Raw genomic sequence first — 72,089 nt, 5'->3', positions numbered from 1 at the left:
CATTTAAGTAAGCTGTGAGACGATCAAGGAACTGAACAGCTGTCTCCTTGTCTTGGAGACGAGCTCGCATGAACTGAACTTTGGCGTCGTCTACTGTGAGACCATACGCCTTAATGAGTGCAGCTTTCATCATCTCATATGTGAGATTGTCTCCACGAATTCTGTGGAGAATATCGAGGGCAGGGCCCTCAAATAGGCTAAGAAACTGAAGCCGCTTAGCTGCCTCATCCAGTTGATACATGTCTGCCATGTCCTCAAAACGAGCTATGTACGGCTCGATTCGCTCGCTTTCCTTATATGAAGGAAGCTTGATGCGTGGGGTAGCCAGGACATGTGCAGGGGAAACGCTCGTGGAGCTTGGACCAACTGCACCAGACGTGTCTGAAGCCAAGGAATCTCGCTTGAGCTTCAGCACTTCAAGTTCATGTTTTTCTTGTGCCTCTCGCTCGGCACGTTCGTGTTCTCGTTCTCTGTCTCGTTGTTCACGCTCGTATTCGCGCTGTTCACGCTCGTATTCGCGCTGTTCTCGCTCGTATTCGCGCTGTTCTCGCTCGCATTCGCGCTGAATCTTACGCTCTTCACGGGCATCATTCTCGCGCTGCTGTTCCTGATTATGCCGTGAGAGTATATACTCTTTAATTTCGGTTGGGTCCGAAAGACCCATATCTTTGGCTTCCTGTAAAAATACAGTAGTAGCCATGGCGCTAATTTATTAAGCAAACCGAAATTGAGTACTGACTGCTTAGCGACGAATACTAATAAACACAAGAGTACAGACACAAGCTAGTGGTGACCAGTCTTATCCAGTTAACTGGCAAAGTATAAATCAAAAATGTAAATGACTAGGAAGACTCAATAATAAACACAATGGTACGGCGACTTCCCAGGAGCGAATAAAATCGTCTGGCGTTACCAAGAATAAACTAGAGTTAAGTACTCTATGGATTGATAAAGCAAAATTCACTTGCTAAATTAAGGGTAAACACCAGTAAGCTTGTGCCTATAAACTTTAATGATAAATACCTAAATATGAATGAGTGACCACTATCTCGTGAATAGCTTTAGAGCTAGGAGTTAATATCCTGGAATGAGGTCGCCAATTGTCACAGGGTTTTTATAATATCAAAATGTTTTTAAATATAAATGCACTGAACCTTTCTCCGTCACAGCAAACACAAGACTGACTTCAAATCGTGGGAAAGAAAGGCGGAGCACTAAGCCGTATTTTCTAACGGTTGAGTGAGCGAAACGCGCCCAAAACAATCGCTCATCGGAAGCGCTAATGTCTCACCCAGAGACGATCACGTATGACAATGAAAAACTGATTTGACAAAGCTTCCGTCCGAATGAGCGGTTAACTGAACGAAAAACAGTGAGTTTTCCACTAATAGTTCGTGGCTTCTCACAAAAGGGAAATGTCGCGAATTGATTCGTGACAGTCTCCCCCCAGCCTTTTATAACCCTCCTTCCTTCTCCAACATTCTACTACGTCTCCAGTTACCAAACTGGAGACATCCAAAATATTTCAGTTTCCTTACATGATGTAGTACTCTAAATTCTTTAGCCTACAAAATGAAATGAAATTACGTAATTTAACCACCACGTAAATAAAACATTATAGAGAAAATAAAAAGAGAAAAAGAATGAATGCCTAACTTTTCAAAGTACCTCCACTCACAACAGCAGGCTATCTGGGAACTCTGACTCGTAACAGAAAAATGCAAGAATCGTCAAGAATTCTCCAGCACTAACTAACTAGCAATCCAGTTTCTTAACGCTACCCCTTCCCTAGTCCTTTGTCGTCCTGACAAAGCTACTCAAGATTTACAAACATGATCCTTAATCCCTAACAAAACATCTAATTATACACAAAATAATTCTTCAACTTACCAGGACTTCTCCTATGCCACCTCTGACGATTTCTCTGCTTCTCCACAATTCACTCCTCCTGTAATGACTTGGTCCTCTTCCTGGTTCATTTCTTTCCCAGGGAAACTGTCACCACTCTTTCGTGCTTCAGCTCCTTGGTCTCCTCAACATCATCAGCTACAGGGGTCACGATTCCTTGCAGCTGTACCGTCCTTGCCCCTGATACTGCCACAGAAGATTTACATGTACCACCTTTGGGGGAGACTTCCTGCCTCCCTGAATCCGGTTCGTTACGTCTGACAGGCGGTCCATCACAGCGTAGTGCCCATCCCATAGGCTCTTCAGCTTCGGTGACTGTCCCTTCTTCCAATGAGGATTGTATGGTCAAACCTTGTCACCATCCTTGAAGCTTACCTTACTTGCTTCGGCATCATGTTTGTGCTTCGTCGCTTTGCCTAGAAACTTCAGAGTTCCTCGGACTTAATGATGTATCTCAACCAATCTTTCCTGAAGATGCTTCGCATAGCTGGGGGTGTCGGTAGGCAGCTCTTCATCAGGTGGTCTTTCCATTAATGGATCAACTGACAGTCGTAACTTATGGGCCAGCATCAGTTTTGCAGGGGTGTAGCCGGTAGACTCGTTGGATGCAGACCGATATACTACGAGCAACACAGATAATTTCTGGTCCCATTCCATCTCTCCTTTTACACAGAAGTTGGCCAATTCTTGTCCCAAAGTCCAGGTGAATTTCTCCACCATCCCATCTGACCGTAGCTGTAGCAGAGTCGTCCTTGTATTCTTGATCCCCAGTAAGTTACAGCATTCACGGAACACAGCAGACTCAAAGTTTCTACCCTGGTATGAAAGTGGCTCTTATGGCATCCCAAAATGACAGAGGAATTGGTCAACCAACACCTTAGCAACAGTTTTGGCTACTTGACTGGGGATGGCATAGGCATCTGGCCACTATAGGAGGTAGTCCATGGCAACACATATATACTGGTTTCCTCTTTCGCTGCATGGCAGAGGTCCAGCAATGTCCACTGCAACTCTCTCCATTTGTGCACGCACTTGGTACAGCTGAAGGCACAGCATACCTCACAGGGCACACACCACTTTACAACATCCAGATGCTTTCCAGTCCAGTAAAACCTCTGTTGCAGCTGACTTAAAGTTTTCTTCACTCCCAGATGCCAACTAGTGATCTGGTTATGAGACTATTCTAAGAGCTCAGATCTCATTTTCTTAGGAACCACCAGTTGCCAATACTTGCTGAGGCCATCGGGTGTCTCCCAGTGATGCTCCAGTAATCCGTTGCTCAAAAGAAAAACGTCCCACTGACTCCAGTAGCTCTTAGTCGCAGGGAAGAATCAGAAAACCTCTTCCTAAGATTACTGCACTATACTTCACTGCAGCTACTCTAGCACTGGTTGTAAAAATGTATCCTCCATCTGCCTTTTCCTCAAGTCTTCTTCAGCTGACACTGGCCTTGTCACTGCAGTATGGCAGCATTTCTTGCTACTATCTTCTTTCCCACTACACTGCATGGATACTTGGTCACAAAGCTGATGATTTAGACCGTCAACATTGCCATATACCTGCACATGCTGGTGCTGACCTCATAGGTGTGCTAGTCCAGCTTCTAGAACCAGCATGCCAGTTGTCCTTCCATGATCTTTAATGTCTACAGCCACTTGAGTGCTGCATGATCAGTCCTGATGATGAAGTAGGACCCATACAAGTAGAGATGGAAAAGGTAAAGGCTCTTCATTACTCCCATGTGCTCCTTACGGGTCACACAGTAATTCCTCTCTGGTGGGCTGAGCCGCCACATACTCTGTCATCTTTCCTCTGTGAGAGGACTCCACCAATGCCACGGTCACTAGCATCACAGTCCAGGATGAATAGCTGACTCTGAGCTGGGTACAGCAACACTGGAGAGCTTGCCATTGAATGCATGAGTTCACTGAGGGCCTTCTGAGTCACTGAAGTCCACGTAAACTTCTGCCTCTTTCATAACAACTTGTGCAGAGGTGCAGCTATCGTTGGAATGTCATTGACAAAATGCTGGTAGTAGGTACACAAACCCAGGAACCTCTGTAGCTCCTTCACATAAAATTGAACTAGCCAGTTTTACACAGCTGACACCTTCTAGGGACCAGAACAGATGCCAACCTCACCTACAATGTGTCCCAGGTACTTCCCTTCCTTCTGGAACATGTAGAACTTTCTTGGGGTTTATCATGAGGTGCACTGCTTGGATCCTGTTGAACAACTCCAAGAGCCTCTCCAATTCCTGGCCGAAAGTTTACCCAAACACACTTACATCAGCAAGATAGATGAGAGTTGTCTGCTACTGCAGGCCTTCCAGTACTTGATCCAAGAGATGTTCAAAAGTAGCAGAGGCCTTGTGCAGGCCAAATAGCATCACTATGAACTGCCATAAACCCCGGCCATATGAAACGGCTTTCTCCTTGTCCTTCTCTGCAACTTTGACCTGGTGATGTCCTGCTGTCATGCCTAGGATGTAGAACCAGTTGGCACCTGGAAGAGCATCCAGCATGTCAGTTCTAGGCAAGGGGTACGCATCCTTCACTGTCACCTCATTTAGGGTTCGATAATCCACACAACACCTTACTGAGCCAACCTTGTGAAAAATGATGATTAGTTCTGGTAAACAAATCGGGGCCCTCTTTCTGGGCACCAAAATGTGAGAAATGTTAAATGTATCCAAGTCGGTATCCCTGCTGGGACACCGCTATGCAAGAATTTTCTCGCTACACAACTCGTAGGTCGTTACTCTTCCCTAAAGTTGTCTAAGTAAATCAAACAAGTCTCAGAGTTAGGTGATACGTAAATTAAATTTAACTCACCTACAATACTATCTTCTATCTTATCTCTTCGCTAATCCCCCCTTGAATTGGCCAATTCGTAAAGGTTACTTAGCTATATGAAGAGGGAGTGATCGTTAACCGATGACGATGAGGCTGCCTGGTATAGTTGCTTGGGGAAGCAAGCGTCCTTATGATGTGTATGTACAATGTGCTAACTCCACGAGAGCTAGGAGCAGAGAGTGAACGCGGCAATTCTACCTCCCTCATAGAATGGTAGGTTGCCAACTTTTAGTTATTTACAGTACTAAATACAGTCAAATTACATCATGATATGTACAGGGCAAATCTAACAAATTAATCTTAGTTCCACTTAAATTAAAGTTAGACCAATTATTCCCTTTAACTATGTAAATATCTTAATTCCACATCTGCCTTAACAGGGGAATCTTTCCCTGCTTGCCACGTCACCTATCGCGCAGACGCAGCTTAGGTCAGTGGAAAATACCACATAATTACATGTATTTACAATGCATAGTTGTCCTCAAGGGTTAAATGCAGTAGCATTTAATTTATCAATAACAAGAATTATTAAAGAGAACGTCGTTTCTGGGTTATTAAAACCGCTTGAATAATTAACAACAGTCTCTACGTCCTCTGCCTTTAACCAGGGATAAACTATGATACATTTAGAGAGCGCAACTGCTCTGGGGGAAAATATTTCCCACAGTTTTGGGGCCGGGGGAAAATGATACATTGTATCATGTAATATGACCCTTAGCCAAGAGTTCTCTCCATAGTTCTCGAGAACCCTGTGCTGCGGCCCTACTAGGTCGCGCCTCTTGACCCGTTTGATCTTCACCATTCTCAGGATCCGGAGTGGCTGCTAACTCAAGGGGTACCAGTTTATCAATAGTTTTTATACTGGTATGTCCCCTGCAATTTATTTTTACGAGTCTCAGCACCCCTTCAGAATCTGGGTGTGTGGAGATCACTTTAGCTAATGGCCACTGGGATCTTGGCTGTTCAGTCTTCACTAAGACCACATCTCCTATGTTAATAACTGATTTGTTGCTGGCAGCTTGAGCTCCATAAAACCTCTCGCGTAGGCTCAAAAGATACTCTTCGCTCCAATGTCTATTCCATGTATCCAGCACCCTTTTCAGACGTTGATATCCCTCCCGAAGGTGTTGTCCTAAATCATTATTTCCTATGTTAGGATCATCAACTTCTTCCTGGATATCCACACAAGGCATTGGATGGAGTATGTGAGCCGGTGTTAAGGCCTCTAGCGAGTCGCTAGTGTCATCTTCATAAGTCAGAGGTCTATTATTAATCCTGGCTTCAATTTCAGTTATTACTGTTCTTAAATCTTCTCTCGTGATCTTAGTTCTATGTAATGTTTTCCTCAGGCAGTTCTTGACAATATCAATCATTCTTTCGGTAAATCCATTTTGCCATGGAGCTCTTGGAGCTGTGAACTGCCAAATACAATTTCTGATTCCCAGCGCCGACTTAACCTTTGGGTCGTTCATTATGTTCAACAGTAAAGGTGCTGCTCCAACGAAATTAGTTCCGTTGTCGCTTATTAACTTGCCAGGACAAGACCTTCTAGCGGCAAATCTGCGAAAGACATTGAGGAATGTCTCAGAGCTTAGGTCTTCCGCTAGTTCTAGATGGCCTGCCCTTGTGTAGGCACAAGTAAATAAACAAATGTAAACTTTATGGGGAGTTTCCTCACCCGTAACAGTTATAGCCCCTGTGTAGTCCACTCCTGTTATATGGAAGGGCCGACTTATGTTCACCCTATCCTTCGGTAGGGCTGGTGGTCCTGGGTAGATATAAGGTCGCTGCTCATACCTCCTACAAATGATGCAGTTTTTGAAATATTTTTTAATAACCTGTCTACCCTTAGGAATCCAGTACCTTTCCCGAATTTGGGCTAAGGTCTGCGGTACACCTCCATGGAGAGTGGAATCACGGGCTTCCTTTATAATAAGTTGTACAAAGCACCCACTCTTAGGTAATAAAATGGAATGTTTGGTTTGGATGGGCAAGTCAGCCTTTACCAATCGGCCTCGACATCTTATCAGACCTTTTCCGTCTAAGAACAAGCCTAAATTCTTCATCAGCTTATTCCTTTTTCCAGTGTCTTGGCCTAAAAGTTTATATATTTCCCCGTAAGAATTTCTTTGTACTCTTTTCAGCCAGTATTCTAGGGGATCTAATTTCTGAAACCCCACCTTCTTATTCAAAAATTCAACAACCAATTTAGTAGTATTTAGAAGTTGTCTTATTGATGAAAATCGGCTGATGTCAATTACTTCTGGCTCAGGTACTATAGGATCCAAGTTCACTACACTAATCTCAGCAATACTGTACTGTTTCTGTTCAGGCCAATCCTTAGTGAGTAACCATTTAGGACCTTTAAACCACAAATTATCTTTGATCAGTCTCTTTACGGTCGAGCTTCTCGAGAGCAGATCAGCTGGATTCTGTTTAGAGGACACATGCATGAATTTAAATTTGGAAGACAGCTCTTTAATAGTCTTCACTCTATTACGGACGAAATGAATTTTACTGTCTTCCTTCCCTATCCAGTAAAGACAAATCTCACTGTCAGTCCATATGTAAATATCCTCAAACTGAGTATCAAGAGTTGTGGTTATATACCTGGCCAATTTAGTTCCTACTTCTATGGAAGCCAATTCCATTTGAGGTAGGGTTCTTCCTTTAATTGGCGCAACTCTGGCTTTGGACATTATAATCTTACTATCCTCTCCTGTTGCGCAATAAGCTACTGCTCCATAGGCCCTTTGAGAAGCATCACAAAATATGTGTAAGTGCGACTTCTCATTACTGTTTATTTTCCTGGGAATACATATGCTTGATGTAGTTTCAAACTCCTTTCTAATCTGTTCCCATTGTTCCACATATGTCTCACCTAATTCAGTGTCCCAGTCTAACTTTTCTCGCCAAGCCTCCTGTACTAAACATTTGCCCCTAATAACTATAGGACTAACAAATCCTAATGGGTCAAATAGCTTGGAAACCTGACTTAACAAGGACCTCTTTGTGAGAGTGAAGTCAGAGAACTTTATTGGTTTCAAACTTATTACATCAGCTGTTGTATCCCAGTTAATACCTAACACATTTTGAATTTTGGGAATGTCAAAATCTGGATAGTCCTCTTGTATTTTATTCCTCAAAAGCGGTGAATTTGTATTCCAGCTCTGTAACGGCAAATTTGCCTTCCCACATTCGGAATTGGCTATTATATAAGCCTTCAAAGCTTCCGACTCTGTATCAGCAACACCTTGCAAATTATCCATATAAAAAGCCTGCCCTATTTCTGGACATTTGGCATTTTCAAAATGATGCTTTAAAGTGTTGCAAAGTAGGAAAGGACTAGCGCAAGAGCCAAAGAGCACCGATCGGAAACAGTAAGTTTTCAATGGACTATCCTCATTTTGAGGATCATGAGGCCAGAGGAATTTTGTAAATTTCCTATCCTCCTCTCTCAGTCCTATTCTGAGAAAAGCCTTACTAATGTCTGCTGTGTAAGCGTAAGGTTTCTCTCTAAATCTTAGTAACACATTCCCTAACTTCTCTGTTAGTGTAGGTCCAGAGTATAGGCAATCGTTCAAGCTAGCTGATCTCTTGGACGCTTTACTACTACAGTTGAATACTATCCTTATGGGAGTAGTTACAGAATCCTTGCTTACAGCATGATGTGGTAAGTAGTGGCCTTCTTTGTGGTTAACAGGGTATTCTACCTCTTCTATAAATTTATTCTTCAATTGATCCCTTATAATATTATCATATAGGATCAGATGTTCTGGTTTATTTCTCAACTTTCTTAGAAGAGAATTTAACTGAGCTTTAGCTGCTTGGTAATTTGTTGGTAACTCTGAGTGGTTTAATTTCCATGGTAATCCTACCCAATACTGTCCATCCTTAAATTCCACAGACTGATTATACAGATCCAAAGTTATCTTATCTTCAGGGGTTGGTTCCTCAGAGTGTATACCTATACTGTCTAGGTCCCACAGTTTGTGGACAGGTTCAATGTTTTCATCCAACAAGTCATTTATCTGAGTAGGTTCTAATTCTGCACCTATTCTAGCTACCATCAATGACTGTGTGGGGGTAACAAAGACTGAGTCTACTAGTCTGGCCTCTCCTTTAACTTGTTTTGGAAAAGGCAACTGACCCATAATAAGGTTACCTCCTGGACTCTTGAACAACTGTACCTTATTCCTTTTGAAAGTCCTATGTAGGAATCTTCCACAATAATCAGAACCAATTATCATTTTTATGGGACCCACAGTATCTGATTCCACATTCCGTTTAGCCAACTTTATCCCTGAGCTTTGTAGATGATCAGAGGTTTCCTTCAATCCCTTTATGTATATACTTGTCTCCATAGTATCAAGCACAGCTGCTGTTATACGGCATTTATATCTGCCTAATTGTATTACAGGTCTAACTAAATCAAAAGACTGAGCCTTCCTAGTTGTCAAGAATCCTGTAATGGCTAGATTTACCTTGCCGATAACTGGTAACTTTAATTTCTTCACAGTGTCTGCAGAAATGAAGGTTTTCTGAGCACCCGTATCAAACAGGGTACATACTAATTGGTTTCTATTCTCAAACAATACTTTCACATCTGCTGTTGGTACTGCAGCTGGCATTACTAATGGAGCATTCCCTTTTGCAATTGTCATATTGACGCTTGCAGGTTTAGGAACCTCAATTTTCATCCTAGGGCATAAAGCACTATGATGATGATCTTTTTTGTATTTAAAGCAAAGATTTAATTTAGTCTTACAGTCCGCGGCAGTATGTTCGGAGTTCATACAGATTATACAACACCCCAGTTCCTGAAGCTTCCCTATTCTAGAAGCATAATCAGGATAGTGTTGACAAAATACACTGGAATGTTGCTCACCACAAAAGACACAAACTTTCCTGTCTTTTACCATGGAAGGTTTTATTTTCTTAATATCTTCAGCATGTCTATTCCTAATCTTTAATACTTTATCCTCGGCCTTTGTGCTGCTAAGGAAAGTACCTATCTCTTCTTTCAGCACATACTTAGTCTTCTCTGACTTAACCTTCCCAATCAGTTGGTTAGTGGGTTTTTTCTTTACTACAGTCTTCTGTTTGACCTCAGTAGTGTTTAATGTTCCTTGCAAATGTTTACAGAGTTGCATCAAGCCTTCCTCTATCTCTTCACAGGAGAAATTATCCTTCTGGTACCTACCATACAAAGCATCCTTGGTTTTCGGTGGTAGCTTTAAGGACACAATTCTTGAAAGCACCCAATCTGATGTCTTAATATCTTCGTAAGTACCTAAGGCCTTTAAATTACAACTTAGTGCAATTCTAAATTTTTGCAAGGAATCAAAATCGTGCCTAGGCATGGGTAATTCTATTAGACCCCTTAATAATTGACTTATAACTTGTTCCCTGTCTTCGTAATTTTGTCTAAGAATGGTCAAAGCCACTTCATAGTTATTTTCTTCTACTGGTAATTCTTTTATCAGTTGATATGGTGTTCCTTTGACCTGTCCTAACAAATACGTAAGTTTGGTGACTTTAGGGAGATCTGTTCTATCGTGTACCAAATATTTGAACTGATCCCAGAAAGATTTCCAGTTCTGCTCTCCATCAAATTCCGGAAGCGTTATTTGTGGTAACACAGCTCTACTCTGCTGTGCCACAACATGTGTTTCCGCGGCAGTGTCAGCTAATTCTGACTCTAGTGTCTTTACTACAGTTAAGTATTCTTCTAATTGGTTTTCAAACTTCGTAGTTTCTGACTCTAAGAGTTCCTTATTCTCAGCCTTTACTATAGCCGCTTCTAAAGTTAAGTAACTCTCTTCGTACTTATTCCATCGATCTTTCAGAATATTTAGGAGACTATTTATTCTCTCCTTGGACAGAGGTATTTGGTCCAACGACTGGTTACAATCATTTATGGCTCTAGTTATACCCATCCTGCCTTACTACTAGAAGATCTTTGCGATAAAGAAACAGACATGTTGACGGAGTTCTAATTTAATAATTTAATTATGAATTCTAACCACAATTTTACCTCAACTTAGTAATGATTTGATTATTTTAAATTTTGAAGAGGGTAGGGATTAAGTCCTCACTGTGCAAATTAACCCCTCTCCCAATTCCGTAATAATCATTACAGCTCAGCTAATTATTTAGTTTAATTTTGAGGAGTGTAGGGATTAGGTCTATACTTTTAACCTATTCCCCAGAGTTATTAAACCTCAAGGGTTTTATTTCATCCCCACACTCAATTGCCAAAACACCCATATTCCCAGAGCTCAGAATTTATTACCTTAATACTCCATAGGCCCACCCATAGCTTGTACAGCATAGAACTCTCCTTTCTTATGTTCTACATAATTTATAAATTTCTGCAGAACCGCTTCCCTACCATGATGGTTCCAATGTATACCATCAGATTTCAACATTGCTTGGAAGGGCTTGGCATTAAAATGTATGAAATCCCTTCCCTTCCTGGCCCGTTGCAAACTCCGGTTTACAGCTCTGCTAACTAATTTATATGTTCCATAACAAACTGGAGAGCCATATGGCAGGTTCCTTGGCTCGAGGAGGGTTATGGCTACTGAGGATTTACAAGAGCCCTCTATGGCTCCTACCTGGCTAAAATATTCTCCACAACTTCATTGACCTCCACGTCCTCATGGATATCATTTCCTCCAAGGAAAAGGACCGTACGGTCATGCTCCCAGTCTAGTACGGCATTCAGCCTTTCATCTCCAGAGAAAGCGCTTGCCGTTCCTCCCGGAGCTCTATAGACTCGTACGTCCACGTCTTCCACTTCAACCGAACGTGGTAGTAAACTGTGCCCCACAAAAGCAACTTTAAACACATTCAGCGCCTCGGCACACATCGGTTATCCTCACTCAGTCGGGGCACCACAATGTGAAAAATGATGATTAGTTCTGGTAAACAAATCGGGGCCCTCTTTCTGGGCACCTAAATGTGAGAAATGTTAAATGTATCCAAGTCGGTATCCCTGCCGGGACACCGCTATGCAAGAATTTTCTCGCTACACAACTCGTAGGTCGTTACTCTTCCCTAAAGTTGTCTAAGTAAATCAAACAAGTCTCAGAGTTAGGTGATACGTAAATTAAATTTAACTCACCTACAATACTATCTTCTATCTTATCTCTTCGCTAATCCCCCCTTGAATTGGCCAATTCGTAAAGGTTACTTAGCTATATGAAGAGGGAGTGATCGTTAACCGATGACGATGAGGCTGCCTGGTATAGTTGCTTGGGGAAGCAAGCGTCCTTATGATGTGTACGTACAATGTGCTAACTCCACGAGAGCTAGGAGCAGAGAGAGTGAACGCGGCAATTCTACCTCCCTCATAGAATGGTAGGTTGCCAACTTTTAGTTATTTACAGTACTAAATACAGTCAAATTACATCATGATATGTACAGGGCAAATCTAACAAATTAATCTTAGTTCCACTTAAATTAAAGTTAGACCAATTATTCCCTTTAACTATGTAAATATCTTAATTCCACACTGCCTTAACAGGGGAATCTTTCCCTGCTTGCCACGTCACCTATCGCGCAGACGCAGCTTAGGTCAGTGGAAAATACCACATAATTACATGTATTTACAATGCATAGTTGTCCTCAAGGGTTAAATGCAGTAGCATTTAATTTATCAATAACAAGAATTATTAAAGAGAACGTCGTTTCTGGGTTATTAAAACCGCTTGAATAATTAACAACAGTCTCTACGTCCTCTGCCTTTAACCAGGGATAAACTATGATAAATTTAGAGAGCGCAACTGCTCTGGGGGAAAATATTTCCCACAAACCTACTTCCTTACCAGAACAACTGCTGATGCCCATGGACTGCTGGACTTTTCTGTCACTCCCTGACTTTGAAGATTCTCCATCATCATCTCCATTTCTTGCCACTGAGCTGATGCCATCCTCTGACCTGGCTGTTTAATCGGGTGGTGATCCCTGGTGTCGATACAATGCTCCACCAGACTGGTGTATCCCAGGCCTAGGCCTTCGGTGGAAAAGACATTAGCAAACTTCACTAGCAGTTGCCTTAACTGCCGTGCTTGTAAGTCATCCAGGCACTGGCAACTCCTTGAAAACAGGTCTTGTAAATGGGCTGGCAGAGTCCCATCTTCTCTGACTATACTCTTTTTACAGGCCTTCCACTGACGCCACTCAGGGTCCACTGCCTGGCAGTCCCACAATTTTCCCTCGTCAATCCTGTGTCCCACGGGAGAAATTGGCCACCACAACAGGCACTTTGCCAACACCTGTTTCCACCAAAGTCCTCTCCACCATCACTTCAGCCTTTGTCTTGCACTGTCCATCATGCTCCACCACCCCTTGAAAGCTGTCAAAAGAGCCACTCACTTTACACTGGAGCAGCAGTTCTGATCTCGGGGGTATCACTGTAGTGCGGGGTGCCCTTACCATACCAGCTGAGTTGGTATGTCTCACTACCATGACAGGAACTAATTTTCCTCGAACTTTGGGCCTCATGGAACAGAAGTCCAACTCACATCCAATGGACATCAGATAGTCCATATCCAAGATGGCAGAGATCCTTCATGTCAGCCACGTAGACTAGAAGCATGGCCTCAGTCCGGACATCCAAGAGTCCTCTCAGTTCTGTGCAGTGTCCAGTTACAACACACAGTTGTCCTGGTGACTCAGGCAGATACCAATGACATAACACAAAAGGCCTCACAAAGTCTGCTCTGAGGCTGAATTAATCACGGGGAACACTTCTTCCGTCTGCTCACAAACTGTCAGTCACAGTTCTCTTGCTTAATCTTGGTGGTGGGGCTACTTGGGAAAAACTGGCTAGCTCTTGCCCCTTAATACCAGCCTTCACTAATTTTCCACTTTTCTTGTCTTCCACAGCCTTCTTCTTATCCTCCTTCTTCTTTCGAGAATCAGAACTAAAGTGTTCCACCTCACCACATGTCCAGCGTCCTTTTGTTTCAGTCGTAGATTTCATTGCACTTTTCTCTTCTTTCTCCTTCTTCAATTTATAACAATCGTCCTTCTTTTGTCCTGGCTTCCCACAGAACTAGCAACCTCCTCCAATCTTCTCTTGTTCCCTTTTTCACCTGTAGCAGTCCTGCTTTTCACAATACCAGCAACTTCCATCAAATTTCTCTGCTTCACGCATGTGCCTCTTTCTTGCCTTGAATCCTGGACTACATCCTGCCTGCAAACTGGATGGACAGGACCTGAAATGGGACTCAAATTCCAGAGCCCTGGCTTGTGCTTCTTGCATGCTTCTTGGTTGTGCCTGCTTCACCTGCACTTTCAACTCTACACTATCAAGAGCATCAGTGAACTTCTCCCTCAGATGAATCGCTAACAGGTTAGGTGCTGCTCCAGGGCATGCTTTGTGTGCCATACTCTCTAAGTCATGAGCAAGTTGCTGAAGGGTTTTACCTCGAGTCAGTACATGGGTCTGGAATCTTGTTCTGTATACCTCAGTTCGGTACATGGTCCCGTATATGCGCTGCAGCACCTGTACTAGAGGCTGGTAACTGTTCCTCTCCTCCAGTGACATCTGGCCAAGAATCTCCATTGTGGCATCCTTGAGGCTAGTAGCAAGCTGCACTGTCCTCTGCCTATCATCCCAAACATTCTGACTACCAAGCAATTCCAACTGTGCACAGTAAGCTTCCCAAGATACTTTGCCATCAGATTCCAGAGGTTTCTCTGTAATTGGACCCATATTATAGCCACGCACTTTACTGGTTTGGGGCCCCAAAATTGGGACATCATAATTAAATTGGGGACTTGAAACTCCTACATTCTAATTATTCATCCTGTAAAAATACCTTTAGATTCTTGGGATTCATCAAGATTCATCATACACTGTCCATTTTTTTTTTTCATATGAACTCTGTACACTAACCTGAGGCTCATCAGTGGAAGATTTCTCTACAGTCCCTTTTCTCTCATTAATTATCTTTAACTGGTCATCTACATGCTGTCTGCATTCCATCACAATTCCCTCACTAATTATCTTCAACTGGTGTTCTACAAGCTGTCTGTACTCAGTAACTTTATTGCTTTCATCACGTTTCTGCTGCTGTAGCTCAGCATATACTTCCTCCTTCAGCTGTGTCTGTTCTTCCTTCATTTCCCCGATGAAAATGTCTAGGTGTCCCTGCATCCTCAGTTGTAACTCCTTCTGTTGCTCTTGTAATGCCTCTTGAAGTCATTCATATTGCTTTTTCTGTTCGTCACTTTGTGCTTCTAGTTGTTCACTTCGTGTTGTTGTTGTCAGAGCTCTTTCTGTCCTTCAGTTTGTGCTTGTAGTTGCTCACAGAGTTCTTTCTTGAACTCCTTCTGTTCTTCACTTTTTGCTTCTAATTGTTGAATAAGTTCTTTCAAGAGGTCTTTCTGTCCTTCACATTGTGCTTGTATTTTTCCACTGACTTCTTCCTGCCCTTCAGTTGGTGCTTGTAGTTGTTCACAGAATTCTTTCTTGAACTCCTGTTCTTCACACCGTGCTTCTAATTGTTGAATAAGTTCTTTCAAGAGGTCTTTCTGTCCTTCACATTGTGCTTGTAGTTTTTCACTGACTTCTTTCTGCCCTTCAATTGGTGCTTGTAGTTGTTCACTGTAGAAATTTCATGATTGTACCCAGAGATGCCTCCTCCTGCCTATATTAGCTTCTTGTCTGTACGCCTTCTGGATCACTGTCGAAGATTTAATTGACTGCAGCACTTTTCGGTACCACTCCTGACACCACTTGTAATGTCTTCGTCCCACATTGCCAAAGCGTCCAACAGCAGTAGTTCAGTACAGGAAGGATGTCACCTAGAGAATTGTTCTTCATAGGATCAGCCTTTCAATGTAAACAAAACCATCTCAGGCATTGTAATAACACAGGCTTCTCACGTTCATAGTCTTTAATTTACCAAGTAATTACACTGTCTGCTTCACAACTACAGAGCTATGCTAACTTAACAGGCCACAAGTCAGACTAAACTGAAACTCCTCCATTCTCTCGTCCAACCTTGTATAACCTGCTCCAAGCAACAACAGTTACCAAATTGGAGATATCCAAAATATTCCAGTGTTTCCTTACATTACAGAGCACTCTAAATTCTTAGCATACGAGATGAAATTAAACTACGTAATTTAACAATCAGCTAAATAAAACATTATAGAGAAAATAAAAACAGAATAATAATGAAAGAAATGCATTCAGGAGCCGAATGCTAATCGCTTGCCAGAATATGCTGTTGGCCAAGTCCAAGATTGTGCCCATATCTTGATACCCTGAAGGTTTCATATTAATAGCTCAAGCCGTTCACGAGATACAGTGGTGTTCAGGGCAGATGATAAAAACTAGTCGACCTTTGGCAGGCATTTTGGTGACCTTGACCGTGACCCCAAGTGTCTATTTTCGAGCTCGCCCAAGACTTTGGCCATATCTTGATACTCTGAAGGTTTCTTGTTGATATTTCAAGCTGTTCATGAGATATATTGGGAAAAGATACACACACACACACACACACACACACACACACACACACACACACACACACACACACACACACACACACACACACACACAGACGCAGGCAAAATATTATCGCTCAACCTTGTGTAGGCGGGTGATAATGAATGTCTAACTTTTCAAAGTACCTCCACTCATGGTAGCAGGCTATCTGGCAAATCTGACTCGTAACGGAAAAATGCGAGAATCGTAGGGAATCCTCCAGCACTGCCTAACTAGCAATCCAGCTTACTATATATATATATATATATATATATATATATATATATATATATATATATATATATATATAATATATTAGTATATTTAGGCAGAATGTTTTCTTTTATACAAAAATCATTAAAGACCAAGGCGTAGCCATTGTTCACTATTTTTCTGTTGATCTTTTCAAGTTTTCTTACACATTGTTTTACACTATGATTCAGGTTGTAGATAATATGTCCAAGATCCATGTCGTAACTATATTTTATTAATTATTTATTTTCATTTTTCCTAGGACGTTTCGTGTATCCTTACACATCATCAGCGACTGTAATATAGATACAATACACTATAAAACATGACATATACAACATAAACCTATACAATATATATACTGAAATGTACAACAACGACTAATAAAAGTGTAGAGTTACAAAAGTATGGATAAAAGAGACAAACCCTTTAGGTGAAGTCAAGTATGAGCTACAGTTAAAAGTGTATGGATAAAAGAGACAAACCTTATAGGTGTAGTCAGCTATGAGCTACGTGGTTGACTGCGAAGGTTGTATGGGTGAGTGGGTGTTTGTGGCTGTGTAGTGTTGCCAGTTGTGTTATTGTGTGTGTAATGTTCATTTGTAATTGTCGCTGCTTGTGGTCGGGCCTTTGTGTATTTAAACAGTTTGAGGGTACGATCTAGTCCGGTAGTTTGGTTGTTTATGGCCGGCGTGTTTTCACGTATGAGAAGTGCTTCTGCCAGTTGTAGTCTAATGTGGTCATGACATTTTTTTATTATATTAGTATTTTCTATTAGAACTTGTCTGTTTATTGATGTGTGATGTTGAGTCATATGATCTTTTATAGAACCGGATTGTAGGTGCATGGTTAAACGTCTGCTTAGTGTGGTTGTGGTCATACCAATATATTTCATGTGACGAAGTTTACAACCTTCGTGTGGGCAAGTGAATTCATAAACTACATTGGTATGTTGAAGTTTGTTGGTTTGTTGAGCTGTGTTGTTTTTCATAATCATGTTGCTAACTTTCCTGTTTTTATAGTAAATAATTAAACTGAGCTTGTCTGAGGGGATAACACATGATGTGTTACGTGTCACAATCTCTCTAAGTACACTTTCATCCGTTTTATAAGCAGGGGACATCTGATTACCATAATGCACATTGTGGGTAACAGTATGGGGAAGCGGTTGGACATTTGTGGTCGAGACTTGTTTTGAAATAAATTGACATATTTCTCTGTCAACTATTTGATTGGAATAACCATTGTTAATTAAGATCTGCTTTAATTTAGTTACTTCTGAGTGGAAGAGTTCCCACGATGAGCAGTTCCTATGAGCACGACGTAAGTATGACCTGATAACTGACAATTGGTACCGCTGCGGACACTCACTCTCAGCATTAAGGCATCTACCCAAGTCCGTAGCTTTACGATATACGGAGGTTTTATAGTTACCATTCTCCTCTTCTATTAATACATCAAGAAAAGGGATTTTGTTGTTTGCACTTATCTCATAAGTAAATTTTAATATTGAGTTATGTTCCATGGCAGTTCTTAGTTGTTTAAGGTGGTTTTCGTCTCTAACAACCACATAGATATCATCAACATAGCGACAATACGTGGTTGGACGCAGGTTGGTATCTTCTAACACTTTGTTTTCTAGGTGACACATGTAAAAGGCAGCAAATGTTGGGCCCAGGGGTGAACCCATGCTGACTCCGTTAACCTGCTGATACAGCTTACCGTCTGGGCTGAGAAAGGGAGCTTCGGTGGTGCATGCTCTCAGTAATGTTTCCAAGTTGTGGGTTGAGATCTTAGGTGGGCACAGGGTTGGGTGGTGATACACATTTTCTAAAATTATCTGTATAGTTTGGTCTACTGGTACGTTAGTGAAGAGGCTTTCAACATCTAACGAAGCCAAGAGTCCGCTGGGTCGAGTAGAGCGGATAATGTCTATGAACTGGTCTGTGGACTTCAGGGAAAACTTCGCTGGAATGTATGGTGTAATGATTTGATTTACTTGTCTCGCTGTTGTATACGTTGGTGTGGTTACCTGGGAGATGATGGGACGGAGTGGGTTGTTGGTTTTATGGGTTTTTACATTACCGTAGATGTACCCTGGAGCATACTGTCCAACTATGGGGGTGAGGTGTGGTGAGTCTCGGCATGCGTTGTTTTCCTAGGAAAAATGAAAATAAATAATTAATAAAATATAGTTACGACATGGATCTTGGACATATTATCTACAACCTGAATCATAGTGTAAAACAATGTGTAAGAAAACTTGAAAAGATCAACAGAAAAATAGTGAACAATGGCTACGCCTTGGTCTTTAATGATTTTTGTATATATATATATATATATATATATATATATATATATATATATATATATATATATATACACGTGTACATACAATGCTGCAACAGAAATCTTGATATGATATATGCAATAGAAATCGACTCATGATTGTGTATCAAGTTTATAATTGTGTAACAGGCATTCCATTCACCTGGTTATAATGACTGTATGTTTGGCAGCTTGATATACCCTTGACTTCCTGCTCAGTGTTGCCGTTTGGAATTTTATCTGCTAATGTGGAAAACACATAAACTACTAACACTAACGTGGCCAGACGGATGTCATTCCGCACTAGTGTGGAATATTTTTTATACGTCTCTCGTTCACGGTAATTTTTAGGAATAAGGGGGATTTAATCATGGTTGGAAGACATTAATTCAGACTTTTCACGTTAAACTAATGAATATGCAGTTTTTTCTATAATACCGTCACTTAACACAAGGAAGACACACACCACAAAGCCAGCCAGAAGACAGGGCTTGTGTGCTGGGCAATCCCCAGGCCCAGTTTTCCCCCTTACTGTTTCTTTAAGTCCGCCCACACCCCAGCCTGCACTATAGGTGCAGGAAATCTTTAAACGAACGAACGAACAAGAAAGAATACATCGTGGAACTATCTGCATCCATCCGGCGATATCATTACTTCTTACTGAAAAAATAACTTAGCATTTATTTACATGATACATTTCAAACATTAGCATTCCACACTTATTTTGTAATAGTAAAGAATGTTGTGAATCGTGTACTGTTCAACTAGAAAACCTGGATGTGGATAAACTTTCTTGTCTGAATTATTAACTATCATAATCGTTTAACGTTAATCTTTACACTTAAATCATAATGGTCTGACATCATTATTTATACCCTCTCTTCCAGTACTCACAGTATACCACATTTTATAGTACTTGTACCAACAACACATTTTCTGTCACCTATCTGTCTATCTATTGCCAGACGCCTTAATCTTGTAAAGGGTGGCCACAAACAAATTGCCACCATGTCGCCCTGTCCCCAGCCATTTCATTGCCCTGCTCCCACCTCACACCCGCCTCTCTCATATACCTCTCCACTCCATCCCTTCATCTCATCCTTAGCCTCCCCCTTACAGTTCCCCTCATCCACCTCACTCACATACACTCTCCTCGTCGGTCTATCGCTCTTCATCCTCTCCACATAGCCAAATCACCTCAATGTGTTTTTCCTAAAGCTTCCTATCACATCCACATCCACACCACAACGCTCCTTCACTTCCTCATTTGTCAGTCTGTCTCTCAATGCGACTCCACATGCTCCTCTCAAATAGCTCATTTCCACTACTCTCATTCTTGGCTTGTGTCCCTCCAATAAAGTCCAACCTTCACTTCCATGCGTTGGAGCTGGTATCACAATACTGTCATGCAGTAACTTTTTTCACTTCCAGGCACACTTCTCTGTTTCTTATCACTGCTTTCAAAGAACCAGCACCTTTCTTCCTTATTGTACCCTTTCAAGTACTTCCCCCAATAAATTTCCATCCTTATCCTTCACACTACCCATGTACTTAAACGCACTCACATTTTCCATTTCCTCCTCATCCAAATTCACTGTACATTCACTGACTTCACTTCGAAGACCATAACTTTACTCTTCCCTAAATTTACCATTAGATTCCGTTTCTTACACACTCTCCCAGACTCATTCACTAAGCCTTGCAGCTCCCCTTCGTCTTTACTTAATAACACAGTATCATCTGCAAACAGCAGTACAGGGAGTTTCCACACACTGCCCTCTCTCATTAGGGCCTCGGCAACATCCACTTCCCTACCTGTATCTCTTTTATAACCCCATCCATATACAGACTGAACAACCATGGAGACATGACACATCCCAGTTTCAATCCAACCTTCAAATAGAAAACTTAACTCAGTTTACTATCCACACGCATTGCAGCCTTAGCACCCTCATACATTCTCTTCACGGCATTCAACAACATCCCATTTACTTGATTTATTTTTAATAATTTCTACAGTCTTTGTCTATCCACCCTGCCATATGCTTTCTCCAAATCCATGAAGGCCGCATACAGCTTCTTTCCATTCTCTAGAAACTTTTCTACTAAAGACCGAAGCATGAATATCTGATCTACACAACCTCTTCCTTTCCTGAAACCTCCGTATTCTTCAACTAATTCCTGTTATTTCCTTAACTCTGTCAGTAAGTATCGTACCATATACTTTTCCTATTGCATTAAGAGGACAAATTCCCCCATGATCACTACACACTTCTTTTTGCCAGGTGTCGGGAACTGCATTCACCTGACACCTCTGCAATGTTGGTATGCCTGAATTAGAAACGCCCACAGAAAAGTGTCACTGAGGAATATTCATTGATGTGACAATGTTGCTCTTTTCATTTATATTTATCGGCCCTAGTTCGTATGAAAATTACTACTCGTGCCAAAATATTTGATATTTGCTCAAAGTATTAATAATCAAGAATGAGTTTGTAATGGTACTACAAAATATTACCCTCAGTGTTGCACGAGACCTACTTTGAAGAACTGTATGAGCACAGTATTATTATACAGAGTATTATTATGTTTTTGTGAAGAGGAGTCAACATGGATTTTTTTTTTATTAGTTCATTCCACCTGTCTTGCTGAGGCTCATCTATGCCGGAATGCAATCTCCGTATTCAAGACGAATACTTCACAAGCCATAAGTCTTTCTTTAGTGTTTCAAACCTCAATCCTAGTCTTCAAGGAGGGGTCATGTCATGATTCAAACCATATAATCATTAGCATATTTACATGCACCTTTAGTAGGCTCGCTCTCTGGCGTCTCGTATTCGATTGCACTTTTCCATACTACACGAATATGCTATTCTGTTGACACTGTAAATAGAAACCGTTCCAATATCCGAATCCTCGGGATGAACCTGCTTTGCTAAACATCCACGCCTATGGTAATCAGGGTTACCAACGCCTGTGGTATTCAGGGCTACCAACACGCTGTTCAGGCCAAGGCTACTTTCCTATAGTAGTTCGACCCCATTTCATTGTGTTACAGTCACCAAGTGTAAAGATAATTCTTTTACTGAGTGTACACACAGCAAAAAAACTATCGTTACAGGGGGGTCCGATGTATTTCATACTGAACAACCTGGCTGTCTCGCTAGGGTTGGTAAGCCTGACAGTGGGTGAGTTGCCAAATAGGACGAGGTAGAAATATGCATGGGAGAAGCAATGGATATAGCTTATAATAAATATGCAACAAACACACGCAGGGATACCAATGGAGGAGGCTGTTATCAAAAACCTTCATTTGTGTGTCATTTTATATCGCGCAGAAGGTGTAACGATAGTTTTTGTTGTTGTGTGTACACCAGCCACAGGTGGCTACTAAAAATAGGTGGTGAGTAATGCTGGTAAAGGCGAGAGTGCGCCAAAAGGGGGAGATTTATGGCAATGATGAAAGGATTCTAAATGAGGCTAGGGTACTACGGCGAACGCACTTTTGTGCTATAAGGAGTAGTGTTTTATTCCAAAAGGAAGATAACAAAAAGATGAAGCAACATTTCATGATCAAATTAACGAAATGAATGGCCTCATCAAGGTAACTTAGACTTAATATACCTTAATAAAGTGTTTGAAAGGTTGGAGGTCGTAGGAAGAGAGATTGATGAACTGAGGAAACGCTTCCAGTGTTAAAATCGTACGCAAAGGCAGATTTTAGGCAAAGGCAAAGATAAACTGAGGAAATTCTGCTGGAGTTAAAGAATTCTGTACTGTTTATGAAGGAAATAAAATATCGGCTTACCCATGCCTTAGAGGGCTGGGTGTAAAGAGATGATGATGTCTGGATACATAGGCAATGGCTGTCTGCATTAATAGCCGGGTACTGTTCTGTGGAATAGAGTGTAAAACTGTACAGTCGCGGGCAAAGATATGGCTCCACTTTTTAGTTAAGCGATATGGAACTTCAGAGTTCTGAATAAAAAGTTAGGTTCCAAAGATGACATTATTGATGCTGGAAAGTCAATGGTCACTCTCTCGCTAAGTATCGTAATGAAATGTAACTATATTCATGTGCTTTCTCGTGGCAATTGCAGACACTTGTAACGTTCTTTAAGGCCACTAGCAGGGGGGTAAGGGAAAACTTCATAATCATCTTTACAGAATCCCTTTAGGGATTAAGGCGTCTGGCAAAAGATAGATAGATAGATAGATAGATATAACAATAAGCTGACGAAAGGAGAATGTGACTTGAAGAGTCGGTCAGTAATGCTGGTTAGTTTTTGGTACGTTTAGGCAGTTTTGTGAAACAGCGAGGATGAAGGTTTCTTTAGTGAAGCTAAAGATAATTATTGAGTGGAGGACTGAATAGTTTGGAGTGCATGAATTTCGTCGAATTTGAGATTTGGGGTAAAACTTGCTTGTTTCGCGAGCCTTGTGGTTCTGATGTTCCTGAGGTGTTTAAGGGGTTTCGTAGGTTCCGGTATAACTAAGCTGAATACCTTGACGCCTTGACTCATTGGTTGTTGCATTCCATACTGGATGATGTATGGCTGAGGCGGTGCAGCTATGGGCACACCAGCAAAGGGCAGCCTCTCCATTGACCACCTCTCCCGACTCTGAGCCAACAGCCTCGTCCGTGCAGTGTGGGAGGTGCTCTCTTAAGCTGTTCTTGTTCCCTGCTGCCAATAAAACCATGTCATAACTACATTCCAGGCCACCAGCGAAACTGAGTAACCCGTTCTGGGAGAGGTTTGGCGTCCATTGAGCAGTGCCAACAGCACAGGACATGAGAATCAGAGGGTGAGAGGTGTCTGGTGGAGTTGGCCAGAAGAGTGCTGTGTGGGGAACTACTGACCATGGGGAATGACAATACTTTCTCTCGAATTCGGAGGAGCTGCTGAATACAGGTGTGCGTGTGACGAGGACGGAATAAGACGGGACGTAAGAGTTGCTGATCTCATAAGAATCACCTTCACTTGTTGTACTTTATGATATGGTTCAAAATTCATCATGAGACTTAACATATTTTAGCATATATAATATAAACGTTTCCTTTTAGTTTTTCTATCTTTGGGCTATAGTCATTCAGTATTGTATTTACCATGAACAAAACCTAAAGGATCATATAATTATATCGGAAGACAAGAAGGAAAGAGTGGCAGGGTGGAGGAGAGGACAGTGAGGGTGGAAGGATGGAGGAGAGGACAATGAGGGTGGAAAGGTGAAGGATAAGGCAAAGAGGGTGGAAGGGTAGGGGAGAGGACAGTAAAGGTGGAAAGATCGAGAGGTCAGTGAGGGTGGAAGGGTGAAGGATAGGGCAATGAGGGTAGAAGGGTGGAGGAGAGAACAGTGATTGTGAAAGATGGAGGAAAGGACAGTGAAAGTAAGAGAGAGGAGGAGATGGCAGCGAGTAGTGGAAACTTGGCGACGAGGGCAGTAAGGGATGGAAAGGTGGAGAAGAGGGGAGTGAGGAGTGGAACAGTGACAGGGTGGGTATGAGGCAAGGAAGCCATAGATATGAGGAAGGTCCAACCGTAAGTAAAAACAGAAGGGGAAAACAGAGCTGTCATCTCATGAGTAGAACACTTCTACAAAGACTATGGGCATGGAGAAATTTTTAAAGGTTGTCAGGGTTTGATGGTAAATTGAAAATTTTTCGTAATACCCATTCTCGTATTCCACCCCTTACTGTCCGCAAGCAATTCATTGGTCCTTGGTGGCCTCTAACGACTGTATTGCCTCGAGTGTTTGGAGAGCGCCATGGTTGTAGGCACATCCCAAGTTGTAAGACTATTTTATAATGTAACTAGTGCTTCTTCACAAAAATCTGCGAGACTAACTGACACTCATTCTATCACAAAATGTTTGCAAATACCATTCTTTTAGTTTCCATGCCATTATTGAGTCCAAAAATACCAATATTTACACAAGGATGAATTTATTTTTCGTGCATTTTCAATATCTCGATATTCTACAATTTAGCGCCGTCGCGTCACGCTCGATCGCCAAATTTTTGCTGGGTGTATTTCTGACTCTCCCCCCCCCCCCCGTGGCGGGGAAGTACACAATCTGGCCGCATCATGGGGTGGTACTACAACTCGGCGGCCAGGTTGTCTTAGGAAGAATTCTGTCTCCATATTCCCTGTGTGTCGTAAAAGGCGACTAAAAGGGGTGGGGGGAGGGTACTAGGGACCAACTCCTCTGTTTTTTAGTTTCTACACCGAGACGGGGAATAGAAAGGGATTGGGTCTTTGAATGTGCGTGGATGTAGTACGATTGAGGCTAAATGGGAGGAGACTGGGAAAATGTTTGTGAGAAGAAAGTTGGATGTGTTGGCTTTGAGGGAAACAAAGATGAAAGGGAGAGGTGAGTCCAAGTTTGGAAGTGTGAATGGAAGGATGTTAGGTGTTGATAGAGGAAGGGCGAGAGAAGATGTGGCCTTGTTAGTGTGTCCGGAAGTATAGCTGTGTGTGACTGAATGGAAGGTGGTGATGTGGGTGAAAGCGTGAGTTGTCAGTGTTTGTGCTGCACATGGGCCTGGTAGTGAAAGGGATGAAGAAGAGAGGGAATCTTTCTGGAATGATGATGTCTACAGAGTTTTGGAGTGAATATGAATGTGGTAATGATGGGAGATCTCAATGTTAGAGTGGGAAATGTAGCAGTTGAAGGTGTAGTTGGTAGGCATGGTGTGCCTGGAAGAAATGAAAATGGGGAACGAATGATAGGGATGTGTGTTGAGGGAGAGATGGTGAATGGAAATACCTTGTTTGAGGCGAAAGATATTCTTAGCATATATGGGTGAGAAAGGAGGGTGGAAGGGTTGTTGATAGAGCATTGATGGACTATGTGGCTGTGTCCAGGAATGTAAGAGGATGATTGTTAGATGTAAGAGTTTTGGGAGGGGAGGGTGGAGGTATGTCTGACCACTACCTGGTGGAGGGAAAGTTGAGAGTAGGTAAAAGATGGATGAGAGTTAGGAGAGTTAGGTGTGGCAGGGAGGTTTTGCAAGTTAGTGATTTGGAAAAAAGAGAAAAAATGATAGAGTATCAGGAGAAATTGAAAGATGAGTGAAACGCAGTGAAAGATCAGGAAAATGGGAGTGTGGAGGAGGAATGGCAGTTGTTTAAATGTTGTGGTGGGGCATGCAGAAGAGGTGTGTGGTGTGAGGCGAGTGGGTGGTGGTGTAAGAAAGGGAAGTGAATGGTGGTGCAAGGAAGTAAGTATCACTGTGGCTGAGAAGAGATGTGCATATGAAGTGTGGCTGCAGTGGAAGGATGAGGTGTCATATGAGACGTATAAGAAAAAGAGGAATAGGGCGAGAAGGGCTGTGCTTGATGCTAAAGTGGCAGCAGATGAGAGGTGGGGTAGGCGGTTGACTGAGAATTTTCAACAGAATAAGGAAATGTTTTGGAAGGATGTGAAAAGGATGCAAAAAGGAGAGTCTGGGAAGGAAGAGGGAGTAAAAGCAGAGGATGGAAGGATGTTAACTGAGATGGATGCAGTAAGGGAGAGATGGGAGGAGTATTTTGAAAGATTGCTAAATATAGAGAAGGAAAGGGAGGCTGAGGTTGTGGCAGATGGAAGGGTGCAAGGACTAAATGAGTTGGGAGAATTGAATGATTTTTTGATCACGATGGAGGAAATTCAGGAGGCAGTAAAGGAGATGAAAATTGGGAAAGCTGCAGGTATGGACAGGTGTGCTGTGAAATGCCTGGAAGATGGTGGAGCGAATTTTGTTGAGTGGTTAGTAAGATTGTTGAATGTGTATTTTGTGAGATGTATGGTACCAGTTGACTGGGCAAGTGCTTGTGTGGTCCCGTTGTATAAAGGTAAGGATGATAAATATGAATGTACTACTTTTAGGGGTATAAGTCTGTTGAGTGTTGTAGGTACAGTAAGGTGTATGGTAGAGTGCTAATTAAGAGCCTTTGAGAGTGTACAGAGGGCGTGATTGTTGATGAGCAGTGTGGTTTTAGGAGAGAGAGGGTATGTGTGGATCAGGTATTTGCTGTGAGATAGGTGTGTGAAAAGTATTTAGCGAAAAGTAAGGATGTATTTTGGGTGTTCATGGATTTAGAGAAAGTGTATGATAGAATTGATAGGGAGGCTTTGTGGACTGTTTTAAGATTGTACGGACTTGATGGTAGATTGTTAACCCGCGGCGTCCCGTCGACGTACTTCCACGTCCTCACGTTATGTCACTGCCAATCCCGTTGACGTACTTCAACGTCCTGCAATTGCAAGGTTCATAATTTCCACAATTTTCAAAATTCGCGCGAGATTTTCGATTCGCCCACGTACCCAAGCCTCCCCTACCTGCCACCAGGCGGGCAGTGTCCCAGACCCCGCGTGACCCGCGCTCGCCCTTGTCTCGGTCACTCACCTGTTAGCAGTGACCCAGGTCAGACATGGCGCGGAAAGGTCTCTCAGACGACGAAATTGCATCCACCCTGGAAGCCTTCACTGGAGATAGTGATTCTCCACTTGACAATGATGTGGTGGATCGCGATTACATCCAGCCAGAGGAAGAAATAACAAGCAGTGATGAAGAGGTCCCTTCGCCCCGGAAAAAGCAGTATGTGACATACCGTAAGGCAAGGGAAGGCCAGCCTGCTCCCCAACCACGTGCACGGCTATCTCTCCATCCCGAATCTGATGAGGACGAGGATGAGGACAATGAGGATGACGGCGGCTTAGGACGTGATATCGCCTCGTGGTTGGGAAAAGAAAAAATATCACCCCGAGGATCAGAAGGTGGGGCGAGAAGACATATCAGGTATAGTGAAAGTCTGTTGTCTGGGGAAGTGGAAAGTGGTGTGGTGGGAGTGCTGGGTGAAAGGGAAAGTGGTGTGGCGGCAGCGCGGGGTGAAAGGGAAAGTGGTGTGGCGGGAGTGCGGGGTGAAGGGGCAAGTGGTGTGAGGGAGGCAGCACGAGCACATGGTGCACGTAGGCCTAGGGGAGAGGAGGTGGAGCCACTCCCCAGCACGTCTTTCATCCCACAATATTCCCAAACTTCCTCCCCACAGCCCCAGGATGTGGGGAAAGGAAGGAAAGGGAAGGGAAAGGGTAAAGGAAAAGGGAGAGGGAAGAGAAGTGCGAGTCATGAGAGGCGCCGCTCTCCACCTCCCCAACCTCCCCCACCACCCTCACCTCCCCACCCTGACGAAGGGGACGAAGGGGACGTGGCTGGAGACGGTGGTGTCTCGTGGAACTGGGAAGATGGGAGTAATTTTACTCCCATCATTCACCCTTTCACTGAGGAGTGGCGGTCTGGTTGCACGGCTCCAGGTGTGCATGCGGGTTCGTCTAGGGTGGATTTTTTCCACTTGTTCTTTGGGGAGGCGTTTGTGGGGCGCATAGTGGAACAGACTAATATATTTTCACGAACACAGCGCCGTGAAAGTGAACGTTTGGGAACCACGAGCAGGCATTCCCAACAATATGACTATCCCGTTACAATTTCAGAGATGTTCTTATTTTTTGCCCTGGTTCTCTTGATGGGTGTGGTAAGGAAAAACCAAATTCCTGCCTACTGGACAACTGACCCAATGATCCTCACACCTTTCTTTGGAAAGGTGATGAGTCATAACAGATTTCAGTATATTCTCAGCCGCCTCCACTTTTTTGATGCAGAAGATCCAGCCAATGCAAATAACACAGATAAAATGAGGAGAATTAGGCTGGTATTTGATCATTTACGGGAAATGTTCCGCTCCTCATTTTATCCTTACAGAGACCTCATCATAGACGAGAGTCTTGTGTTGTGGAGAGGCAATATTTCCTTTAGGAAGTACATACCCAGCAAGAGACACCATTTCGGGTTCAAGATCTTTGTTATGTGTGACTGTAATACTGGTTATGTGCAAGACAAGTCTTGTACATGGGCGCACAGACAGATATAACAGAAGATCGGAGTATAGGACTCTCTGGGGCCGTGGTGAAGACAATGATAGAGGAGTACCTTCATCATGGTCATGTGTTGTACCTGGACAACTGGTACACTAGCCCTCTTCTCGCTAGGTTCCTCCTCCAACACGACACCGGAGTCTGTGGTACAGTCAAGAGAAACCGTCGCCATATGGTCAAGATAGGGAGGAAACTTGACAAGAACAAGGTGGTTTTCTTCCCGGCCAATAACATCCTTGCCACCCTGTGGAACCACAACAGGGAAGTTTGCCTCCTATCAACTGTTCACAGCCCCCTGATGCACCGCACAGACTCCGTGGATCACCGTAGCGAGAGGAGGCGCAACGTCTGGAAACCCGAGTCTGTACTGGACTATAATCTGAACATGAGGCAAGTGGATCAGTCAGACTCGATGATTTCCAGTGTTGACTGTGCCAGGACCACGATGAAGTGGTACAAAAAGCTCTTTTTCCACTTGCTCGACATCACGGTCCTGAACGCACACTACCTGCACACCATGACAACAGGAGTATCAGAGACCTTTGAGGGGTTTGTGAGGGAGCTGGCACGTGAAATAATCGCCAAGCATGCCCAGGACAGACCCACATTTTTTTCTCCGACTCATCATTTTGGTTTTGAGGCTGCTGCATGATATTGGCATTTTGTTGATGTAGTTTGATTGTTCCTTTACATTTTTATTTATTGATGGGGTGGTTAAAAAATAAGTAAGTAGATTAGAAAGCGAAGTTTTGCACTTAGTTTCGGCCTAAGCTTTGACTAAGTAGTCTCTAATTTTGGTAGAAGCCAAAGGAGAGGCTAATCACTGTTAATGATTGAAATGAAGTTATCTTCCTATCAAGAGAGGGCTTCTGTGGTGTAAGTATAACACGATACGTTTTCGCTGTATAGTTAAAATATTTTTTTTAGAAGCTAATCACTTTTAGATGTATTCATCTCTTTCGCAACTTCAACGCGATATTCTACAAATAAATTATAAAAGTAAATATTAAAGAATGAAAGTATAAGGGTTAAAATAAGGAAGATTTTTATAAAGGATTTAAAGTTTCTATCACTAATTATTTGATGTAGTTTGGACGAGTTTATTAATGTTTGGAAGATTCCTTGGCCTCCTCTGATTTCGGATCATCCCTTATCGATTATTTTGGAGTAGTTTTGGCCTAGATTAAGGCTAGATTTTGATAGGTTGAAGGTAGATAGGAATGGTAGGAATCATATAGAACCTGAAAATACTACTAGAGGATAGAGGTTGAGTGAGTTTAGTTTAAAGTTTACGTTTATAATATTGAGTAGATAGCCTATTAGTCCTCCGAGGATTCTGATTGTTAGTACTAGGTTTTTTATAAGGGGAGAAAGGCAAATAATGTAGGATTCTGGAAAAATTAGCCAAGATAATAGTGCTCCCCTGAGGATTGCTCCTCTTCTAAGAGCTAGTATAGGTGAAGTTATGATGGAGGATGAGTCGTCAATGTTTCTGAATCTGGCTAAGTTAAATTCTCCGGTTATAGAGTAAAAGATTAGGCGGAAGGTGTAACATACTGTTAATATGGTTGCAAAGATATAGAGAAATAGGATTACAGTATTGATTCATCTTATAAAGGCAATTTCCAGGATAAGGTCTTTTGAGTAGAATCCTGCTAGGAACGGGGTTCCGCATAATGCTAGATTTGCCAGGTTTATGCATATACAGGTTAGGGGCATGGAGGTTACTAGTCTTCCTATTAGCCGGATATCCTGGTATTCTTTTACATTATGAATTATGGCTCCGGCGCATATGAATAAAAGAGCTTTGAATAATGCATGGGTGAGAAGATGGAAGAATGCGAGGTCTTTAAATCCTAGGGCTAGGATTCTTAATATTACTCCTAGTTGTCTGAGGGTTGATAGGGCAATGATTTTTTTTAAGTAGTATTCGAAATTAGCTCCTAGACCTGATATAAATATTGTTAGAGATCTAAATAGTAGAAGGGTTGGTAAAGTTGTTTCTGATAATGCGGGTCTAAATCGGATGAGGAGATAGACTCCAGCTGTAACAAGGGTTGAGGAGTGAACTAGAGCTGACACTGGTGTTGGGGCTGCTATGGCAGCTGGAAGCCAGGCGGAGAATGGAATTTGGGCTCTTTTAGTTATTGCCGCTATAATAATAAGTCTTTTTATTAATAGCGTGGAGTTGTCATCCAGGTAAAATACGTGGAAAATGAAATTTCAGCCTCCTTCAACGAATATTAAGGCAATTCTTAAAAGAATTGCCACGTCTCCGACTCGATTGGATAGGACGGTTAGTATTCCGGCGTTTGCGGATTTCTCGTTTTGATAGTAAATTACTAGTGCATAGGATACTAATCCTAAGCCGTCTCATCCTAAAAGAATTCTAATTAAATTGGGGCTGATGATTAAAAAGATTATTGATAGAACAAAAGCTAAGACTAAGTATATAAATCGGTTTATGTTGGGGTCTCCTTCTATGTATCTTCCTCTATAAAAAAGTACTATTGCTGAAATAAATATAACGAATCCTATGAATATTAGAGATATTCAGTCGAAAATGTATGTAGCAACGACAGAGGATGAGTTGATTCTTAGAATTTCTCATTCAATAACATAGCATGTTTTGTCGAATAAGCATAGGAGGGATATGAATAGTGAGATTAGGGAGAAGAATATTAGGAAAACTATCCTTGTTAAGTGTATTGAAATTTTTCAAATCATGGTTCAGGATAAGATTTTTATTTTTTTAGCGCCACAAACTACCGTTTTAGTAATAAACTACCCGAACGAGCTGAGTTGAAATATAGTTAGAATATAGGAAGGCGGTAAAGGTTTGATTAGATGTTAGGTATAATCAGGTTCCTTTTTAGAATTAGGATATTTAGGGGAATTCAATGAAGTCTTAAAACTAGGTATTCTCGTACTTTTCCTGAGCAACAGGAGTATAGTGATCTAGAGAATACACCGTGTTGTCTGAGTGAATAAAGATAGAGAGTGTAAGCTGCTCTGAAAAAAGATAGCAATCTAACCCTTAGGGCAGTTAATTTGTTTCATCTAATGATTCTTATGATTAGGTTGATTTCTCCTAGTAAGTTAATGGAGGGAGGTGCGGCCATATTACTGATTCTTAGTAAGAATCATCATAGTGCTATTCTTGGCATAAAGTTTAATAGGCCTTTATTAATTAGAAGGCTTCGTCTTCCGATTCGTTCGTATACTATGTTTGCAAGGCAGAATAGCCCTGAAGAACATAGACCGTGGCCTACTATTACTACAACAGCTCCGTTTATTCCTCATCACCCAAAGGTCAAAAGTCCGCAAAGTACTAATCTTATGTGGGCTACGGAAGAGTAGGCGATGAGTGATTTTATGTCTACTTGTCGTAGACAGATAATACTAACGAAGAATCCTCCTAGGATTCTCAATCTAACTCATAGTCATCTTAAGTTCTTGTTTATTTCGGTAAATAGAGGTAGGATTCGGATTAGGCCATAACCTCCTAGTTTTAGTAAGACTCCAGCTAGGATTATTGATCCTGCTACGGGAGCTTCAACATGTGCTTTGGGTAGTCAAAGGTGAAATAAGTATATAGGTAGTTTTACGATGAAGGCTATAATAGAGGAGACGAATCAAATAAGGGATAGTATTCTTAGGTTGATTCTTTGGTAAATAGCTCCGATAGTGAGTGTCCCGTTTGTTCTGTAGATGTAAAGTAAGGAGGCTAGGAGTGGTAGGGATGCAAATAGGGTATAGAATAGTATGTAAACTCCTGCTTGGATTCGTTCTGGTTGATATCCTCAGCCTAAGATAAGGATTAGAGTTGGGATTAGGGAAGCTTCGAAGGTAATATAAAATAGTAGGTAGTTTATAGATCTAAAAGTTAGTACTAGGAAAATTAATAAGGCTAAGTTGACTAGTAGAAATAGTCTAGGAAAGTTTGAGGTGAATGTAATTTTTACTCTGGATATAACAATGAGCGCTATAATTCAAATGCTTAGTAGGATTAGAATGTAGCTTAGGTAGTCTGTACCTAGTCTAAATCCTAGGTTATATATGAAGAAGTCGTGATTGTATAAAATGGCGAATAAAAACGATACAGTTAGGATTCCTGTTTGAATTAGAGATCAGTCCTTTACGAATGTCATTAATATAAGAAGTATGAACAAGTATTTTAGCATTCTAAACTATTGAAGGTTCTGAAGTAGTCATTTCCGTGGGAGCGAACAATGGAGACTAGTAGGGCTAGACCTAGGGCGCCTTCGCAGGCTGCTAGGACTAGGAAAAAGAGAGAAAAATAATTCGTTTCCGATTGAGGAAAGGCAGTTGGATATTAAGAAGAAAATTCCAAGCATAATGAATTCTAATCTTAGGAGAGTATTTAATAAGTGTTTTCGGTTTGAAGCGAAAGCTCATAGTCCCCTGAAAATTATAGTGAATGCAATAAATAAGAACAAGTTATTTAAAGTTAACATTAGTTTTAATAGTTTAAATAAAAACTCTGGTCTTGTAAACCAGTAATGAAATTTTTTTCTTAAAACACCAAGAGATTGGAGTGATAATGTATGGTCTTCCTTTTATTATTTTGTTTTCTTTGATTTTTATGCGTTTAATTCATCCTTTGTCAACGGGTCTTGTGCTATTAATTCAAACGGTTTTGATTTCAATTACTACTGGATTGTTTGCTAAGAGTTACTGGTTTTCGTATATTTTATTTTTGATTTTTTTGGGTGGAATGTTGGTATTGTTTATTTATGTTGCGTCTTTGGCAGCTAATGAGCAATTTAAGGTTAGAAGAGAATTTTTCTTTATCTTTTTTTTAGCATTGATTATGAGATTTTTTCTGATTTTTGTGGATCCTGTAATAGTGGCAAATAAAATTGGAGAGTCGACTACGACTTTTTTTATCTAAGTATTCTGATATTAGAAATTCTGCTATGAATGTGAGGACTATTTATAATGAACCTAGGGCTATGTTTACGATGTTTATTATTAGCTATTTGTTACTGACGCTGTTTGTAGTTGTTAAGGTAATAAGTTCGTCTTCTAGTCCTTTGCGGTTAATAACTTATGATAACACCATTGCGTAAGTTTCATCCATTGTTAAAAATTGCTAATGGGGCATTAGTTGATATGTCTATTCCGAGAAATATCTCTATTTTTTGGAATTTTGGGTCATTGCTTGGTTTGTGTTTGGTTGTTCAAATTGTTACTGGTCTGTTTCTTGCTATGCATTATGTTGCGCATATTGATTTGGCATTTTCTAGGGTAGCTCATATTCAACGAGATGTTAATTATGGGTGGTTATTACGGACTTTGCATGCTAATGGGGCGTCTTTTTTCTTTATTTGTTTATATCTTCATATTGGTCGGGGGATGTCTTTTGGTTCTTATATGATTTTTCACGCTTGAATAGTAGGTGTTGTGATTCTTTTTTTAGTGATGGCGACGGCTTTTTTAGGTTATGTTTTACCGTGAGGTCAAATGTCTTTTTGAGGTGCGACTGTGATTACTAATTTGTTTTCAGCAATTCCTTATATTGGTACTTCTTTGGTTCAGTGGATTTGAGGTGGATTTGCTGTGGAAAATGCTACTTTAACTCGTTTTTTCACTTTTCATTTTTTGTTTCCATTTGTTGTTGCTGCTGCGACTTTGGTTCATATCTTGTTTCTTCATCAGGCTGGGGCGAATAATCCTTTGGGTGTTTTAAAGCAAGTGGATAAAGTTCCTTTTCATCCTTATTTCACTTTCAAGGATATTGTTGGGTTTTTGGTTATGTTAATGGCCCTTGTGTTGCTTACTTTGCTTCATCCTTATCTTTTAGGGGATCCAGACAATTTTATTCCTGCAAATCCTTTGTAACTCCGGCTCATATTCAGCCGGAGTGGTATTTTTTATTTGCTTATGCGATCTTGCGATCTATTCCTAATAAGTTGGGGGGTGTAATTGCTCTGGTGCTCTCAGTGGCAATTCTTATAATTCTTCCTTTTACTCATTTCTCGAAATTTCGAAGTCTTAGATTTTATCCGTTAAATCAAGTTTTGTTTTGGTTTTTGGTTTCTACAGTTGTTTTATTAACTTGAATTGGGGCTCGTCCTGTTGAAGATCCTTACATTATTACGGGCCAGGTTTTAACGATTTCTTATTTTAGGTTTTATTTGGTTATACCTCTGGCAGCAATGTGGTGAGATAAAATGTTAGATTGGTTGCTTAGTTTAAAAGAAAACAAGTGTTTTGAAAGCATTAGATAAGATTGGTTCTTAGTAATCTTAGGGAGAAGGTGTTTACCTTGTCTTTAATTCCCAAAACTGAAATTTTTATTAAACTACTCCCTAGTTAGATTATTAAAGAAAAACAAAATAGTTTAACTCCTATAAAAAAGATTAGGTAGTTAAGGGAAACTGGAAGGAATCTTTTTCAGGCTAAGTATATTAGCTTGTCGTATCGTAAACGTGGTAGAGTTCCTCGGACTCAAATGAAAACGAAAGCTATGAAAACTAATTTGAAATAAAATAGTAGGCTACATGGATCGGCTCCTAAGAAAATTAATACGAATAGTATTCTTATAAATAGAATTCTTGCGTATTCAGCTATGAAAATTAAAGCAAATCCTCCTCTTCTGTATTCGGTATTAAATCCCGAGACTAGTTCTGATTCACCTTCGGCAAAATCAAACGGGGTTCGGTTTGTTTCTGCTAGACAGGAGGCTAGTCATATTAGGGATAGGGGGAGTGTGAATCAAATTATTCAAATGTCTTTTTGGAATCGAGTGAAAAGTTCTATATTGAATCCGCCAATTAAAAAGATAAAGGATAAGAGAATGAGAGCAAGTCTGACTTCGTATGAAATTGTTTGGGCTACGGCTCGGAGTCTTCCAAGCATTGAGTATTTACAGTTTGAAGCTCATCCGGCTCTTATAGTTGAATAGACTCCTAGGCTCAGACAGCATAAAAAAAATAAAACTCCTGTATTAAAATTTACTAGTCCGGTTTGATAAGGTAAAATAGCTCAGACTAGGAGAGAAATAAATAGCCTGAATACGGGAGATAGGTAATATGATAAAAAGTTGGATATAGTTGGCATTGTTTGTTCTTTGGTGAATTATTTTACAGCGTCGGCAAATGGTTGGAGCAACCCCAGGAATCCTACGATATTGGGTCCTTTACGAATTTGAATGTAACCTAGAATTTTTTGTTCTAAAAGTGTTACAAAAGCAACTCCAATTAAAACGCAGATAATTAAGACTAGGTAGTTTACAACGATAACTGCGAACACAAAATAGTTAGCTTGAACTATTTATAAACCTGTTTATGAGTTTCATAAAATTGAAGTACAAAATTGATTGTTTAGGTAAAAGTGATGTTCATATTTAGTAAAATTATTTTAACTACCTAATCCTTTCGTACTAAGGTAGTTTAATTTTTTTTAGAAGATAGAAACCGACCTGGCTCACGCCGGTCTGAACTCAAATCATGTAAAATTTTAAAAGTCGAACAGACTTTCATTCATAACTGCTGCATTATGTAGAGATTTTAATTCAACATCGAGGTCGTAAACTTTTCTTTCGATGGGAACTCTCAAGAAAAATGACGCTGTTATCCCTAAAGTAACTTAATCTTTTAATCTTTAGAAAGGATCAAATTTATTATCAAAAATCTTTGTTTAGAAGTAAAAACAGTTAGTTTATTTATATCTTTGTTGCCCCAACAAAACATTTTTTTAGTATTTTTCCTTACACTAACAAATTGGCTTAATACTAAATGTGATGTAAAGATTTATAGGGTCTTATCGTCTTTCTAAAATATTAAAGCCTTTTCACTTTAAAGTTAAAGTCAATTTTTTTTGTTAAGACAGTATCTCTCTCGTTCGACCTTTCATACGAGCCTTTAATTAAAAGACTAATGATTATGCTACCTTCGCACGGTCAGAAATACCGCGGCCCTTTAATAATTCAGTGGGCAGGCCAGACTGTGTAAATCTTCACAAAGACATGTTTTTGTTAAACAGGCGGAAATAATATTTGCCGAGTTCCTTAGATAAATTTTTAATATTTAAAAGATTTTATTTATAATAAAAAAATATTTTAACATATAAATTTTACTAATGATTTCATAGTAGCTAAACGAGTTAAGTTGAAGTTAATTTTCTAATACTTGATAAAAAGAACCTGTAAAATTTAAAATATTTTGTTATATTGGTTGAAAAACCTGGAAAAGATGGCTACTTTTAAGCCTACTTTTATAAGTGTCTATTTATTGGTTCTATGATTTTTCATTTTGGAAGAAAAAGCTCTACCCTAATCTTCTTAGTTGCATAGCTAAATAGCTAAGCACGTAAATTAAATTTATTTCTTAGAAAACCAGATATAAAAGCTCGGTTGGCATATCACCTCTAATGTTAAGTTTAAAATTTTATTGCTACAAAAACTTTCTCTTAAGATTAGTTATCTTTTTTTCGGGATGATTATTTGTAGATCTAATTTTGAAAACCTATTATACACAAGATACAATTTTTTATATTTACTTTTAAGAATTTTAAGTGTTATTTCTACTTTCTTTCACAATACTTTTTACTTTCACTATATTTATATTTCGATAAAATCTACTATTTAGAAAAGTGCAAAATTAGTTTTCTTAGAATGTTAACGTTCTTATAACAAAAGTAAGATTACTGATTTCAAGATAACCTAGACCATAGGTACTCTTCTCGGTGTAAACGAGCTGCTTATTTCAAGCTCTATCTTGCTTTCCAGGTACACTTTCCAGTACACCTACTATGTTACGACTTATCTCATCTTAGGTTAATGAAAGCGACGGGCGATATGTGCACATTTTAGAGCTAAAATCAGGCTGTCTTATTAAAGCAAGCCTTACTTTTAAGTCCACCTTCAAAATTTGTATTCTGAAATTTGTTCGTGATAATATAAATTTTATTGTAACCCATCTTAGCCTATATATTTGCTGCACCTTGATCTAATATTTTAACGTAATTATTTCAATAACTTGTTCTGTAAAAGTTATCTTAATGACGGTATACAAACTATATAACATAGGTAAGATTTTTCGTGGTTTATCGTTTAAAAGACAGGTTCCCCTAATTAGACTAAAATACCGCCAAATTCTTTGAATTTAGAGCACATAGCTGTTACTAATCAGATATAAATTTTTCTTAAAGGTATAGGAGGGTATCTAATCCTTGTTTATTTCCTTTATTTGTTAACTTATTAATTGAGATGGGTTGATTTATTTATCTTTGAAAAATTGATTTCACCCTTTATAAAATTAAAAAAATCATTGCTTGTTGGCATAAGAGTTAAATATCAACTTGTATTCACTCTCCCTTCGAGTATAACCGCGACTGCTGGCACAAGATTTAGCCGGAGATAATTCAATTTACTTTTTCCAGTTTTCACTGATATGAAAATAATACACACTGAGATCTATTAGAGCTTGGAGTTTTGAACCTGTTAGCCTGGGAGTACTGGACTTTTCATATGTTATTAATTGAAAAGCGAATATTTAAAGCAAGAATCAAACTTATATTTATATTGGTGAAATAAATAGCGCTCGATTGTGTATAACCTAAAAACATGAAAAGTAGATTTTTAGGCATAGTAAATTTTTTCTTAGTTCTCTGTTGTTATATATATACATCAAATTAAGACTTAAATACAAAATTATACAAAAATCCAGGTAAACACGGACAGCACCCTACATACCTTCTTCTTCCTAGACAGCCCCAACCACCGACTTCATTCCGAGCAAACCTCAAATACCTAGTGCCAATATATAAGAAGTCCTATCTTGACCTTATAAGGCACTGACTCATGCGGCCATATCCTTGATGGAACGGGGTTCGGCTGCGCCTAAGAGGCTCTCCCGCATGTGCTAAAAGCACTCATGCTCATAGAGCCTCAGGAGCCTCACCTCAAGATCCCCCTCATAATTTTTATTCTAAAATGGGTCTAATGCCACTCGTTAACTCAGTATATTCAGGAGGTCTGAGTCAAGTCTCTCTCATGAATATATAGTGGCCCTTTATTTAACAGATTAGGGTATTGGAAAGCCTGGTTTGATCTTATCTGATTTTGCTTTTTAGTTGAAATAAAGAGTTATATTACTATAATTTTTTACAGTGTATTTGATCAAGAAGGAAAGCGAATTTAAAAATTTTTCTAAAAAGATTGTTCTGGCACGGGAGGGGGTTGGAACAAAAAAATAATAAAATATTTTGTGGAGCTCAAAATTCCTTCTAGATTGGAATTGCTATAAAGTTTCTGTTATCAGTTTGACTACAATTTAAAAAAGAGACTATATTCGGTAAAGTAAAATTTAGTTTTCCAATACCCTAATCTGTTAAATAAAGGGCCACTATATATTCATGAGAGAGACTTGACTCAGACCTCCTGGATGTACTGAGTTAATGAGTGGCATTAGACCCATTTTAGAATAAAAATTATGGGGCCGATCTTGAGGTGAGGCTCATGAGGACCCTGGGAACACTGCCGTTGAGAGCGTGTGTGAAAGGGTCCTCAAGCGCAGCCGAACCCCGTTCCATCAAGGATATGGCCGCATCAAGCTCTTCTATATAAGGACCTAACCCCATTCGATGTGTATGTTTATTTGACCCTAGATTGTGTATATATCATAACTTAGATAAGCAGGACCGATGGTGGAATGTTCCGTGCCCAGCTCTTTTACAGTTGTATATGGCTGTCACTCTACATTGTCTTTATTTTCCTGTATAAGCTAGTACATAAGGCGATTTGATATATATAACTATAACAAGGTGATATTTGAGGGTGTGTTTACCATGTTAAGAATTTTACTTTCTATGAAAAATTTAGTGGGGCTGGGGGGAGACTGTATATTGAGAGCTGGTAAACTCCTTATGAGTTGGAGCTAATAATTTTGTGTAAGAGAAGTAAACGGAGTTTAACCGCTTTAAGTAGAGGTTAGAAGCCTCTCTTCTGGCTTAAATCTCTGTGGTTAAGCTAGTCCAAAAGGACATCTTTTGAGTGCAAATCAAAAATTTTTATTAAACTATAGCCTAGAGTAGGGTTAGTGTGTTATCTTCATTCGAGTGCTCCTTGGGCTCATTCATAGTAGAGGCCTAGGAGGAGGATTAAAATGAAGAATAGTCCTACTATTCTTCAGGAGTAGACATTAGAAATTTCTAAGATGTAGGCGACTGGGAGGATTAAAGTGATTTCTACGTCAAAAATTAGAAAGATAACAGCAATGAGGAAGAATCGTAGGGAGAAGGGTAAGCGGGCGGATCCCTTAGGGTCAAAGCCACATTCATATGGTGAGTTTTTTTCTCGGTCTATAATTGTTTTTTTGGCTAAAATGGAAGCTAGGATTATAACAACACATCTGATTAAGAAAGTTAGGATTGTAATAAATGATAGAATGATCATTGTTTTTTCTAGAAGTTTCTAGTCCTCGTGATTGGAAGTCACGTATACTGTTTATACTAAAAAAACGTGTTCTAAAAGGAAATCTAATTTCCATGATAAGAGCTTAAATCTTAGGCATTCATCTGCCATTTTAGAATGAAGTGGCCGAAATTTGAAGGTATTAGACTGTAAATCTAAAGGTGAGCTATTGCTCTTTCATTAGTTTGCAAGGTTTAAAAGGTTTTTATTTTTATTGAAGGCTTTGAAGGCTTTTAGTTTGATTAACTTAAAACCTTTAGTTGGGTTAAGAATATATGGTAGGGAATTTCACCTTATCTTAGAAGATCAAAACTTCTTGTGCTTATACACTAACATATATGTTAAATCTCAGTGAATACTCACATTTTTAGATTTGCAATCTAACGTCTTAATTCCACTATGAGATTTATAATGCAACGGTGGTTTTTCTCAACAAATCATAAGGATATTGGAACTTTATATTTTGTCTTGGGGGCTTGGGCTGGAATGGTCGGGACTTCTTTAAGATTGGTAAATCGGGCTGAATTGGGTCAGCCGGGAAGCTTGATTGGGGATGATCAGATTTATAATGTAGTAGTAACTGCTCATGCTTTTATTATGATTTTCTTTATAGTTATGCCTATTATAATTGGTGGCTTTGGAAATTGATTGGTTCCTTTGATGTTAGGTGCGCCGGATATGGCATTTCCTCGTATGAATAATATGAGGTTTTGGTTGTTGCCTCCTTCTTTGACTTTGCTTTTAATGAGGGGAATGGTAGAGAGTGGAGTTGGTACAGGTTGGACTGTGTATCCTCCATTGTCTGCGGCTATTGCTCATGCTGGGGCATCTGTTGATTTGGGAATTTTTTCTTTGCATTTGGCCGGGGTCTCTTCTATTTTAGGTGCTATTAATTTTATGACTACTGTTATTAATATGCGTCCGCGGGGTATGACGATGGATCGTATGCCTTTGTTTGCTTGGTCGGTATTTATTACGGCTATTTTGCTTTTAATCTCTTTGCCTGTTTTAGCTGGTGCTATTACTATATTATTAACAGATCGTAATTTGAACACTTCTTTTTTTGATCCGGCTGGAGGGGGTGATCCTGTTCTTTATCAGCATTTGTTTTGATTTTTCGGGCATCCTGAGGTTTATATTTTAATTTTACCTGCGTTTGGGATGATTTCACATATTGTTAGTCAGGAGTCTGGGAAAAAAGAGGCTTTTGGGAGGTTAGGTATGATTTACGCTATGTTAGCTATTGGTATTCTTGGTTTTGTAGTGTGAGCTCATCATATGTTTACTGTGGGGATGGATGTGGATACTCGAGCGTATTTTACGTCAGCAACAATGATTATTGCGGTTCCTACTGGAATTAAAATTTTTAGGTGATTGGGAACTCTTCATGGAACGCAAATTAACTATAGACCTTCTATGTGTTGGGGATTAGGGTTTGTTTATTTATTTACAGTAGGAGGATTAACGGGGGTTGTTAGCTAATTCTTCAATTGATATTATTTTACATGATACTTATTATGTTGTGGCGCATTTCCATTATGTGCTTTCTATGGGTGCGGTCTTTGGGATTTTTGCTGGATTGGCACATTGGTACCCTTTGTTTACTGGGTTGGCATTAAATCCTAAGTGGTTGAAGATTCATTTTTGTACTATGTTTTCAGGAGTTAATATCACTTTTTTCCCTCAGCATTTCTTAGGGTTGAATGGGATGCCTCGGCTAACTTTAAAGTGAAAAGGCTTTAATATTTTAGAAAGACGATAAGACCCTATAAATCTTTACATCACATTTAGTATTAAGCCAATTTGTTAGTGTAAGGAAAAATACTAAAAAAATGTTTTGTTGGGGCAACAAAGATATAAATAAACTAACTGTTTTTACTTCTAAACAAAGATTTTTGATAATAAATTTGATCCTTTCTAAAGATTAAAAGATTAAGTTACTTTAGGGATAACAGCGTCATTTTTCTTGAGAGTTCCCATCGAAAGAAAAGTTTACGACCTCGATGTTGAATTAAAATCTCTACATAATGCAGCAGTTATGAATGAAAGTCTGTTCGACTTTTAAAATTTTACATGATTTGAGTTCAGACCGGCGTGAGCCAGGTCGGTTTCTATCTTCTAAAAAAAATTAAACTACCTTAGTACGAAAGGATTAGGTAGTTAAAATAATTTTACTAAATATGAACATCACTTTTACCTAAACAATCAATTTTGTACTTCAATTTTATGAAACTCATAAACAGGTTTATAAATAGTTCAAGCTAACTATTTTGTGTTCGCAGTTATCGTTGTAAACTACCTAGTCTTAATTATCTGCGTTTTAATTGGAGTTGCTTTTGTAACACTTTTAGAACAAAAAATTCTAGGTTACATTCAAATTCGTAAAGGACCCAATATCGTAGGATTCCTGGGGTTGCTCCAACCATTTGCCGACGCTGTAAAATAATTCACCAAAGAACAAACAATGCCAACTATATCCAACTTTTTACCATATTACCTATCTCCCGTATTCAGGCTATTTATTTCTCTCCTAGTCTGAGCTATTTTACCTTATCAAACCGGACTAGTAAATTTTAATACAGGAGTTTTATTTTTTTTATGCTGTCTGAGCCTAGGAGTCTATTCAACTATAAGAGCCGGATGAGCTTCAAACTGTAAATACTCAATGCTTGGAAGACTCCGAGCCGTAGCCCAAACAATTTCATACGAAGTCAGACTTGCTCTCATTCTCTTATCCTTTATCTTTTTAATTGGCGGATTCAATATAGAACTTTTCACTCGATTCCAAAAAGACATTTGAATAATTTGATTCACACTCCAACTATCCCTAATATGACTAGCCTCCTGTCTAGCAGAAACAAACCGAACCCCGTTTGATTTTGCCGAAGGTGAATCAGAACTAGTCTCGGGATTTAATACCGAATACAGAAGAGGAGGATTTGCTTTAATTTTCATAGCTGAATACGCAAGAATTCTATTTATAAGAATACTATTCGTATTAATTTTCTTAGGAGCCGATCCATGTAGCCTACTATTTTATTTCAAATTAGTTTTCATAGCTTTCGTTTTCATTTGAGTCCGAGGAACTCTACCACGTTTACGATACGACAAGCTAATATACTTAGCCTGAAAAAGATTCCTTCCAGTTTCCCTTAACTACCTAATCTTTTTTATAGGAGTTAAACTATTTTGTTTTTCTTTAATAATCTAACTAGGGAGTAGTTTAATAAAAATTTCAGTTTTGGGAATTAAAGACAAGGTAAACACCTTCTCCCTAAGATTACTAAGAACCAATCTTATCTAATGCTTTCAAAACACTTGTTTTCTTTTAAACTAAGCAACCAATCTAACATTTTATCTCACCACATTGCTGCCAGAGGTATAACCAAATAAAACCTAAAATAAGAAATCGTTAAAACCTGGCCCGTAATAATGTAAGGATCTTCAACAGGACGAGCCCCAATTCAAGTTAATAAAACAACTGTAGAAACCAAAAACCAAAACAAAACTTGATTTAACGGATAAAATCTAAGACTTCGAAATTTCGAGAAATGAGTAAAAGGAAGAATTATAAGAATTGCCACTGAGAGCACCAGAGCAATTACACCCCCCAACTTATTAGGAATAGATCGCAAGATCGCATAAGCAAATAAAAAATACCACTCCGGCTGAATATGAGCCGGAGTTACAAAGGATTTGCAGGAATAAAATTGTCTGGATCCCCTAAAAGATAAGGATGAAGCAAAGTAAGCAACACAAGGGCCATTAACATAACCAAAAACCCAACAATATCCTTGAAAGTGAAATAAGGATGAAAAGGAACTTTATCCACTTGCTTTAAAACACCCAAAGGATTATTCGCCCCAGCCTGATGAAGAAACAAGATATGAACCAAAGTCGCAGCAGCAACAACAAATGGAAACAAAAAATGAAAAGTGAAAAAACGAGTTAAAGTAGCATTCTCTACAGCAAATCCACCTCAAATCCACTGAACCAAAGAAGTACCAATATAAGGAATTGCTGAAAACAAATTAGTAATCACAGTTGCACCTCAAAAAGACATTTGACCTCACGGTAAAACATAACCTAAAAAAGCCGTCGCCATCACTAAAAAAAGAATCACAACACCTACTATTCAAGCGTGAAAAATCATATAAGAACCAAAATACATCCCCCGACCAATATGAAGATATAAACAAATAAAGAAAAAAGACGCCCCATTAGCATGCAAAGTCCGTAATAACCACCCATAATTAACATCTCGTTGAATATGAGCTACCCTAGAAAATGCCAAATCAATATGCGCAACATAATGCATAGCAAGAAACAGACCAGTAACAATTTGAACAACCAAACACAAACCAAGCAATGACCCAAAATTCCAAAAAATAGAGATATTTCTCGGAATAGGCATATCAACTAATGCCCCATTAGCAATTTTTAACAATGGATGAAACTTACGCAATGGTGTTATCATAAGTTATTAACCGCAAAGGACTAGAAGACGAACTTATCACCTTAACAACTACAAACAGCGTCAGTAACAAATAGCTAATAATAAACATCGTAAACATAGCCCTAGGTTCATTATAAATAGTCCTCACATTCATAGCAGAATTTCTAATATCAGAATACTTAGATAAAAAAGTCGTAGTCGACTCTCCAATCTTATTTGCCACTATTACAGGATCCACAAAAATCAGAAAAAATCTCATAATCAATGCTAAAAAAAAGATAAAAAAAAATTCTCTTCTAACCTTAAATTGCTCATTAGCTGCCAAAGACGCAACATAAATAAACAATACCAACATTCCACCCAAAAAAATCAAAAATAAAATATACGAAAACCAGTAACTCTTAGCAAACAATCCAGTAGTAATTGAAATCAAAACCGTTTGAATTAATAGCACAAGACCCGTTGACAAAGGATGAATTAAACGCATAAAAATCAAAGAAAACAAAATAATAAAAGGAAGACCATACATTTTCACTCCAATCTCTTGGTGTTTTAAGAAAAAAATTTCATTACTGGTTTACAAGACCAGAGTTTTTATTTAAACTATTAAAACTAATGTTAACTTTAAATAACTTGTTCTTATTTATTGCATTCACTATAATTTTCAGGGGACTATGAGCTTTCGCTTCAAACCGAAAACACTTATTAAATACTCTCCTAAGATTAGAATTCATTATGCTTGGAATTTTCTTCTTAATATCCAACTGCCTTTCCTCAATCGGAAACGAATTATTTTTCTCTCTCTTTTTCCTAGTCCTAGCAGCCTGCGAAGGCGCCCTAGGTCTAGCCCTACTAGTCTCCATTGTTCGCTCCCACGGAAATGACTACTTCAGAACCTTCAATAGTTTAGAATGCTAAAATACTTGTTCATACTTCTTATATTAATGACATTCGTAAAGGACTGATCTCTAATTCAAACAGGAATCCTAACTGTATCGTTTTTATTCGCCATTTTATACAATCACGACTTCTTCATATATAACCTAGGATTTAGACTAGGTACAGACTACCTAAGCTACATTCTAATCCTACTAAGCATTTGAATTATAGCGCTCATTGTTATATCCAGAGTAAAAATTACATTCACCTCAAACTTTCCTAGACTATTTCTACTAGTCAACTTAGCCTTATTAATTTTCCTAGTACTAACTTTTAGATCTATAAACTACCTACTATTTTATATTACCTTCGAAGCTTCCCTAATCCCAACTCTAATCCTTATCTTAGGCTGAGGATATCAACCAGAACGAATCCAAGCAGGAGTTTACATACTATTCTATACCCTATTTGCATCCCTACCACTCCTAGCCTCCTTACTTTACATCTACAGAACAAACGGGACACTCACTATCGGAGCTATTTACCAAAGAATCAACCTAAGAATACTATCCCTTATTTGATTCGTCTCCTCTATTATAGCCTTCATCGTAAAACTACCTATATACTTATTTCACCTTTGACTACCCAAAGCACATGTTGAAGCTCCCGTAGCAGGATCAATAATCCTAGCTGGAGTCTTACTAAAACTAGGAGGTTATGGCCTAATCCGAATCCTACCTCTGTTTACCGAAATAAACAAGAACTTAAGATGACTATGAGTTAGATTGAGAATCCTAGGAGGATTCTTCGTTAGTATTATCTGTCTACGACAAGTAGACATAAAATCACTCATCGCCTACTCTTCCGTAGCCCACATAAGATTAGTACTTTGCGGACTTTTGACCTTTGGGTGATGAGGAATAAACGGAGCTGTTGTAGTAATAGTAGGCCACGGTCTATGTTCTTCAGGGCTATTCTGCCTTGCAAACATAGTATACGAACGAATCGGAAGACGAAGCCTTCTAATTAATAAAGGCCTATTAAACTTTATGCCAAGAATAGCACTATGATGATTCTTACTAAGAATCAGTAATATGGCCGCACCTCCCTCCATTAACTTACTAGGAGAAATCAACCTAATCATAAGAATCATTAGATGAAACAAATTAACTGCCCTAAGGGTTAGATTGCTATCTTTTTTCAGAGCAGCTTACACTCTCTATCTTTATTCACTCAGACAACACGGTGTATTCTCTAGATCACTATACTCCTGTTGCTCAGGAAAAGTACGAGAATACCTAGTTTTAAGACTTCATTGAATTCCCCTAAATATCCTAATTCTAAAAAGGAACCTGATTATACCTAACATCTAATCAAACCTTTACCGCCTTCCTATATTCTAACTATATTTCAACTCAGCTCGTTCGGGTAGTTTATTACTAAAACGGTAGTTTGTGGCGCTAAAAAAATAAAAATCTTATCCTGAACCATGATTTGAAAAATTTCAATACACTTAACAAGGATAGTTTTCCTAATATTCTTCTCCCTAATCTCACTATTCATATCCCTCCTATGCTTATTCGACAAAACATGCTATGTTATTGAATGAGAAATTCTAAGAATCAACTCATCCTCTGTCGTTGCTACATACATTTTCGACTGAATATCTCTAATATTCATAGGATTCGTTATATTTATTTCAGCAATAGTACTTTTTTATAGAGGAAGATACATAGAAGGAGACCCCAACATAAACCGATTTATATACTTAGTCTTAGCTTTTGTTCTATCAATAATCTTTTTAATCATCAGCCCCAATTTAATTAGAATTCTTTTAGGATGAGACGGCTTAGGATTAGTATCCTATGCACTAGTAATTTACTATCAAAACGAGAAATCCGCAAACGCCGGAATACTAACCGTCCTATCCAATCGAGTCGGAGACGTGGCAATTCTTAAAAGACTCCCCTACGTCTTGCAGGACGCCACTATCCTAGCACAATTCCTTCCGACCCAAACCGTCGTAAACCCCAGCGCTGCTGCCATGTATGTAAGCACTCGACAGTCAGACCATCCACTCAGAGAAAAGACACAAGGTACGAGTGTGTCGAGTGCAATGTTGCATTGTGCCTTCAGCCTTGTTTCAAAGAGTACCATAATTTCCTACACTACTGAAACCGTGTGGGATGGCGATATGACGCTCATTATAATGGTAAGGTCAGTCAGTAGGTGCTAAGTCATATATAAAGTTGAAACGGGTGTAATGTTTTCAGGAAAGTAATGTATAAGTTGAGAATTAGTGTAAGTTGAAAGAAGTGATATCAAAACTACACCCACTGTGTAAATCTGCGAAAATATGACGCTCAGTATAACACTCTGGTCAGTAAATATGTGATAGCAAGAATATAAAGTGGAAACGGGTGTAATGTTAGCATGAATAAAACGTATAAGTTGAAAAATTGTGTAAGTTGTAATAATTGATGTCACGAGTACACCCACTGTAAATCTGTGAAAATATTACGCTCAGTAGAACATTCTGGTTAGTAAGTATGTGATAGGAATTATATAAAGTGGAAAAGGTTGTAATGTTAGTAGTAAGGTAATTTATAAGTTGAATACTAGTGTAAGATGAAACAAATGATATCGCGATAACATTCACTGTGTAAGTACGCACTAATATGACGCTCAGTTGAATTGTAAGGTCTGAAATTATGTGATATCAATTATATAAAGTGTAAACATGTGCAATATTAGTGGAGAATTATTATATAAGTACAAAAATAGGCTGTAAGTTGAAATAGTAGTCATAGCGACTTCACCGTGTGTGTTATTATGCGCTATTATTACGCTAAATATTTACGTAAGGCCTGAAACTCTCAAAACAGTTCTCTAAAGTTGAAAAGTGTATAATGTTATTAGGAAAGTATTATGTAAGTAGAAAAAACACAATACGAGTTGAAACAACAGTCACAGCGAGTTCACTCACTACGTAAATAAGCGCCAACATTACGCTAAATGTTATCGAAATGCCTGTGAATACGTAAAAACAGTTCAATAAAATGTAAAATGGTATAATGTTATTGTAGAAGTATTATGTAAGTAGAAAAAATGATATGTATCATGATTCTGGAATGTTAGCGATTCATCGTGACCAGTCTGCCCGATTTTGCTCGTTTTGCACGATGGTACAATGCTTATTTCAGCTCTATTTTTGTATAAAATCCAATTTACTCTTTTGTCACATGTTTTTATGTTTGTAATAAATACATATCTACTTACTTTCATTGGTTTCCCAGACTTATAATGCCATAGAAAACGTTAGAGGCTCAGACCACCTACAGAGAACACGGTGCCAGGTGTGACCAAGGCATACCTGTTTAGGGCAATTATGGACCCCGGGGAACAATTTCTTCGTTACTGACCATTGTTTCTGACCAAAAGCGAAAGTTTTAGCAAAAAAAATTTGGGTCCAAAAATGGTCGGGATTGCGGGGTACCATTGGTGAGAAAGTGGTCGGGATGGGGCGGGTTAAAAGGAGTGAAAAGTTTTTATGTAAATAGTACAGCATGCGTAAGAGTGGAAATTACTGTGAGTGATTGCTTTCCCGCGAGAGTGGGGCTGCAGCAGGGATGTGTGATGTCGCCTTGGTTGTGCCACGGGGTTTTTATGATTATACAATATTAAATGATAATTATTCAATAATACTGAAGAGCAGGGACAATGAATTGTCTTGCTAAAATCAAGCAATGATTAGTTTATGCTGGCTTGCTTCGCCGATTCTCTAAGAACGAGAATTTATAAACTTTCTCAACAGTACACAGCAGAGACTAGATTCCTCACAATTGCTGTTTATTAGTACTGTTAGCCTCTGAAGAAAGTGACTTCGCCCCTGACAATAAATAAGTAATACTATTAATGATATCAGGTTCTTGCTGATGCATTAACTCCTAGATGGCACATCGGATTTTAAGCTTAATACAAAAGACTGGCCTAAATACCAGTTATGAATAGCAAAGCGTTTATGCAAGCTAGGAGTTATAAGGGAAATAAGCTTAGTATGGAGAACTGAAACACGAGTTTACATTACATTAAGCTCGAGGAAAAGAACTGTTAAATTTATTGACTACAAAGGAATAAATTTACATTACATTTCAAAATGAATTCAAACTAAGGAGATCGCACTCACTCACTCAAAAGCTAGACTCTTAAACCTAGGAAAACAACATGCAGCGCAACCGGCCGGCATGTGAGGGAACAGCACCTTAACTAAACTCTTAAGTCTAGGAAAACGAAAAGAAAATACTGGTCAAAGAGTGGACTAAGCAGATGACTGGGCGTCGTTACTGGAAGGACACTGCACCCGCTTAAGTCTCTCACCGATCACACTACTGTAGGTGGGAATACGATGGTGGTGGGAACTGCATCGTAGGAAGGACACTGCCACACACTACCTACTTCCGTGGTGCTCAAACCTTGACTGACTAACTCGTGGGAAAGAGGCAAGTACTGTGGCTGCCTTACTAATGGCTAGAATGAGTGAAACATGCCCAAAATAAATCGCTCAGCGGAAGCGCTAATGTCTTGCACAAAGACGATCATTTATGACACATTGGAAAATTGTCTGAAAAACACTCCCGACCGAGAGAGCGATTAACTGAACGATAAACTGGGATTCCACTAGAGTTCGCGGTTTCCCACAAAAGCCAATGTCACTAGCCGACTTGTGACATTAACCCTCATTAAAAGTTGAAATTTTTTCCCAGGGGAAAAATTTCAATATACATACATATAAATCCTAACTCAGTCACACAATATTCACACTGTGGTGTGTGTGTGCTATCCTGCTACAGGAGAAAGTCACAGTCGCCAGTGAGCGAAAAAAAAACTCGTATTTACGTTAATAGAAACAAGCTTGAGGGAAAAACTCCGTGACGACAGTGAAAAATCCTGTACTCAGGTCAAACTGAGCGAAAAGTTCGCTTCATTTATGTTAACAACTAATTATTATGTAGCGTAATGTATGTAATACACAGTGTAGTTGTGGCAGTTGTAGTGTAACTGTACCTACGTGTAAATTCATGTAATACAAATTTATAGTAAATAATGACAATGAGGCAGAAGAGAAGAGGTGGCAGCATGCGACAGGGACGACCAGCTAATCTGCACGGCAATGCTGCACCCACCAGCTCCACATGCCAAAACAATCAAGGTGGAGCATCAAAAGTATCATTTCTCTCTCTCTGCCTAGCAATCAGTACTTATGTTACAAAAAGTACACTATTTACATTATAACCCAGGAAATGTAGGCATGAGGGTTCTTAACAGGGGAGCTCTAACCTGGCATGCACCTCGCTCAACATGCGGCACACCTGGCCGGCATGTGAGGGAACAGCACCTTAACATCCCATCACCCAATTTAGGGGGAGCTCTAACCTGGCATCCATCTCGCTCAACATGCAGTGCACCCGGCCGGCATGTGAGGGAACAGCACCTTAACAACATCCCATCACCCAGTCCCCAGAAGCTGCTGTGAGGGTTCAACATGCGGCGCACCCGGCCGGCATGTGAGGGAACAGCACCTTAACAACATCCCATCACCCAGTTTAATGGTTAAACCCTAAACTTAATTAGAGAAAAGACTGGGCGTTTGTGCAAGAAATCAAACGCTGTGATTCGCTAAATTAACCAGGGAACGTGGTCATGAATGAAAAGACCGGGCGTCTGTGCAGGACATCAAATGCTGTGATTCGCTAATGGAACCCAGTTTACTGGTTAACTAACTCTACGTTTACGATTAATGACAGGAAGCTGAGAATCCCTATGCAATCTTGGGCAGGTCACATTTTAACACCCACCGTGAGTGTGAACACTCATGTGGATAATGTGCATTTTCCGGGAATCCTCAGAGAGGCCCACAGCTCGAGACGATCCACAAGGTAATTCATACACAGCCTCGGACTGTCTCTGCAGGGTTCTCAAACTTCCCCCTTAACTTACGGTACATATGTATGTACAGGCCCTGGACATTATGTGTCCTGTGGTGCCAATGGGCGAGACGTCAGGCTTGCACACACTTCACCACTACCCTGTCTCTCAACTGACTCAGAGATTACGGGTGTGGTTACAAACGGCGCAGGAAGGACATATCCCTGATTAGTGGTACGTAGACACACATTGCAGGAACGCACAAAACTATCTGGCCAGAAAAAGTCAGCTCGGATACGGCCCTGGGTCTTCCTTTTGCCCATGTGACCTCCTGAGGCTGAACAATGACCTCATTCTAACAATGCTTGGCGGTACTTGGCGGGAACGACAAACTGCAGATGAACCTCACCATCGGGTGTTCGTGACTCACGGTAGAGCCATCCTTGTTTACGAAGGAACTTGGCTCGACCTCCCCGTGAATACTTTATCACTCTACCCTTTTGTTTCTTCCGCACGGCAGCAAGTGTTGGGTCAGAGTGTTGTTCTTGAACAACAACTTGGCTACATATCAGATCTTGCGGCAATTCAATGGTCACTGGGGTGACACAATCTGGAGCTTCAGTCATGGCTCGTGTTTCTGCAGCCGAAGTCTGAGTAGCGTCATCCTCGGTGCAACTATCCTTGGCACAGGGAATATTACCTACGATTAGGTCAAATAAAGGTTCTGGCATGACAACTGCGACTGTCGTACCAGTGTAAAATGGAGATGCCACCTGGACACATGCCTCAGGGAACAATCTCACTGATCCATCTATAAGGTTAGCTTGGATCTGTCGACCTGTGTACTGCTCAGGACAAACTAGACTCTGCTTGGCAGAGCAACCTGAGGACCCATTGTCTCTCAGGACCTTCACAGGAATGTCTCCCACAAACCCTGACTGAACAAGGAAGGTACTGTCACCTGTGGAAGGGCCTGTGGAGGAAGCAGCTAGCCACTGATTAGGCTGCTGAATAAATGATGCGGCAAACATGGTGCCTTGTGAACTAGATACTTGAGGGGTCATACTCACTGCCTGGGAAGATGGAACATTGGCCATCTGTGGAAGGGTGTTCAATGTTACTGTGGGACTAGAGAACACTGGGGGAGTACCCGTACTGCGAGGGACGACATCACCGTGCTGCTGCTGAGGAATGAAGGCTGCGTTCACCTCCTGCCTCCTATTCACTTGAGCTGGTGGTGAAAAGGACAGTCCCAATGGTCAGTTGTGTGGCTGAGACTGCTGCTGGTTGGGGTATCTGTTGTACCACTTCCACTCAGGTTTCTGAGTGTTTTGCCCCTGGTCCTTCCTCTGCAGTTTTGGACCTTGGCCATTATTCTGAAAACGGCCTTGTTGCTGGGGTTCAGTCTGAGACGGTTTCCCAGATTTATCAGGTTTCCTGTTCCAGGTATACTGCTTGCGAGTTTGATACCTGTATGCAGTAAAGAATGGATCAGCCTTCTTCACCATTTGGCTGGCATCTCTTACCTGGCAGATCTTAAGTTGAGCCATAAGTTCAGTAGGCCACGACTTTTCTAGCTGCGTGCGCAGCATAAGGTCAATTATCCCCTCACGCGTGGAGGGAGTTTCATCTTTCTCCATCCACTCATCTAAGTAAGCAGTAAGCCGGTCAAGAAACTGAACGGCAGTCTCTTTATCCTGTAATTTGCCCTCATGAACTGACTCTTGGGGTCGTCAACTGTGAGACCGTACGCTTTGACGAGTGCGGCCTTCATCATCTCATATGTGAGATTGTCTCCAAGAATTCTGTGGAGAATATCAAGGGCAGGGCCCTCAAACGCGCTAAGAAACTGAAGCCACTTAGCTGCATCATCCAGCTGGTACAATTGAGCCATGTCTTCAAAACGAGCTATGTATGGCTCGATTCGCTCGCCATCTTTGTATGGGGGAAGCTTGATGTGTGAGGTCGCCATAACATGTGCAGGGAGAACGCTCGTGGAGGTTGGATCAACTGCACCAGATGTGTCTGAAGCCAAGGAATCTCGCTTGAGCTTCAGCATTTCAAATTCATGTTTTTTGCGTGCCTCTCGCTCGGCACGTTCGTGTTCTCGTTCTCTCTCGCGTTGTTGTAATTTGTATTGACGTTCTCTCTCTCATTCCTCACGCTGTTCTCGCTCATGTTCTAACTCGAGTTTGCGTTGTTTTGGTTCGTGTTTGCGCTGTTCTCGCTCGTGTTCATTTGGATTCTACGCTCTTCACGAGCATCACTCTCGCGTTGCTGCTCGTGAATAAGGCGAGAAAGGACGTAATTTTTTATTACAGTTGGGTCTCTAAGACCCATATCTTTTGCTTCCTGAACATAGACGCTGGTCGACATGATGATAACTCAGTCTAATAAACTAGCGACTCAGTACTGACTGCGATTTTTTTTTTTTTTTTGGCAAAGAGAGATGCCAATAATCAAAAATAAAGAATATAGGCACAGGTTAGTGGTGACCAGTTTTATCTAATTAAACTGGTAAAGAAAGAAAATTAAACAAACAACTGACAGTCAAAACTATTATGTAAATTAATAAAAATGAATCAATAATCACCAGTAAGGTAGTGCCTATAGACTTTAATGATAAATACCTAAATATGAACGAGTGAGTATTATCTCGTGAATAGCTTTAGAGCTAGGAGTTAATATCCTGGCGAGGTCACCAATTGTCACGGGGTTTTTAAGATTATACAATATTAAATGATAATTATTCAATAATACTGAGGAGCAGGGACAATGAATTGTCTTGCTAAAATCAAGCAATGATTACTTTATTCTGGCTTGCTTCGCCGATTCTCTAAGAACGAGAATTTATAAACTTTCTCAACGGTACACAGCAGAGACTAATTCCTCACAATTGCTGTTTATTAGTACTGTTAGCCTCTGGAGAAAGTGACTTCTCCCCTGATAATAAATAAGTAATACTATTAATGATATCAGGTTCTTGTTGATGCGTTAACTCCTAGATGGCACAGCGGATTTTAAGCTTAATACAAAAGACTGGTCTAAGTACCAGTTATGAATAGCAAAGCGTTTATGCAAGCTAGGAGCTATAAGGGAAATACGCTTAGTATGGAGAAATGAAACACGAGTTTACATTACATTAAGCTCGAGGAAAAGAACTGTTATTTATTGATTACAAAGGAATAAATTTACATTACATTTCAAAATGAATTCAAACTAAGGAGATCACACTCACTCACTCAAAAGCTAGACTCTTAAACCTAGGAAAACAACATGTGGCGCAACCGGCCGGCATGTGAGGGAACAGCACCTTAACTAAACTCTTAAGTCTAGGAAAACGAAAAGAAAATACTGGTCAATGAGTGGACTAAGCAGATGACTGGGCGTCGTTACTGGAAGGACACTGCACTCGCTTAAGTCTCTCGCCGATCACACTACTGTAGGTGGGAATACGATGGTGGTGGGAACTGCGTCGTAGGAAGGACACTACCACACACTACCTACTTCCGTGGCACTCAAACCTTGACTGACTAACTCGTGGGAAAGAGGCAAGTTCTGTGGCCGCCTTACTAACGGCTAGAATGAGCGAAACATGCCCAAAATAAATCGCTCAGCGGAAACGCTAATGTCTTGCACAAAGACGATCATTTATGACACATTGGAAAATTGTCTGAAAAACACTCCCGACCGAGTGAGCGATTAACTGAACGATAAACTGGGATTCCACTAGAGTTCGCGGTTTCCCACAAAAGCCAATGTCACTAGCCGACTCGTGACTGGTTGTTTAATATTTAGATCAATGGGGTTGTAAGGGAGGTGAATGCAAGAGTGTTAGGTGGGGGTTTGAGTCTGGTGAATGCTGATGGTAGTGAGTGGAATCTGAAGCAGTACTGACTGCGTTAAATGTGGCTGAAACATGGAATATGAGTGTAGCAGAGAGGAAAAGTTTGAATGTAATGGAGATGAGGAGTCTGAGGATTATGTGTGGAGTGACACATATGGACTGAGTGTGAAATGATGAAATGAGAAGGAGAACCAGAGTTGTGTGAGAGTTGGCTGATTGAGTTGAGCAGAGGGTGTTGCAATGGTTTGGGCATATGGAGAGAATGGATGATGAGCAATTTGTGAAAAAGGTAACTGTATCGGATGTGAGAGTTGTAAGGCTGAGAGGAAGACCACGAATAGGATAGATGGACAGTGTGAACAGAGCGTTGGACGCGAGAGGGATGTTTGTTGAGCAGGGAAGAGAGGCTGCACATGATGGAAATGATTGGAGAGAAACTGTGAATGAATAAATGATGAAGCAGTCCTGAGGGGATATTCTCCCACATTTGGTCTGATCAGCTGATCAGGTCAGGTGCAGGTGAGGGGATGAGTCCATTATGATGTGACAGGGGTACACCAGCTTTGCTGTCACCCCCTGCTGTGGATGTTGCTGGCTGCACTGAGCAGTTGGCCCTCGTGCAGTGTGGTGCAGTGAGGATCTGTCCCTTCTTCCCTTGGGACGAAAATGCGAATGAATGTGTTTGTGTGGATGATTAAATTGGGAGTGTGTCGTCCTGATATGTCTTATATGTTAAAAAACATACACTGTAGCAAAGCCTTAGCATCTGTCTGGATGTGTGTTTCAATATGCTCTGGAAAATGAAGTGCATTAATAATTTTATTTCAAGACATTCATAAAGACTTGGATGTGTTTGTCCAATTCTTTACATGTATATGGACTAGAGATGCAATACTTATATTGCAAGTTACTTGTTTCTCCCTTTCTTGGGGGAAACAGCCTAGGTATATAGGTAGACAGATTTTTCTGACAATCCCTGGACTTACCATGACCTAATGCATAACGTATTAGGTGGATATTTATTACTACTCTCGTTAAAGAAATGAACAAACACAGAAACAGACACACATATTAAGCTAGAGTTTATTATTTAGATATAATAATTCTCAGTTTCGTATAGAAAGATAAGGTCAAACATTGCTAGGAGTTACGAAAAAATTACAAGAAGGCCTAACATTGCATTTGCTATAAATAGTACAGCAATGCCATAACAGGTTATGGTCACACACACACACACACACACACACACACACACACACACACACACACACACACACACACACACACACACACATTTCTTCTTAACACAACGCCATTCAAATTAGTTTCCAAAACCTAACCGAATATAACTGCATCTATTATATTCATTGCATCATGCAATACAGGAAAACTATTGAGAAACAAGTAACTTGCAATATAAGTATTGCATCTCAAGTCCATATACATGTAAAGAATTGGACAAACACATACAAGTCTTTACGAATGCCTTGAAATAAAATTATTAATGCACTTCATTTTCCAGAGCATATTGAAACACACATCAAGACAGATGCCAAGGCTTTGCTACAGTGTATGCTTTAACATATAAGACATATCAGGATTTAACATAAGACAGAAACCAAAACCACTCTCGCAGTACGTGGTGTGACAAATAAAAGGACACATACAAAAGCTTGCAACCAAGAAATACACACACACATAAAATGAAAAGCTTTCTTGCAGTAGGCCTGCATGCTCCGACACAAAAAACTTGCCAAGAACTTACTTGCAGTATATGCTACATCAACCGTAACATTTGGCCTACACCAAAAGCCTTCCTGCAGTATATGTGGTGCTGTATAAGAAGACAGTTACATTGGTTCGTAGTCATAAAATAAACGAACTAAACGCGTTCACAGAGTATGATGGCCTAATGGAGATTAGCCAGATATAATGTTGCGTAGTCATATTATGTTTGCTTTACCTGAGTGTTGCAAACTACCTACAGATCTTTACATCACTGTCAGTAGATCTAATCTGAGATTATTGAGGTATTGTGAGAGTGGTGAAAGTTAATGAAAGTACTGGCATTGTCAATCAGTTAAATTATACTGTATATCTATCTATCTATCTATCTATCTATCGATAGATAGATAGATATGGATATAGATATAGACAGATAGATATGGACAGATAGATAGATGAAAAGCACAGTAATTATGATGCTTGCTTTTGGTGGCCACATTACAAACTGGCCTACACTCGTTCGTCTTAATAATCCATTTTTAATGTTTGTCACTCCACAGTGTTGTACAGGCTTATGTTATTTTTGTAGACAATGCAGTGCATTTATAACCCACTGATTCTTGAAAGCCATTATTCCCTCAGTTCTTGACATGACATAGAAAAACAGTAAAAACATCACCATATTACTGTTATGAGGCGAGATTTGCCAGTTAGGTAGCCCAGATGTTTTTCAATGTGTCCCGATGTTTACGGTAGCTAGCTCAGGTACGAGTCAGAGTTGCCAGTTTGCCAGCTGTTTGTGAACATAGTTATTTCGTAACTTATGCATTAATTTTTCTTCTCTTTTTCTTTATAATGTTTTATTTATGTGATTGCTTGTTAAATTATGTGATTTAAGTCAGTATGCTAAACAATTTATAGTGTTATGTATTGTAAGAAAACTGGCAATGTTTTGGTGGTCTCCGAGTTGGTAACTGTGCTCTCTCTGTCTCTGTCTCTGTCTCTCTCTCTCCAGAATACACCAAAACTGTTGTTCTCGTAAAATGTAGATAATACTCGAACAATGCAAGCTTATATAAGGATGGGTAAGAGACTAGAACCAGTCCAGTCGGTTTTCAGTTCAGTCTGAGTGTTGTGCAGTGTCAGGGCAGTTTGTATATTTTCAGTACTTGTGAAAACAGTGATGTGTTGTCAAGCATTAAGTGTAATAACTGTGAAGTGTTGTCAAGCATTAAGTGTAATAGCAGTGAGTAAAATTTGAATAGCTGCAGTCCTTGTGAGAACAGTGAAGTGAAGTTGGAAATCATTAAGTGGAATTATTTGGATAATAAAGACAGTGAATCTTAAAAAGCCAGTGTTTATTTTTGCTTCAGCTGATCTGTGTGCTGTACACCAAAAGGCTGACCACAGGAAGAACAACTCAGTGGGCAAAGTCCTTCCTGTACTGGGCTACTGCTGTAGGAGCCTATGGCAGTGTGGGGTGGGGGACGTAACACTGGTGTCAGGAGCGGGATTAATTGCAACAGTGAGTGTAATCTGCGACATGGAGCAAGGAGGCTTGCAGACAAGATCCCGAGCTGGGCAGGAGGACGAGGTGTAATTGGCAGCAAATATGAAGTTATTACAAGCTTCAAAGAAAAAACTCAAAGCACAATTACAAGCCCAAAGTGAAGAACATAAAGAACTCGGAAATGAACTCAAAGGACAATTACAGGAAAAAAGAAAGAACTTAAGGAAAAGTTACAAGCACAAAGTGTACTACTGCAGGCACAGAATGAACGACAGAAAGAACTCAAAGAACAATTACAGGCACAGATTTAAGAACAGAAAGAACGATAGGAACAGCTTCAGGAGGTATAACAGGAGCAACAGAGGGAATTACAATTAAGGATGCAAGGACAGCTGGATGCTTTCATGGGAGAAATGAAGAAAGAGCAGCAGCAGCTGAAGGAGGAAGTATACGCTGAGTTACAGCAGCAGAAGTGTGAGGTAAGCAATAATGTCATGGAGTTCAAACAGCATCTAGACGATTAGGTGAAGCATGAAGACAACCAACTGAAGATTAGCGAGGGAATTGTGATGGAGTGCAGACAGAATGTAGACAGTCAGTTGAAGGACGTAGCCAATCATGTGAAGATAATTAGTGGTTAGAGAAATATTGCACTGTTGAGCATCAGGTTAGTGTACTGGGAGCATATGGAAGGAATGGACAGTGTATGGTGAATCTTGATAGATCCCAGGCATCTAAAGGTAGCATTACAGGGTTGAATAATCAGAATGCAGAAGTTTGAAGTCCTGGCCTTAATTATGATGCCCCAGTTTTTAGGCCCCAGACCAGTGTAGTGCATGGCTATAATGGGGGTCCAGTTAAAAAGAGACCTCAGGATTTTGATGATAGTGTCTCTTGTGAAGCTTACCGTGCACAGCTTGAGTTACTTGCGGATCAGAATGGTTGGGATGATGGGCAGGGGGCAGTTTGCTACTAGCCTTTAGGGTGCCAGATGTCAGTGATGGATAGGAACAGTTACCAGTCCCTACTAGAAGTGCTGGAGTGCAGATACGTAATCATATACCAGACTGAGGTTTAAAGAGCAACACTTTGGAGACGTGTACAGGCTCAAGGAGATTCCCTGCAGCAGCTTGCTCATGACCTGGAGGGTATGGCATACAAGGCGTACCCTGGAGAAGCACCTAACTTGTTAGCTATTTTACTGAGGGACTAGTTCATCGATGCTCCTGACAGTGCAGAGTTGAAAGTGCAAATGAAGTACACACAACCAAGAAACATGCAAGAAGCACTAGCCAGGGCTCTAGAATTTGAGTCCTACATCAGGTCCAGAACATCCACCTCTCAGACAGGTCATAGTGCAGGATTCAAGGCAAGAAAGGGGCAGGTATGTGAAAAGGAAAAATTTGAGGGAAGTTGCTGGTACTGTGAAAAGCCAGGACAGAAAATAGGACTGCTACAAGTGGGGGAGGGAACAGGGCAATACTGGAGGAGGCTACTAGTTCTACGGGAAGTTGGGGCACAAGAAGGAGGATTGTCACAAATGGAAAAAGGAGCAAGAACAGAGCAGTGTAAAGGTAAATGGAAGAATGTGTTCCCTGGTGATTGATTCGGACTCGGAGCAGACTTTTGTGAGGCCTGAAGTGTTACATCATCGGTATCTGCCCGAGTCATCAGAACTACTGTGTGGCGTAACTGGGCACTGCGCAGAACTGAGGGGACCCCTGGATGTCCAGACTGAAGTGGCAGGGCAAGAGGCTACTCTTCCAGTCTACATGGCCGACATGGAGGATTCTTGCCTTCTGGGTCTGGACTATCTGATGTCCATAGGATGTGAGCTGGACTTTTGTTCCATGAAGCTGAAACTTCGAGGAAGGTCGGTCCCCATCACTGCAGTGAAATGTACCAGTTCTGGTGGTGAGGTGAGGATGCTCCACACTACAGTGGTTCCCCAAAATCAGAAATGTTGCTTCAGTGTGAGTGGCTCTTTTCATAGCTGTATATGGGTAGTGGAGCCTGATGTATAATGAAGGCCAGAGTGATGGTGGGGTGAATGCTGGAGGAAACAGGTGCAGATGAAATGCCGGTTTTGGTGGCCAATTTCTCCTGTGAGCCACAGAAGATCAACGAGGGAGAAATTGTGGGACTGAGCTAGGTGGTGGACCCTGAGTGGCACCAGAGGTAGGCTTGTAAAAAGAGTATAGTCCCAGAAGATGGATATCTGCCAGAGCACCTACAAGACCTTTTCTCAAGCAGTTGCCAGTGCCTGGATTCTCACAAGTGCTGAAGTTGAGGCAGCTGCTGACAAAGTTTGCTGATGTCTTCTCCACCGGAGACCTAGACCTGGGGTGCACTGATCTGGTGGAGCATAGTATATACACCGGAGATCATTGCCCAGTTAAACAGCCAGCACAGAGGATGGCGCCAGCCCAAAGGCTAGAAATGTAGAAGGTGATGGAGAATTTCCAAAGTCAAGGAGTAAAAGAAAAGTCCAGCAGTCCTTGGACATCAGCAGTGGTTCTAGTATGGAAAAAGGATGGCTCAGTAAGGTGCTGTATAGATTATCGAGCCCTGAATGAAATGACAGTGAAGGATGCATACCCCTTGCCAAGAATTGATAACACCCTGAATGCTCTGTCAGGTGCCAAGTGGTTCTCCACTCTAGACATGAAGGCAGGATACCACCAGGTCAAGGTTGCAGAGGAGGACAAAGAGAAGACAGCCTTTTCTTATGGACAGGGTTTATGGCAGTTTAAAGTGATGCCATTTGGACTATGCAATCCCCCAGCTACTCTTGAGCACCTCACTGACCGTATACTTGAAGGCCTGCTCTGGCAGATGGCTCTCATTTGTCTGGACGATGTAATTGTGTTTAGACGGACTTTCGAGCGGGAACTGGAGAGGCTGTCAGAGGTGTTGAACAGGATCCATGCACCGCATCTCAAGTTGAACCCCAAGAAGAAGGAAGTAAAGTATCTGGGAAACATTGTAGGTGAAAGCGGCATCTGTACTGACCCAGAGAAGGTGGCAGCTGTAGAAAACTGGCCAGTTCCAACTTGTGTGAGAGAGCTACAGAGTTTCCTGGGCTTGTGCACCTGCTATCGGCGTTTTGTCAAAGACTTTGCAATGATAGCTGCACCTCTTCACAAGCTATTGGGGAAAAGGCAGAAGTTTGCATGGACAGCAGAGACTCAGAAAACTTTCAACAAACTCAAGCATGCTTTGGCAAGCTCTCCAGTATTGCCGAACCCAGAGCAGAATCAGCCATTTATCTTGGACTGTGATGCTAGTGACCATGGTATTGGTGGAGTCCTGTCACAGAAGGATGACAAGGAGTATGTGGTGGCGTATTACAGCAAGAAGCTCAGCCCACTGGAGCAGAACTATTGTGTGACCCGTAAGGAGCTCTTGGCAGTGATGAAGAGCCTTGATTTCTTCTATCCCTACTTGTATGTGTCCTACTTCATCATCAGGATGGACCATGCAGCACTGAAGTGGCTGAAAACACTAAAGAATCCAGAAGGACAATTGACATGCTGGCTTGGAAAGTTAGACCAGCTCAATTATGAGGTGCAGCACCATCCTAGGTGGGTACATGACAATACTGACAGCCTGAGTCGTCAGCCTTGTGATCTGGAGTGACGGCAGTGTATTAAAAAGGAAGATCATAGTAAGAAATGCAGCCATACTGCAGTGACAGGGCCAGTGTCAGATGAAGACCTGAAGAGGATACAGATGGAGGATGCAGATTTACAACCAGTGCTAGAATGGCTGCAGTTGAGTATAGTGTGACCATCATGGAAGTAAGTTTCCAGGCTAAGCCCTGGAACCAAGAGTTACTGGAGTCAGTGGAACCTTCTTCGTCTGAACAGCGGACTACCGGAGCATAAGTGGGAGACAGCCGACGGCCTCAGCAAGTATTGGTAACTAGTGGTTCCGAAGAAGATGAGGTCCGAGATCTTGGTTAAGTCCCATATCCAGATCACTAGTGGGCACCTGGGAGTGAAGAAAACTCTAAGCCGGCTGCAACAGACGTTTTACTGGATTGGCATGCATCAGGATGTTGAAGAATGGTGTCAGGGCTGTGATGTGAGTTGTGCCAAGAAGAGACCCAAGAAACGTGGCTGTGCCCCTCTCCAGCTGTACCAAGTGGGTGCACCGTTGGAAAGAGTCGTAGTGGACATTGCTGGACCTTTGCCACTCACTGAAAGAGGAAACCGTTATATATGTCACCATGGACTACACAAAGTGGCCAAAAGCCTATGCTATCCCCGATCAAGAGGCTGCGACTATTGCTCGGGTGTTAGTTGAGCAATTTTTATGTCGTTTTGGGATGCCACAAGAGCTACATTCAGACCAGGGTAGAAACTTCGAGTCTTCTGTGTTCCATGAATGCTGCAAGTCATGGGGGATCAAGAAGACCAGGACGACACCACTAAGGCCACATTCAGATGGGATGGTGCAGAAATTCAACTGGATCCTAGGACAAGAACTGACCAAGTACTGCGTATATGGACAAACAGAATGGGACCAGAAATTACCTGCATTGCTGATGGCATATCGGTCTGCATTCTATGAGTCTACCAGCTACACCTCTGCAAAACTGATGTTGGGCCATGAGTTACACTTACCTGCTGGCTTGTTAATGGGAAGACCACCTGGTGAAGAGCTGCTTACAGACACTTCCAGCTTGAAGAAAGGCTGGCTGAGGTACACCACTAAGTGCAAGGAGCCCTCAGGTTTTTAGGAGAGGTGATGAAGTTTTTTTTTTTTTTTTTATGCGAGGAGGAAGGAACCAAAGGCCATGAGCCCGCAGTAACAGTTCCCTCCAAGAGAAAAACAAAATACAATATAGAGCCAAATTCAAGATCCGATCATTTTGAGATGTCTGGACACACTGCGTTTGAAAGACTGGAGATCATAGGCAGCAGGAAATACAGACAGAGGGAGACAGTTCCAGAGCTGACCTGTTGCATAAATGAAAGACTGGGAGTAACGGTTAACTCTTGCATTAGAGAGTTGGACAGAAAAAGGATGAGAGTTTACTGCCAGATGGGTGCTACGCGCCCGTCGTAGAGGTGGAGGAATGCAAGCAGACAGTTCAGAGGAGCAGTGACCATTAAAGTAGCGATAGAAAAGAGATAAAGATGCAACAGTGCGGCAAAGAGACAGAGGTTGAAGGGAGTCAGTAAGAGTTAATGAGACGAAAAGCCTTTGACTCCACCCTATTGAGAAGAGCTGTATGTGGGGAGCCTCCCCACACATGAGAGTTGTACTCCACACAGGGGCGGATAAAACCCCTGTATAGAGTCAACAATTGTGCAGGGGTAAAGAAAGAGCGGAGTCGGATTAGCACACCCAATCTCTTGGAAGCAGATTATACAAGAGATGTATTATGATCTTTCCAAGGTAAGTCCCGAGTAAATGAAACCCCAAGCATGTTCAAGGATGATGCAGGATTAAGCTGAATATTATTAAACATTAGTGGGTATACCTGTGGAAGATTTTGACGGGTTGATAGGTGTAAGAACTGAGTCTTAGATGCATTAAAGACAACCATATTTTATCCCAGTCAGAGATACGAGCCAAGTCAGACATTAGGCATGCCATAGCCTCATCCCTTGTTTGTTGAAGTAACTGTTGAGATGGGCGTTGCGGGAACCGAATGGAAAGGTGAAGGGTGGAGTCATCAGCATATGAGTGGATAGAGTTAGATGTACAGCTTAGAAGATCATTAATGAATAAAAGGAAGAGAGTTGGTGATAGGACAGAGCCCTGAGGAACACCACTGTTGATAGATCTAGGAGAAGAATGATGGCCGTCTACAACAACGGCTATAGAACGACAAGAAAGGAAGCTAGTGATGAAGGCACAGATAGAAGGATAGGATAGAAACCGTAGGAGGGCAGTTTGGAAATTAAAGATTTATGCCAGACTCGATCGAAAGCCTTTGAGATGTCAAGTGCAATGGCAAAGCTTTCACCAAAGTCCCGAAGGAGGATGACCAGGAGTCTGAAAGGTAGGTGAGAAGATCGCCAGTGGAGCGTCCCTGACGGAACCCATACTGACGATCGGAAAGAAGATTGTGATAGGAAAGATGCCTTAAAATTTTTCTATTAAGAATTGACTCGAAAACTTTTGAAATACAGGACGTTAAAACAATTGGACGATAGTTGGAGGGTTGGGAGTGGTCACCCTTCTTTGGGACTGGCTGAATGAGAGCAAACTTCCAGCAAGAAGGAAAGGTACAAGATGACAGACAAAGGCGAAAGAGTTTGCCCAGGCAGGGTGTAAGCACAGAAGCACAGTTCTTGAGAACAACAGGAGGGACCCCATCAGGCCCATATGCCTTGTTAGTACCGAGGCCAGTGATGGCAGAAAATACATCAACTGAAGAAATTTTAATGTCTCCCATGAGGAAGTCAGAGGGGGGAAGTGATGGAGGAACAGCACCGGAACTGTCTAAGGTGGAATTGGAGGAGAAAGTCTGTGCGAAGAGATCTACTTTATCAGTAGAAGAAATAGCTACAGAACCATCAGAGTAGAAAAGAGGAGGGAAGGATGATGAGGTAAAGTTGTTAAAAAGATTTTTGGCAAGGTGCCAGAAGGAGCGGGAAGAATTCGAGTTGGAGAGTTGAGAGCATTTAGTATGGATGAAAATATTTTTAGTAGAGCGAAGAACAGACTTAGCACGATTCCGGGCAGAAAAGTAAAGATGATGTGATTCAGGGGTGGGTTGGCTCCGGTACCTTTTGTAGGCCCTCTCCTTGTTGTGGACAGCATTAGAACAAGCGTGATTAAACCAAGGCTTTCTTGCTTTAGTCAAAGGATATGAGAAAGGAATGTATGCTTCCATGCCCGAGAGAATAACCTCCGTAATGCACAAGACACACTCAGATGGCTCCCAGCCATGGAAGTAATAATCATTCCAGGGAAAATTAAAGAAGTACTGCCTGAGGGCCTCCCAGTCCGCGGCTCCAAAATGCCACAGACAACGTTTCCCTGGAGGGTCCACAGGCCGTACCGGAGTGATAGGACAGGTTAAGGTAATAAGGTTGTGATCGGAGGAGCCCAATGGATAGAAAAGATTAACAGAGTAAACAGAAGGATTAGTTGTGAGGAAGAGGTCAAGTATGTTGGAGCTCTCTCCAAGGCGGTCAGGGATACGGGTAGGGTGCTGTACAAGCTGCTCTAGGTCATTAAGGATAGAAAAGATGTAAGCTTATTCACCAGGTGGATCCGTGAAAGGAGAGGAGAGCCAAAGGTGGTGGTGAACATTGAAATCTCCAAGAATGGAGATTTCAGAGAAAGGAGAAATGGATAGAATGTGTTCCATCGTAGAAGTAAGATAGTCAAAGAATTTTTGATAGTCAGTAGAATTAGGGGATAAGTAAACAGCATAGATATATTTAGTCAGAGAATGACAGAAAAGCCGAAGCCAGAGTGTGGAGAATTCAGAAGAATCAAGTTCAGGAACACAAGAGCAAGATAAGTCGTTGCGTATATATACACAACAGCCACCTTTGGCTTTGAAATGAGTATAGAGAAAGGAGGAGGATACAGAAAAGGGTTTGCTGTCAGTTGCCTGAGACAGCTGAGTCTCCGTTAGAAAAAGAAGGTGAGGTTTAGAGGAGGAGAGGTGGTGCTCAACAGATCGAAAGTTAGAGGAAAGGCCGTGAATGTTGCAGAAATGAAGAAGAAGAGAGTCAGACAGTGGTTCCAGGCACCTTGAGTCGTCACCGTGAGAGGTGCAGATGGTGGGGGCATTTATGGACCCCCCCCTTGGGGGGGGGGGCAAGTATGAAGCCAAGACAAGCGAGGTGAGCTTCAAGGATGGTGACCAAGTTTGGTTATACAATCCTCAGCAAAAGAAGGGACAGTCACCAAAGCTGCAGAGCCCATGGGATGGGCCTTACACTATGTTGCACCGCCTATCAGACGTAACATATCGGATTAGGGGAGGCAAGAAGTCAGGGCTGTCTGATTTCCGTGTGATGAAATTCCGTGCACTCTGAGTGGTCAGAGACCCTGGCCACTCACAGCTCCTTTAAGGATATATGACGTCATATAGTTTTCTTTGTCCATTGGCGTAACTCTGTGGGTGTAACTATGACAAACAGACGAAAGCCTACCATTTATGTATCATATTCACATTATTCCTTGTTTTTCCCGTTAGCCAAACATTAATCTTGTGCAACCTAGCTTACATTATCGCATAAAGCTATGTAATATACTATCTGGCAATTATATATATGATCATATATTAAATAAATAAGGTAAATTCCACGAGCTTCAGAAATGATTTATTGTGTAAGGCCTACACGAAATCATGACATAGCAACAATATGACCTAGGCTAAATTGGTAAATTTAAACCATGAAATAACAAAAATAATACCACATTCTAAGCAATCAAATAATATAACATTAATATATTATTATATACATTCAGCTCCCAGAGACCTCGTGCAAGCGTTGCAGTTAGCTTTAGACGAATCGTGTTCCACTCTTGACAACCAGGGCTGATAATCCACGTTAAATAACCACTCGTCTCCAAATTTCTTGGTGGGTGTCATGACAACTTGTAAATGCATGAAATACATAATTACGTACCTATTCAAGTCGTCCTACTAACAGCCTGTAGGTAATCGACTGTGATTTCATGATATTGTATATTACATATACTGTACGTATTACTTTATTCCACCCTATCATCACTGCGATATCGTACATTATATACGAAAGTGTTACTTTATTTTTCGCTATCATCACGTTTTCTATCAATATAACGAGGAGAATGAAGCATTAATGCTGTAGGGCAAACACTGCTAAATCACACAGAATAATTCAGGGCTGAACACAATAACCTATAAAGTAATAACGAAACTTAAAGTAACTTACCAAAACCTTGGGAATGGTGACCGTAACCTTACTGATACACCCCAGTTAAAAATGTTTTTCTGGACACCCACCATCCGCCCCTCTCCCGGTGACGACTCGAAGTGCCTGGAACCACTGTCTGACTCTCTTCTTCTTCATTTCTGCAAAATTCGCGGCCTTTCCTCTAACTTTCGATCTGTTGAGCACCACCTCTCCTCCTCTAAACCTCACCTTCTTTTTCCAACGGAGACTCAGCTGTCTCAGGCAACTGACAGCAAACCCTTTTCTGTATCCTTCTCCTTTCTCTATACTCATTTCAAAGCCAAAGGTGGCTGTTGTGTATATATACGCAACGACTTATCTTGCTCTCATGTTCCTAAACTTGATTCTTCTGAATTCTCTACACTCTGGCTTCGGCTGTCCTGTCATTCTCTGACTAAATATATCTGTGCTGTTTACTTATCCCCTAATTCTACTATCAAAAATTCTTTGACTATCTTACATCTACAATGGAACACATTCTATCCATTTCTCCTTTCTCTGAAATCTCCATTCTAGGAGATTTCAATGTTCACCACCACCTTTGGCTCTCCTCTCCTTTCACGGATCCACCTGGTGAACAAGCTTACATCTTTTCAATCCTTAATGACCTAGAGCAGCTTGCACAGCACCCTACCCATATCCCTGACCGCCTTGGAGAGAGCTCCAACATACTTGACCTCTTCCTCACAACTAATCCTTCTGCTTACTCTGTTAATCTTTTCTCTCCGTTGGGCTCCTCAGATCACAACTTTATTGCCTTAACCTGTCCTATCACTCCGGTGTGGCCTGTGGACCCTCCAGGGAAGCATAATCTGTGGCATTTTGGAGCCGCAGAATGGGAGGCCCTCAGGCAGTACTTCTTTGATTTTCCCTGGAATGATTATTGCTTCCATGGCCGGGAGCCATCTGAGTGTACCTTGCGCATTACGGAGGTTATTCTCTCGGGCATGGAAGCATACATTCCTTTCTCATATCCTTTGACTAATGCAAGAAAGCCTTGGTTTAATCACGCTTGTTCTAATGCTGTCCACAACAAGGAGAGGGCCTACAAAAGGTACCGGAGCCAACCCACCCCTGAATCACATCATCTTTACGTTTCTGCCCGGAATCGTGCTAAGTCTGTTCTTCGCTCTACTAAAAATAATTTCATCCATACTAAATGCTCTCAACTCTCCAACTCGAATTCTTCCCGCTCCTTCTGGCACCTTGCCAAAAATCTTTTTAACAACTTTACCTCATCATCCTTCCCTCCTCTTTTCTACTCTGATGGTTCTGTAGCTATTTCTTCTACTGATAAAGCAGATCTCTTCACACAGACTTTCTCCTCCAATTCCATCTTAGACGATTCCGGTGCTGTTCCTCCATCACTTCCGCCCTCTGACTTCCTCTTGGCTGACATTAAAATTTCTTCAGTTGATGTTTTTTCTGCCATCACTGGCCTCAGTACTAACAAGGCATATGGGCCTGATGGGGTCCCTCCTGTTGTTCTCAAGAACTGTGCTTCTGTGCTTACACCCTGCCTGGGCAAACTCTTTCGCCTTTGTCTGTCATCTTGTACCTTTCCTTCTTGCTGGAAGTTTGCTCTCATCCAGCCAGTCCCAAAGAAGGGTGACCACTGCCAACCCTCCAACTATCGTCCAATTGTTTTAACATCCTGTATTTCAAAAGTTTTCGAGTCAATTCTCAATAGAAAAATTTTAAGGCATCTTTCCTATCACAACCTTCTTTCCGATCGTCAGTACGGGTTCCGTCAGGACACTCCACTGGCGATCTTCTCACCTACCTTTCAGACTCCTGGTCATCCTCCTTTCGGGACTTTGGCGAAAGCTTTGCCATTGCACTTGACATCTCAAAGGCTTTCGATCGAGTCTGGCATAAATCTTTAATTTCCAAACTGCTCTCCTACGGTTTCTATCCTTCTATCTCTGCCTTCATCACTAGCTTCCTTTCTGGTCGTTCTATAGCCGCTGTTGTAGACGGCCATCATTCTTCTAGATCTATCAACAGTGGTGTTCCTCAAGGCTCTGTCCTATCACCAACTCTCTTCCTTTTATTCATCAATGATCTTCTAAGATGTACATCTAACCCTATCCACTCATACGCTGATGACTCTACCCTTCACCTTTCCATTCGGTTCCCGCAACGCCCATCTCAACAGTTACTTCAACAAACAAGGGATGAGGCTATGGCACACCTAATGTCTGACTTGGCTCGTATCTCTGATTGGGATAAAAATAATATGGTTGTTTTTAATGCATCTAAGACTCAGTTCTTACACATATCAACCCGACAAAATCTTCCACAGGTATACCCACTAATGTTTAATAATATTCAGCTTAATCCTGCATCATCCTTGAACATGCTTGGGGTTTCATTTACTCGGGACTTATCTTGGAAAGATCATATTACATCTCTTGTAAAATCTGCTTCCAAGAGATTGGGTGTGCTAAGCCGACTCCGCTCTTTCTTTACCCCTGCACAATTGTTGACTCTATACAGGGGTTTTATCCGCCCCTGTGTGGAGTACAACTCTCATGTGTGGGGAGGCTCCCCACATACAGCTCTTCTCAATAGGGTGGAGTCAAAGGCTTTTCGTCTCATTAACTCTTACTGACTCCCTTCAACCTCTGTCTCTTCGCCGCACCGTTGCATCTTTATCTCTTTTCTATCGCTACTTTAATGGTCACTGCTCCTCTGAACTGTCTGCTTGCATTCCTCCACCTCTACGACTGGCGCGTAGCACCCGTCTGGCAGCAAACTCTCATCCCTTTTCTGTCCAACTCTCTAATGCAAGAGTTAACCGTTACTCCCAGTCTTTCATTTATGCAACAGGTCAGCTCTGGAGCTGTCTCCCTCTGTCTGTATTTCCTGCTGCCTATGATCTCCAGTCTTTCAAACGCAGTGTGTCCAGGCATCTCAAAATAATCGGATCTTGAATTTGGCTCTCTATTGTATTTTGTTTTTCTCTTGGAGGGAACTGTATTATTGCGGGCTCATGGCCTTTGGTTCCTTCTTCCTCGCATAAAAAAAAAAAAAAGAAAGACCAACGTCAGGGACAGATTGGGCCATCGTTGCTAGTATGACTAAGTATATTGACTACGACACGATTGCATGTGACCTAAAACTGTACATGTCACAGTGTATTGAGTGTATACACGAATAAAACGCCCTAACATAGGCATTTACTTCGCGTAAATCAGAGAAATTGGCAAATAAAGAGAAAATCCGTAGTTTCCGTGGAACGGATGAGTGACGTCACACTCATCCGTATACGTCATCGATGCTCAGTTTTGTCCGTGCTAGCAGACGAATTTCCGTAAATGGCAGCTCTGGCAGGAAGTCTAGCCCAAAGGTGGTACTATTGCGGCCAGGAGTTGTTAGCCACCCTCGTCCAGCCAACCCGTGAATGTAGCAGTGTTGCATTCACGAGCACAGAAGTTGCCTTCGATTCATTTCTGTCGAAAAATATCTCTTCAGCTTTGGGCTAGTATTAATGGATAAAGCAATTGCAATATTTACTTTGAAGGTTTGACTCTGATAACACGAATATATCATACTGATTATTTGATAAGTTGTTTCTCGTTTAGAGCCGAGCAAGTTACAAATATATATTTGGGTCCACTCCACGACTTGCTGTAGGTTTAAACCAGCGAACACAGAGTGAACAAGTTCTAAATATTCATTTGTGACCAGGAGAGAGAGAGAGAGAGAGAGAGAGAGAGAGAGAGAGAGAGAGAGAGAGAGAAGTGGGTGCCTGTGAATTTTAGAGGAATGAGGTGGAGAAATGAGATGTTCAACACAGTTAAACAGGGATTTTTCCTTTCGTTTCGGTTGGCTTTCTATGCCTAAATGACTAAATGAAGGTAAATTATGAAATATAATAATTGGATGACGAAGTGGTAATAGGGTCTGGCTAATGGTTGTTTGGTCCAAGATGTGCAGTGGTAAGCCTAGTTCCAGGCAACGGTCGCTGTTAAAAGTTGGGAAGTTTGTCCCATCTATTTCAAATATCTCCATGTATGTTTACAGTACGTGTACGCCCCTATGGACCTATTTTCACCTCATTAATATTTTTATCAACGGACATTTTCACCACTCGGAACTCCCCCATGGATCTATTTTCCTTAATGACTTTTTTTGAAAGACGCCTACTTTTCTATGTAAACCTATTTTCCCATGAACTAATTTTCCCCATTGATGTATTTCCTCCCAACGGACCAATTTCTCCGTCGACCTTAAATCTCTCCATGGATGCAGGTTTCCCACATGGTCGTATACCCATGGACATATTTTTCACAATGAGCCTATTTTCCCCATAAACCTGTTATCCGACATGGTTATATCACCCACTGATGCGTGCAGTTGAAACGCAGACCTCTTAACCAACAGAGGTATTGCACGATGAACCTTTTGTAACCTACTGGCTCTATATACCTACTTCAGCATGATTCCAGAATAATATTCCCTGTGGACGGATTTTCCGCACACTGATCTATTCCCAACTCGAACGTATTCACTCAAGTGACCTAATCCCAGAGGCCTGTTTTCCCACAATCCGTCCATCCACCTACACACCCACCCATCAACGCATATACCCACAGGCTTAGTATGTCTCAAAAGTAGGA

General features: G+C 40.9%; 1 non-coding gene and 3 pseudogenes across 1 annotated transcript; 1 reads left to right on the top strand and 3 right to left on the bottom strand.

Annotated features, from left to right (window-relative positions):
- Nucleotides 1–29,694: 29,694 nt before the first annotated feature.
- On the bottom strand, nt 29,695–31,491 carry LOC145416316 (NADH-ubiquinone oxidoreductase chain 5 pseudogene; annotated as a pseudogene).
- A 3,655-nt stretch (nt 31,492–35,146) lies between these two features.
- On the bottom strand, nt 35,147–36,276 carry LOC145416315 (NADH-ubiquinone oxidoreductase chain 1 pseudogene; annotated as a pseudogene).
- A 1,232-nt stretch (nt 36,277–37,508) lies between these two features.
- LOC145416360 (small subunit ribosomal RNA) lies at nt 37,509–38,308 on the bottom strand. Its single transcript, XR_013900251.1, has one exon. It is a non-coding gene; the product is annotated as a small subunit ribosomal RNA (ribosomal RNA).
- Nucleotides 38,309–40,542: 2,234 nt separating this feature from the next.
- LOC145416287 (NADH-ubiquinone oxidoreductase chain 1-like) lies at nt 40,543–43,415 on the top strand (annotated as a pseudogene).
- The last annotated feature ends 28,674 nt before the right edge of the window (nt 43,416–72,089 follow it).

The sequence above is a fragment of the Coenobita brevimanus genome, chromosome 105, assembly GCF_032717465.1.
Source record: "Coenobita brevimanus isolate Jiangsu-jjx chromosome 105, ASM3271746v2, whole genome shotgun sequence".
Classification (NCBI taxonomy): domain Eukaryota; kingdom Metazoa; phylum Arthropoda; class Malacostraca; order Decapoda; family Coenobitidae; genus Coenobita; species Coenobita brevimanus.
Note: the sequence above shows the minus strand (reverse complement) of the source record. Positions and strands in the feature narration are given on the sequence as shown.